The 71,343-nt window shown below is 47.9% G+C and overlaps 1 protein-coding gene across 2 annotated transcripts; it reads left to right on the forward strand.

Moving 5' to 3' along the window:
* The first annotated feature begins 12,045 nt into the window (after positions 1-12,045).
* VEGFA (vascular endothelial growth factor A) lies at positions 12,046-45,224 on the forward strand. Of its 2 annotated transcripts, XM_084828430.1 has the most exons (9): positions 12,046-12,593; positions 12,952-13,116; positions 20,481-20,529; positions 27,671-27,867; positions 30,916-30,992; positions 31,544-31,576; positions 41,176-41,247; positions 42,399-42,530; positions 44,937-45,224. In XM_084828430.1, exons 2-9 carry the CDS (start codon positions 13,051-13,053, stop codon positions 44,956-44,958), a joined length of 648 nt encoding a protein of 215 aa, XP_084684556.1. In that variant the 5' UTR covers positions 12,046-12,593; positions 12,952-13,050; the 3' UTR covers positions 44,959-45,224. The 2 variants fall into 2 exon arrangements, with proteins under 2 accessions (XP_084684556.1, XP_084684557.1); XM_084828431.1 differs by lacking the exon at positions 41,176-41,247 and having other exon boundaries at positions 44,937-45,219.
* Positions 45,225-71,343: the final 26,119 nt, after the last annotated feature.

Raw genomic sequence — 71,343 nt, forward strand, 5'->3', positions numbered from 1 at the left:
TGGTGGCAGTGGCCACCAGCATAGATGGGGAAGGAAAAAGAGAAGAGGTGGAGAGGCAGCATTGCCAGGAAGTAGGTTCATAGGAGTGGGTGGATGGTGGTGGCGGCAGCGGCTTGTGGTGGGAGAAGATGGCGAGGAGGAGGAGGAGGTGAAGGAGGAGGGTGATGGCAGCAGCCACTAGAGTGGGCTAAAGGGAAAAGAGGGCAGTAGCTAGGGATGTCAGAGAATTCCGCCACAGATCTCGGTGAGGCCGAATGCCAGTGCATTCGGCCCCCCGAAATCTGTGGTGGAACGGCCTGCCCCCCTGCCCCCCCACAGATCCCCCCCCGGATGAGACTTACCTGGGGCGGATGTTCTGGGCGGCTGCGGCTGCGGTGGCGGCTTCAGTGGCGGCGGCTGGTCTTCCGACTGGCTGCCGCCACCGCCATTTGCAATCTTGTCGTCCCCCCCCCAGACATGAAAGGCTACGTAAAGATTTACGTAGCCTATCACATCTGGGTAAAAAACAAACAAAAAAACCCCGCGTATGCAAATGGCGGCCGCTACGGCCGCCGCCATTTGCGTTCCTTATTTTTCGCCGTCTTAGTCTACGTAAATATTTACGTAGACTATGACGGCGAAAATAAAGGGGAACGCAAATAGCGTAGTGGGTGCTATTTGTGTCCCTTTTTGATTTGCTGTTTTAGCCTACGTAAATATTTATGTAGGCTAAAACGGCGAATCAAAAAGGGACACAAATAGCACCCACTACGCTATTTGCGTTCCCCTTTATTTTCGCCGTCATAGTCTACGTAAAGATTTACGTAGACTAAGATGGTGAAAAATAAGGAACGCAAATGGCGGCGGCCGTAACCGCCACCATTTGCGTACACGGTTCCCCCCCCCCGAGCCCTCCGCAGCCGGAAATCCGGCTGCGGAGGGCCCTGGCCTCAGCCTGGCCGGCTGCTCCACAGAGCTGCCGCGGAGCACAGCCAGCCGGGCAGGATTCCAGGGGGGAGGGCCGGATCGCCTCCCCCCCGTCGAGGATTCTGGGGGGAGGGACGGGACGCCTCCCCCCCCCATGAACAGAATCCGAGGAAAGGTGAGTGACTTTCGTACATCCCTAGCAGTAGCATGTCTGCCTGTGAGGCGCCAAAATATTACCTTGCCTAGGATGCCAGAAGACGTTGAAACAGTCCTGTACTTCGAGTGTAGAACTCAGGCCCAGGGGCAAAGTCCACCTCTCCAGGGGTCCCCATCCGACCCTCCCGGATTACCCAGAATGCTCCTAGAGTGGCTCTCTGGAGCGCCAGGCAGGCCAATACCTCCCTCTGAGAACCTCGAGAGCTGGGCCTTGGCTGAACCAGGGATTGACCCCTCCACCTTCCCCTGGCCCCAGCCCTTTCCCCCAACCACCAATAGTTTGTATGCATCTTTATGCACATTTCTCCAAACACATGCAGTTTTGTACACCATTTTGCCTAACATACATATTTTTTGCAAGCAGTTTTCCTAATAACAACATACACATCTTGGTAAACAATGTTTGACTGGAGAACCCCGCTGCAAAATGTAGAGATGTGTACTTTCAAAGGATGACTGAGTTTCGGTTCATGTTTTGATTTAAAAGTGCAAAATCAGGTCAATTCGCATCAAAACGCAAACACAATCAAGTTCTCACCCATCTGTATTATAGGAGATAATTTGACCATCTTTAAATGATTGCTCTTATGGCTCAAGCACCACAAGTCGCTCCAAAATCACTGTGCTTAATTATATCAGTAGTGCGGCCACTCCTGAAGAAGCCCACTGTGGACCCAATGGCATTCAACAACTACCGCCCAGTCGCAAATGCCCCTTTCCTAGGGAAGGTACTTGAGAGGGTTGTGGCGGAGCAACTGCAGGCACTTTTGGAGAATACTGATTATCTGGACCCATTCCAGTCTGGGTTTCAATCTGGTTATGGGACTGAATCAGCCTTGGTTGCCCTGATGACCTTTATCAAGAGAGGGACAGGGGGAGTGCAACTCTGCTAGTTCTGCTCGATCTCTCATTGGCTTTTGATACCATCAACCATGGCGTCCTCCTGGATCGACTTGGTGAGATGGGGAATTGGAGGCACTGTGTGTTTCCGGTCCTACCTATGGGGCCAATTTCAGAGAGTAACATTGGGTGACTACTCCTCGGCCCCTCAGCAATTGAGCTATGGGGTGCTGCAGGGTACCATCTTGTCCCCAATGTTGTTTAACATCTATATGAAGCCACTTGGAGTGGTCATTAGGGAATTTGGAGCCAGGTGCCATCAGTATGCTGACACACAGCTCTATCTCCCTATGACATCTGAATCAGGAGAGGCTGTGCAAGTCCTGGACCAGTGCCTGAACTCAGTAATGGGCTAGATGAGGGCCAGTAAACTCAAGCTGAATCCTGGCAAAATGGAAGCCCTGTGGGTGAGTGGTTCCCGAGTCCAGGACATAGGCGTATTGCCTGTTCTGGATGGGGTTGCACTCCCTCTGAAAGATCAGGTCTGTAGTCTGGGGGGACACCTAGATCCATCACTGTCGCTGGAAGCCCAAGTGGGTGCTGCAGCTCGGAGTGCCTTTTACCAGCTTCAGCTGGTTCTCCAACTATGGCCTGTCCAGAACAGGGATAGCTTGGGCACAGTGGTATGCTGTCACCAGGTATGCTGTCTCCTAGGTAGGGATGTATGAAAGTCATTACCGTTTCGCGGATCTGCTTCGCGGTGTGGGGGGGAGGCGCTCCGTCCCTCCCTCCGGAATCCTCGACGGGGGGGGGGGAGGCGCTCTGTCTCTCCCCCCAGAGTCCTGCCCGGCTGGCTCCATTCTGCGGGGATTCCACGGAGCCGCTGGCCGGCTCCACCCGCAGCTGAACATCCGGCCGCTGGGCAGCAGGGATGCAAATGGCAGCGGCCATAGCTGCTGCCATTTGCGTCCCTGTACTTAACTGTGATAGGATATGTAAATATTTACGTAGCCTATCACGGCAAAGTAAAAAAAAAACACGTACACAAATGGCAGCAGCTATGGCGGCTGCCATTTGTGTTCGTTATTTTTCACCGTTCTAGGCTATGTAAATATTTACGTAGGCTAGAACGGCGAAAAATAGCGAACGCAAATGGCGGCCGCCGTAGCCGTCGTCGTTTGTGTATGCTGCGCCTGGCCATGGCCGGCCAGGAGACCAGCTGCCGCCGCTGCCGCCCTCGCCCCCGCCGAATCCGCCACATCTGCCGCAGGTAAGTGCCGTCCAGGGGGATTCCGTGGGGGGGAAGCGGGGGGGCAGGAGGCTGTTCCACCATGGATTCTGGGGGAATCCGTGGCGGAATTCTCTGCCATCCCTACTCCTAGGAGGATGGATTAGAGATGTAACTGAAGGGTTGCCTGCACTCATAAAGCTCACTGACAGGTATCCCTTTCTTCCCTATCCATGTGGAAACAAATGATACCGCCAAGCAGGGCTACGAATAAATCATGAAGCTTTGGGAAGGAAACTCAAGAATTTTGGGGCCCAGATAGTTTTCTCAACCATCCTTCCAGTAGTTAGAAGAGGGATAAAGGGAAAGGAAAATACTCCAGCTGAATGACTGGCTACGAAGGTGGTGCCAACGCAAGTGATTTGGATTCTGGGATTTGGATTCTATCCCCTCCAAGAAATTCCTGACTCGTGTTGGAGATAACTTCCTCCTATAGAAAATGGAGGAAGGAACTAGAGGATAAGCTATCCTTGACTTGATCCTACCAACAGAGAAGACTTAGTGGATAAAGTAGTTATGGGAACTCTGGGGGAAAGTGACCATGGTATACGTCTTGGTTCTAAAGGAAGCAAAAACAGAGTGTAGCCAAATGCGTACCCTGGATTTTAGGAAAGCTGATTTTAATAAACTCAGAACAATGATCAGCAAGGTCCCATGGCAAGCGACGCTAACGAGAAAAGGAGTCCAAGATGGGTGGGAGCTTTTAAAAAAGGAAATTCTAAAAGCACAATTACAAACAATTCCAACGAGAAGAAAAGGTGGAAGACAACAGAAGAAGCCAATGTGGCTTCACAAAAAGCTTAGAGAAGACCTGAAAACAAAAAAGGACACATACAGGAAGTGGAAGGAAGGCCAAGCAACAAATACAAGCAGGCAGCACAGAATTTCAGGGATGACATCAGGAAGGCTAAAGCTGAGAACGAGCTGAGGTTACTGAGGGATGCTAAAAGCAACAAAAGGGCTTTCTTCATATATGTGCAGAGTAAAAGGCAGAGGAAGGAAATGGTGGTTTAACTACTAAATCAGGATGGCAAAATGATAACAGATGACAAAGAAAAGGCAGAAGTGCTCAATTTCTACTTCAGCTCAGTCTTCTCCTGAAAGAGGGTCTATGAGCACCCTGGCAAAGGCGAAGTACAGGCTGAAGAGGCGGGATTGCAGCTTGAGATTGATAGGCATATGGTCAAGGAATAGCTAATTACTTTAAATGAGTTCAAATCTCCAGGGCCAGATGAACTGGAGGAGGGCTAACTTTGTCCCTATCTTCAAAAGGGCAAAAAGGAGGAACCTGGGAAATACAGACCAGCCAATCTGACATTAATCCCTGGGAAAATTCTGGAGCAGATTATAAAGCGATCGATATGTAAGCACCTTGAAAACAATGCACTGATGACTCGAAGCCAATATGGCTTTGTCAAGAACAAGTCCTGCCAGACTAATCTGAACTCATTTTTTGATCCGGTAACCTCCCTTGTGGACTGTGGGAATGCTGTGGACATAATATATCTCGACTTCAGCAAAGCTTTTTACAAAGTGCCCCATGATATCCTGATTAGCAACCTAGCTAAATGTGGACTAGATGAAACAATGATCAGGTGGATCCACGGTTGGCTACAGAATTGGACTCAAGGAGTACTTATCAGTGGGATCTTCTCACACTGGAAAGAAGTAATGAGCGGGGTACCACAGGGCTCAGTCCTGGGCCCAGTGCTCTTCAACATTTTTATTAACGACTTGCATGAGGAGGTGCAGGGAATGCTTATCAAATTTGCAGATGACACAAAATTGGGTGGGATAGCTAATACCCTGGAAGACAGAAACAAAATTCAAAGTGATTTTGATAGGCTGGAGTGCTGGGCAGAAAACAACAGAATTAAATTTAATAGGGATAAATGCCAAGTTCTGCACCTAGGAAAAAGAAACCAAATGCACAGTGACAAGATGGGGGATACTTGGCTCAACAATACTACACGTGAGAAGGATCTTGGAATTGTTGTAGATAGGGATGTTAGAGAATTCCGCCACGGATTCCAGTCCAGTGAGGTTGGATTCTAAAGTCCGTGGTGGAACGGAGCACTCCCCCCTGCCACCCCGCAAAATTTTGTTGGGACAGACCCTACCTGGCGTCGGCCGGTCCGGTCCGTCCGCTGCCCCAGCCTGCAGCAGCAAATGGCTGCCCCGGTCTGCGGCTGCCATTTGCTTCCCTACTTTAGCCGTGATAGGCTACGTAAATATATACGTAGCCTATCATGGCTAACGTAGGGACGCAAATGGCGGCCGCTATGCTGGACACCATTTGCGGCCGCAGCCAGTAGCGGACGGAAGTCCAGCTGCAGACGGGCCCGGCCGGTGGCTCCGCGGACTTGCCATGGAGCGGAGCCAGCTGGTGAGGATTCTGGGGGGAGGGACGGATCCCCTCCCCCCCCAGTGGATGCCCTCACCCGGAATGGCGTAAGTAATCTGCCCATCCCTAGTTGTAGATCACAAGCTGAATATGAGCCAACAATGTGATGTGGCTGCAAAAAAGGCAAATGCCATTTTGAGCTGCATTAATAGGATAGCTTCCAAATCTCATAAAGTACTAGTTCCCCTCTACTCAGCACTGGTTAGGCGTCATCTTGAGTTCTGGGCACCACCCTTTAAAAAGGATGCAGATAAGCTGGAGAGGGTACAGAGGAGGGCAATGAGGATGATCAGGAGACTGGAAACAAAGCCCTGTGAGGAGAGATGGAAAGAACTGGGCATGTTTAGCCTTGAGAAGAGAAGACTGAGGGGAGATATGGTAGTGCTCTTCAAGTACTTGAAAGGTTGTCAGTGAGAGGAAGGCCAGGATCTCTTCTCGATCATCCCAGAGTGCAGGACACGGAATAATGGGCCCAAGTTACAGGAAGCCAGATTCTAGCTGAACATCCGGAGAAACTTCCTGACTGTTAGAGCAATACGACAATGGAACCAATTACCTAGGGAGGTGGTGGGCTCTCCCACACTGGAGGAATTCAAGACGAGGCTGGACAGCCACCTGTCAGGAATGCTTTGACTTGGATGCCTGCATTGAGCAGGTAGTTGGACTCAGTGGTCTTATAGGCCCCTTCCAACCCTACTATTCTATGATTCTATGGTAGAGGAATTACTAACCTCATGACTGGATTACTGCAACATTCTGTACGTGGGGCTACCCTTGAAGCTGGTCCAGAAGCTGGAGCTAGGGCAGAATGCAGCATGTAAAAGCTGCCCCTTTTTGGCATGTAACTCCTTTGCTGAGGAAACTGCACTGGCTGCCTATTTGCTACTGGGCCAGATTTAAGGTATTAGTACTAGTGGACAAAGCCCCAAACAACTTGGGACCAGGATACCTGAGAGCGCGCCTTGTTCTTTACCAACCTGCTCGGTCACTGAGGTCATCGGAGGGCTTGCTCCTGGTGGTTCCACATGGACCTATGGCCCAATTGGAGTCCACCAGGAAAAGAGCCTTCAGCATTGTGGCCCCCATCCTGTGGAATTCCCTGCCTTTGGAGGTCAGGCAGGCACCGATGTTGTGTTGTTTTTGGTGCCTCCTGAAGACATTGCTATTTCAAGAGGCATTTCCTGAGTGACCAGCTGCAGTTTATTACGTTCAGAATCTGTTCTTTTAAAAGGTTTTAAATGTTTTAATTATGGGGTTTTATTCTTTATCTTGTCCACAATTCTGAAATCTTTGATGTCGAGCGGTATATAAATATTGTAAATAAACAAAGAAACCAACCAACCAACAAATAAATAAAATGAGGCAGCATATCCAGAAGCCACCAGAATAAATGCTGTATTTATTGAGAGGTAAAATTAATTCCCCCCCTTTCCAGTTTTCCTAAGTATATTTTGACAGGATGGAAGAATATTGGGAAATATTTGACATCACCATTTGACATTCAGTACTTTTGGATTAGTGCTCAAACTTTGCATGGGACATGATATATGGCAATTAACGTTTGACAGTATTTGTCAGCTGGCATGCCGTGCTTGTCAATATTAGTTAGCATCTTATGTAAAAGGGACAACACCTGACCACGAAGCATGGGTTTTTCAGGGTGGCAGTGTGGGGCAGCCAAGGCAAATTATCCCATAAAGGTACTGGTGCCGACTGAGGTCATGCAGTGGTGATGGCAGCAGCTCCGGGTCCTCCTAGCCAGCAGTGGGAGCTGTAGCCTCACATCCCTCTGTTGCCAGATAATCTGACCCCTGGCTCCGAGGGGCTTTCATACTGAGGCAACGGCCTGCCCGGTGCTCCAGAGAGCCACAGCAGGGGTTCTCCTGCAGGAGAGTGCCTGGCCAGCACTCCAGAGTGCCACCCACCTGACACCTAACTCAGAAAACCCCTTAAAGCGGGTCATGGGGTGGGGTAGGCTCTCTGCAAACCCTGCAAGCTACTTCCCTGCTACAGCAAATTGTGTAGTAGAAAAGCGGCTGACGAGGCTCTCCAGAGAGCCCGCCCGGCAGCTGCCCATATTGCTCGCTGTGAGGGGTCCTTTGTAGTGAAGCATTCTGGGTGAGGTGGTGATTGCCTGCGCTACAGCAGCACAGGTTATCTCCAAGGCTGCCTCACCAGGAAGGACTCTTCAGACAGTGAGGCAGTCAAGCGGCATGGCAGCCAGGGAGTAAGGAGGCAAGGAGGAGGAGGCCAGGGGGAATTCATGGGAAAGGGAAAGACAAGTGGAGGCAAGGAGGAAGAGGTAATGGCTGCAGTGGCCAGGGTAGATGGGGAAGGAAAAGGAGAATCTTTGATTGGAGAACTCCACAGCAAAATTTAGAGAACTGTAATTTCAAAGGATAATTGAGTTTTGGTTGATGTATTGTTTCAGAAGTTCAAAATTAGGTCAATTCGCATTGAAATGCAAACACAACCAACTTTTCACCCATCTGTATTATAAAATAGATCTAATTTAGCCACCTTTAAATGACTGCTCTTATGTCTCAAGCATCACGAGTCCTCGAAAATCATCATGCCTGGTTATATCAGATAGCATATGCATAAGCCATCAAATTAAATGCCATATTTATTGAGAGCTAAAATTAATCCCCCCTCCTGCAGTTCTCTGAAATGCATTTTTGACAGGGATTGTTCCCTGGATGGAAGAATACTGGCAAATATTTGACATCACCATTTGACATCCAATACTTTTGGAGTAACGCTCAAACTTTGCACAGGACCTGATATGTGGCAATTAATGTTTGACAGTATTTGTCAGCTGGCATGAGGTGGCAGTCAATATTAGCTAGTATCTTATGTAAAAGGACAATACTTGACCATGAAGCATGGGGAGCATGAAGTGGTCACTGACCAGGGCCTTGGGTGCCAAATTCTGGCCACAGGAAATGATCCCCAAAGGTGGCGGTGTTGATTGAACCCATGTGGTGATGGTGGTGGCAGTGGGACTCTGGTTCCTTCTAACCAGCAAGGGGAGCTCCAGTTGCACACCCCTCTGGTGCTGAGAGGACCATGCCTGAAGTGGTGGGCCAATTCCTAGCTCCAAGGGGTTTTCAGAGTGAGGCAGTGGCCTGCCCAGTGCTCCAGAGGGCCACGCCTGGAGTTTTTCTGCCAGAGAGTACCTGGTACAGCTCTCCAGAGTGCCGCCCACCTGATACCTAACTTTGAAAACCCCTGAGAGCCAGGTGGGGTGTGGTAAGCTCTCTTGGAATCCTTGCTGGCTGCTTCCCTACTACAGCAAATTCTGTACTAGAAAAGCAGCTGACGAGGCTCTCCAAAGAGCCCACCTGGCAGCATCCCAAATGCCTCACTGTGAGAGGACTTTTACAGTGAGGCATTCTGAGTTGGTGCTGGAGGTTGGTGCAGCACAGGCAATCTCCAAGGCCACTTCCCCCAGAATGCCTTGCTAGGAAGGACTCTTCATGGCCAATGAATGAGGCAGTCAGATGGGGCTGCCGCCAAGGAGTGAAGAGGAAAAGAGGAGGCCAGGGTGATTTATGGGGAAGGGAAAGAGAAGCAGAGATGAGGAGGGGGTGGTGATAGCGGCAGCAGCCAGGGTAAATGGGGAAGGAAAAAGAGAAGAGGAGGAGGCAGCGTTGCAAGGAGGTAGGTTTGTAGGAGGAAGGTGGGTGGTGGTGGCAGCGGTTTGGGCAGGGGGGGGGAAGGTGGGAGGAGGAGGGTGGCAGCTGCCGCTGGGATGGGGAAGAGAGAAAAGAGGACAGTAGTGTGCCTGCCTGTGAGGCGCCAAAATATTACCCTGCCTAGGGTGCCAAAAGAGGTTGAGATGGTCCTGGCCCAACCAGAGGTGTTTGCCCCGCCATTGCTCTCAAGTACATGTAAAATGTCTAAGGAAAAGTACAAGAACAACATGAATGAACATGGTCATATATGATAGCCCCTATGTATGTAATTTGCTCCATGTGCTTCTTGGTATCTCTGCAGCTGCTCAAAATTTCCAACCCAGTACACATATACCTGCAGTTAAATATATACATGTGATATGTGAACATCACACATGATCACAAACTGTACGTCAGTACCACCATTTTTCCTACATGCAAGTGCTTTTCTTGTAGGAATGGCGCAACTTTTAATGTGGTCAGTGAAAAAAATCTTTAAGGGCACAGTCCCATATATGTTTATACAGAAAAAAAGTCCTACAACTCCCAGAATTCCCCAACCAGCCATTCTGGCAAGGGAATACGGAGGGTTGAAGGACTCCCCCCCCCCATCTAAACATATATAGGATTGCACCCTAAATTGATAAAGGTTTGAGTAATTTCCTTCCTCGTGCTCTGTTTAATGTGTTGAGAAAGGAGTTAGTTTCATTTCCTCAAATATCTTTGTATTTCTACCACCAGGTAGTGCTATATTCACAGCTCTGCCTCTTTCATTCAATGTTCATAGGCCTAGTAGCCGACTGCTTTCTAATTATATATCCCCCCCCCCCCAGCACACACACACAAATTGCATTTTCCTTCTAGCAATGGCATAGCCAGAAGTTTCCCTAGGCTGAAGTAATGAAGTACTGAAACTTAACTTTTGCAAAAAAATAAATACATTTTGCTTCTGAATTTTGGCAGAGAGAGAAAACTTTCCCAGGAGTTTGGAATATAGTGGGTGGCTTTGCAAAGGCAAGAGTGGTCTTGAGGAACAAAGAAGGGAATGATGTGAGGGTGTAGGTGTGAGTGGGTGGGTGACATTTGGCTTATACTTACATATGTACACAGGGAAATAGATTTTCAGTATGCTTTCCCTAGAAAGTAGGATAAAAGTTTATTTCCCTATGTTCTCTTCTGAATAAGGTCCTCTTTTGGGAGGGCATACCACATTTGCATATGCACACTCAGGGTCACACATGCCTTCTTTCCTAGCAGCAGGTAGGAGAGGAGAAGCTTAGAAACACTGCCTAAATCTGGGTGGGCAACCTAGGGTTGTATCCAAGGTGGTCCTACTTAGAGTAAGCCCATTGTAAAGAATGAGACTTAACTCAGACCTTCACACGGAGCTTTTATCCTGCGATTGAGATTGCTCCTTCATGGAAGTTTGTGGGCTCTTTACATGACGCTGTGATCACCCAGCCCTCTGTTCCATTTTTAAATACATTGCAGATAATGAGCTATCAAATTACCCTGCTGTGTTCCTCTTGAGTTCCCTCCATGAGATGAGGAAAAGCAACAAGAAGAACAAGATCAATGAAAGACATGGAAGACTCAGATATGGGGCAAAAGAGGAGGAGGGAAAGGAAGCGCGTGAAAAAGGAAGCCGTTGTGATCCTTCATTTAAAATGGAAGGAGAAAGCCCCATTTTAAATGCAGGATTTTAGGCTCGTGTAGAGATGCCCACAGGTAACAGCGTCCCGTGCACCTGGGTGTTCAGTCATGCCAGCCACATGACCACGGAAATGTCTTCGGACAGCGCTGGCTCTTTGGCTTAGAAATGGAGATGAGCACCACCCCATAGAGTTGGACACAACTAGCTGGGGCCACCTTTACCTTTACCTAGAGATGCCCTAGCATTGGATATAACCCTGGGTGCCCTCCAGATGTTTTGCACTACAGCTTGGCTCGCACAATCCCTGACCGTTGGCTGATGAGAATTGCCTACCCCTGGCCTAAATCTTGTGCAAAACTGTAAGCCCTCGATCCGGAAAACGCCTGAGGCTCAGGGGATGCTGCCTCTTTGGCCCATCTAGCTCAGTATTGTCTACAAAAAAACTCTCCAGGGCTTCAAACAAGCAGTCTTTCCACGCCCTGCCTGAAGTTGCCAGGAATTGAACCTGGGACCTTTGACGTGCCCAGCATGTGTTCTGTTCAGGAGCCGCGGCGACCTCTCCACAGGTAAAGAACTCACCCTCCGGTCCTTCTGCTCCCGCCCCGACTACAGCTTCTGCCTTTGGGGAACAACCATCATTACCGGGTGATCAGGTGCGGCTGCAGCTACGTAAGCTGGGTATTCTGTTTTTTTTAATGGACTGATTAATTTTAAGCATGTCGAGCAGCAGCAGCAGCAACACTTCTGCGGGAGATTCTCCTGCGCGTCGGCTCGCGTTGCGTAGGATTTTCCGCCGGCGTGTGTCTTCAAGGAGGGGAGGGGAATAGAAGAGAAGACGCGGAGATGCCGCTTTTCTTAATTTGCTGCCGTTTGCTTCCCGTCCAGGTGAAGATTCTTCGGCCTCATTCTTCTCATCAGGGGAGGGGAGGGGAGGGGAGGGGAGGGGGTCCTTTCGCTTGCGGTGGCGACTGGGCGAGGGAAAGGGGGAGGAACAGCAAAGTGGGCGGGGCTAGAGGAGGAAGCACTTCTTTTTTTAGCGGAGCTGGGAGAGCCATAGCTCGGAGAGCGAGCGAGGCAGCCGCGGCTTCGGACGGCGCCGCTGGTCCCGCCTGATATTCACTCGAAAGCGCGAGCGAGAGAGAGGGCGCGAGCGAGGCAGGCGCGCACACAGAGCCAGACAGTCAAAGTGCAGGGCGCTCGCTCGCTCGGAAGGACGGACGGACGGACAGACAGACGACTGAGACAGGAGATCGGCACGGGGGAACGAAGAGTCAGACTTCCTTCCCCCTTTCCTAGAGGATCTGCTATTCATTCTCCTCTTCGCCCGTTAATTAATTTATTTCTCCTCCACCACTCATCAGCTGAGTGGTTTCCTCGCGAAGCCGTTCGGATTTTTATTCTTTATTTCAAAGAGGAAAGCCCCCCCCCCCCCGCTTCCCCCTCGAATCCAACCGGGCTGTGCGATTCAGGGCTCTGAAGAGCGGAGAACCCTTCCCCCCCCCCCCCCAAATCTCCTGACGGTTTAAACATTAAAAAAGAACAAAACCAATCCTCCAACTTCAGCTTGAAAGGAGCGACTTCCAGCAGCTTCAGGATCCGGCCCCTGGGGTGAGAGAAAAAGCACTGAAACTTTCTGCAAACTTTGTCGCTTTCCCCCCCCCTTCAGTTTTCTTTTTCTGTCCCTTTTGGTGCGGCGGTCTGGTGCGCGCGTGCTCGCGTGCGGTGCCTTGCCACCGAGGGGGGAAAGGCGAGAGCGAAGCGTGTTACAATTCGGAGCCGTCTGGTGCGTCGCTGGGATTGCTACGGAGGGCCGTCGGAACGGACCCGAGGACGCCCGCCGCTCTACCAAGGAGACGAGAGAAGTGTGGAGGGGGAAATCTGCGTCTTTGGCGCCTAGGGAGCCGGGCTTATGGACGGGTGAAACCAGAGTCTAAATTCTCCCCCCTCTCTCCCCCATCAACCCCAGAGCTTTCCTTGATCGGAGCGGCCCCGGGGAAAAGGCAGAAGAAGAGCAGAGAGACCGAGCGAATCCTAACGAGCTCACTCCGGCTTCGCTCCAGGAATCATGAACTTTCTACTCGCTTGCATCCACTGGGGGTTGGCGGCGCTGCTGTACCTCCACAACGCCAAGGTAAAAAGAAAGGAGAAAAGGGCCGGGGGCGGGCGGGCGGATCTGGGGCGGCGGGGAAGCCTCTGCGCTCCCGCGTGGCCTGTTCCCTGCATGCTGCCATTGGACGTGCGTCGTGCGGGCGAGGTGAGCGCCGGGCCAAAAGGAAGCCCACACGCGTCGGGAGCTGCCCTCGGCGGGAGCGGAGCCGCGGAGCCGCGGGCTCCCCGGCGTCCCCCGTGGTGGGGTGGGCTTAGCCGCGTGGGGCCGGCTGCCCTTGGGAGGAGGGCGCTCTCGCTGCGGACATGCAGCGCCGTTCGGGCCGCTGGGCCAACAAAAGGCGCTCTCGCAACGCTCCACGCCTCGACAGCGACGCGGGCATGTCGCCTGTGGTGCCTGCGTTCGCGCCCCACAGTCTGCGTGGGGCCTGTGACAAGGGCGGCGGAGGCGAGGACCCCCCCGCCAGCCAGCCGGGCCGAGACGGTCTGGCTTCCTCCTCGCGCGCTCCCCGGCCGTTCGTGGCGCGTGCTGCGCTCCCCTTCCCGTCCGCGGAGTTGCGAACAGGAGTTGGGACGCGGGGCTTGGGGGGGACGCCGCGAGGAGACACCGTCTCTGCGGCGTCATCGGTCCCAGAGCATGTAGGCAGCTCGCTCGCTCGCTCGCTGACTTCTTGCATCAGCGGCGCCGCACACACGCTCCTCTCCCTCCCTCCTCCTGACATTGCAAAAGGGGGTGTTTGGGCCTGTTTGCTTTAGTTCGAGGCAGGTTTACTGACCGGAGTTCAAAATTCCGGGCTTGTAAAAGCAAATAAGAGATCAAAGACCACAAAATGGATTCTGTATTTTTTCCAGGTTGATTTCGAAAAGAAATGATTCTGCTGAGTTCCCATAAATACGAGGTGTTCTCCCCACCCACCCCCAACTCCGCCTGCCCTAAGCTCTTTACTATGAACGCTTTATTGGTATAGCTTACTGTGGAAGTCCAGCCCAATCCCCCAATTTTGCCCCATACTCCTTTTTTTGTTTTGGTTTTAAGGGAGTTCAAACAAATGAGGAGCATTGAGTTTGGACTGAGTTGGCAGTTGAAGTTTGTATTTGCTGCTAGGGAACAGGTTAGTTTTCTTCTGTGGTTTGAGAAATGTGGGGACGATCTGTGTCGGCTCAGACCATCTCTGCAACAAGTGTAAGAACTGATGCCCGCTGTCAGCCTTGGTCAACCTGGTGCTCTCTAGATGTGTTGGACTACAAGTCCCACAATCCCTAGCTGGCAAGGTTACATCTGGAGGTCCCAGGTTAGAGAAGGCTGCCCTGTGGAAACAAACCTGTTACCTGCACCAAAGGTAACAGGTTTTCTTTAGCACCAGAGGTAAGACCACAGTTAGGAGCCATTTCAAATGGAGTTGGGCATTGCGTGCTTTCTTGCTTACCTGTTAGACTGCTGCTGTTCCTCGAGTGACAGCAGCACATATCAGGCTGTGTGTGATGGGAAGTGTGGCTTCTTTGGGGAAGGCTTGCAGCTAAGTCACTGCGATATCACAGCCATGCTCTTCAGTGCTGTTTTGTTCAGCTGTTCGGTACTGCAGGCCAGTTGAAATGGGGTGGAGGAGCTGTTCCTCTGAGCTGAAAGAAGAGTGGAAGTAAGTGGCTGGAGACAATTGGGGTGAACCGGACAAGCAGGGAAATGCATTTTCTTCCAAGGAGATGGTAATGAGATGCTCAGGCATTAGGACTGCACAGTCCCTTGGGTAGATTGCATGGGACTCTCGCAATGGGAGTATTAGGCATGCTAGGCAAAGCTTGCACAGTGGTGCTGGCTGTGGAAATCACGGCCCGGAGTGTGATTCTCTGTGGGGTGTCCTGGGGAATGGATGTGAATGGGTTCGCATTTATCGTCCCCCCCAGTGTTTTTGAATAAACTCGCCTATCTGTAGCTGGAAGTGTTGCGAGAGAAGCTGGGGTGGGGGAGGAAGATCAAGGTGTTGTGTGTAGGTAATGCATGGTGGCGCTTTTAGTGGACCTCGAGGGGAGGTGCTGTCCTGAGATAAGGCTCCTTGGGTGATGGCAGAGATGTAGTTACTAAGCACGGAGGCTGCTGTTGTCCTGGAGTGAGGCTGGGGCAGTGAGAAATCACGAGCTGGTGACCTGGCAGGGGAAATGCAAGTGTATGTGGTTTCCTCTCGCAGGTCATACAGCTGCTGTACCAATCACCACTGATTAGCCACTTCTGAAAGTGCTATCCTTGGGAGTTAAGCAAGTCTGGGTAGGGTGGGGTCAGCTGCTTGATCTAGGTTACGAGTCGGGGCCCTTCCAAGTTCCTGCTGTTATTCCTGTCCTGTCCCAAAGACTGTTATTGGGGTTTTGGAGCTAGACCCTGGACAAGTCTGCCTGCCCTTGGTCTTACTCAACAGACAGCCTACACTTCCCTTCCCTTCCTTCCCTTATTACCTTACTGAAGAGGTTTCATGTTAGTTAGCATTGGCCTGGGGTTCCCTCCCCAGATGTATTTCCAGTGGGATCAGGCAGAGATCAAACACGGAGGGAAGGAGGGAGGGAACAAGAGCGTGTGACTAGACTGCTAATGATCTCACAGCCACTAGCCTCTTGCTGTTTATCAGGCCACACTGGGGACGGTGCTTATTTCCCTGCTCCTTATGTGAAGTTGAGAGAACACGGTCACTTTCCACCAGAGCTTTCTCACTTGTAACTCCTGGGCTTTTGGAAACACATGCAGATAGCCCTACTCCTTGCAAAAGGGTAGAGTTTGTAGCATTTCCCCAATATATCCTTGTCACTTTCTGAAAAAGTTGAGAAATCTTTCTGTTTCATGCCATGCCGGAGATCCCTCTGGCTACTTATTGGATTACTGATCTCTCTCTCCCCTTTGAATGCACAATGGGAAAATATGGGAGTAGAGCTCAGTTCTTAAGTAGAAACCTCTGAGAAGACTTTCTTAGCGCCTGAGATGGAAAAGGGTTTTAACTCTTGTCTCAGGGGCCCTCCCAAAGTGGCTGGATTGTTTGTTCCAGTCCTAAACAGTTACAAAGCTCTTTTAATGAGGCTGCAGAGATTAGGGGGAGGGGAGAAGGAGTGAGAAAGGATGGTTGTGATGTGAAGGAGTAGGGAGTGTGTGTAAATTATTGGATTAACCTTTTCCTTGCTTCAAATGGGAATTGGGCACCTTGTAGTAAAACTGGAGGTAGTGTTTAATATGATTCAAGAATACATTCTCGTGCTCTTTCTCTCAGCTGCAACCTGCAGCTTGCTCAGGACCTAAAGGAAGCAATTTTTCCTACTATCCCAGTTGACTGTCTTAGCCTTGAGGCAGAATCCATGTCATAGGAAAACATGAAATAAGATGGAAAGATATCATACTATAGAAATCCCCAAGCTAGCAGAGGAGATGAGTAGAAGCACTGTGACCTTCAGAAGGGCACTGGGCCTTTTTGTCCCTTGGAAAGATTGTGTCGCTACTGTTTTATCCTTCCTGTGATGGAGAAAAGTCCCATGTAAAGGGGGACAAGGTACCCCCAATTGAAAGACTACTGCTTTGGTTAGCTGAGGACTGTCAACACCAGCAACAGAACATAATTCAGCAGCGTAGGCCAGAAAAGTACCTTCATATTTCTGGTATGGACTCAAGGTGACACTGCTGTATAAATAGCTCCCAGATCCAAAGGCGAATGGCATGAGCAATACCATGCAGATATTGTATATGATGGCTAATGTAAGTATGTCATTCTGTGAGAAAAGAACACAGCAGTCATTTTTTTAGGAGAATACCTGGGTATAATGCCTCTGAACTCTGCTAATCAGCAGTCTTCACTTTTGACATATCCCCCCCCCATAGAAAATCTCTGTTTACTGCCTGGAATAGTGTCCAGTGATGTTTTTAGATGGCTTTGGGACTAGAGGTTTTAACAGAGCAAAATATTATAAAGCTGTAGTGTAGGTAAACATCTATCTTTTGTTTTGAACATCTGAGCTGAGAGAAAGAGCAGGAGAAGAGGGAGAGAGGAAGCAATTTTGGAGGAGATTGGTAGGACTTACAAACCTGCACAACTACTTGCTTGGAGGGGCAGGGGGAACTTTAGATTAAAAGTAATGAGCTGTTGGGAGGTGAATCAAAATGACCCAAAGAGGACTTTGAAGTGTTAAAGGAGATCCAAGAAGACACATTTTGCTCTTTCGGTGGGGCTCTGGGTTACATTGTGAGTCGCATGTGGGACAGCTGCTTGTGGTCACGTTCGCTACAGGTGTGGCATTCATTCATCATCCTTCTGAAAGTGGAAGAGTCCCCAGACGACCTGCCACCAGATGCTTGCTCATAAAAGTCTACGTGCACTACGCGATGCTGGTGAGGTGGGTGGACACCTGCCTGACAGGGAGCTGTGGCATCTTGCCACCTTGATCAGGCGTTGTGTGTCTGAGGCTTCAGGCACAACAGTGTTTTTTTCCATATGTGTATTTCGGCTGCCTTCTGGCTCTTGGCCTTGGTGGTTTCCAGAGGTCAGGTGTGGCTTCTCTGCCTCCCCCATCTTGTTTGTGCTGTTGCCCTGGCCTTCATGCTAAGACAGGAAAGTTGTTCCTGGCTTTAAAAAGCAACGTTGTTGCTCAATAGCTGCCAAATCCTCTTATGAAGAGAGCCGGCCAGTTTGAATTTTCTCCCTGTTCAGGGCCAGGTGTTCCTGTCTGCTTGGTCCGACAGGCTGCAATCCTGCTCACATTCTGGGCCGTACAGATCCCAGCAATGCCAGTAGGAGCTGAGCAGCTTAATAGTGCAGGATTGCAGCCCTTGCCTTTGGGGCTGCTCTGTGCCCTCTCTTGGGCTGACCAGCTGGTCAGCTATCTGAGAAAGCTCTTGTAATCCACTAGTAGGTTCTGACCCATCATTTGCAAATCAGGGTTGTTGACACTTAACAGAATGGCCTGATAGTATTTTCTCTTCTCTCCCACTGAAACTGGATTACTGACCTTGGCTGGCTATCTCAGATCTGAAACTAGATGTCATTCAGATTTGTTGAAGATGGGAATTTGGGGCGGAAGGCACTGTATCAGTAGCAGCATATCAGAGGTGGGGTAAAGAATGCATGCCGAGGGGGAAAACAGGTGAGGCACATTTTGTGCATCTCCCAATTTTGCACCCCCATTATTCTCCCTTCTCTAAGGTGCATTTGCTAACTGCTTGCAAGACAGTGCCCTGTTATCAGTGTTGGAGAGTGGCTGGTATGTGTTGAAAGTGTAGAAGTGGCTACTTGTTGCCCAACTATGCTGTTCTTTGTTTTGGCTAAACTCACATTTGTACAGTTACAGAAATGAGCTAAAATTGCAACCGGAAAACTGTATGTAGCTTGCATCTATACTGCAGTCTACCACAAATCACTTTGGGGTAGGCATCTTGGTGTTCTCCAGGTGTTTTGGAATGTAACTCGCATAATCCCTCATTGTTGGCCATCCTGGCTGGGACTGATGGGAATTGTAGTCCAAAACATTGGGAGGGCACCAAACTGTCTGCCCCTGTTGTAGCACATAGACATCAAGAAAGCTCTAGCTGGAGAAACGAGAACTGTTAAAGGTGATGTCCTAAGGATTTTGGTGTTCAAGCACTTTAGAAAGGAGTTACTTTTGAAGAATGTCATCTAAGCAGTTCTCTGATAACATGAGATATAGAACAGTTCTCAGGCAGATAAGATGTGGCAGGAGCACCCAGCTGGTGGAGAGGTTTGTTTGTAAAGCTGGGGTGACTGAGGAAGATGACGGGAAGTTCTTGCAGTGAAGTTGAGGAGTAAAGCCCCTGCCATTTAATGGTACATCTAATTTCAAAGACACATAGAGGAGCAAAGTTTTGTGAGGATGTCAAACACGAGAAGTTGTACAGCATTTAAGAATAGCTGGGGGTGGCCACCATATAGAGTTATAGTGAAGAGAGGTTCTTAAAGCTCATGGAGGATAAGGCAGTGGCTACTAATCAGAATGGCTGTATGTGACCTCCAATGTCAGAGGCAGCATGCCTATGTACATGAGCTGCTAGGGGAACTCAAGTGGGAGGGTGTTGTGCTGATGTGATCGTGCTCATGGGAAGCCACAAGCAGGACACCTGGTTGGCCACTGTGGGAACCAAATGCTGGGCTAGAGAGGCCTTCGGTCTGATCTAGTGGCACTTCTTATGTTCTTAAAACTGGGGCAGTTGGGGGCCACTTCTGCTCCTTATTTACCCCATATTGTGCTATGCCCACCCGAATAGATTTGCTTCTGTGCCACTTTCTGAAACTAGACAGAGAAATTGGATTGCGACCCCTTTAATTGCTCCACCAGCTCCCTTTGCACTCTGCTGGAGTGCTTTGTAGCGGGCAGGCCCCTTTCTGAAATACCTTCTACTAACTTGCCTTGGAACAGAGACGTGTACAAATCTCGTGGCATATTTGTCATGTCAGCGCTAGAAGGTCACCAATGTTGTTTTCTCCTCTGCCACCCCCCTCCCCAGTTCAATTTGCTCTCTGTGTTTTGACCTTAATAATCTAAAATGCCTTTGAGCAGCTAGTTTCAACTCTGTTGACTATTAAAGTGACAGTGCTAATATGTTTCTGAGAACCCTCCTCCTAGATCACGCATGTGCACAGGGCAGACATGTAGCTGAGCTACCTTTGCTATCTGATTGAGCCTGTGAGAGCACAAGCTCTCTCATGTCTTCACCCCTGTGCATTTCTTGCCTGGGCTGTGGTGGTGTTTTGAGTCTGCTTTTCTTATGTGCTGAGGGGGTGGAAAGAAAATCTCCTCTCTATGCCTGTTTCACCATGGAAATCAGAGAAATGCACTTCACAAATGTAAGCATGTACACACATGGTCCTCACCTTACTGCAGGGATGGGGAACCTCTCTCAGCCCACTGGTCTCTTGGGGGCCGCATTCCAATGGTGGGTGACACCAAAGCCAAAAGGGGCAGGTCCATTTTTTAAAAAACAACATATTATAGCTCAAATCTTTTACTGTCAGTAACTTGAAGTCTTAGGAGCTGCATTTCCTCTTTTAGAATGGGGAAAAACTGCACAAAAGCTGAGAAACCACCAAACGATTGGTGGTCAGGAGAACATGGATGGGGCCAGGGAAAGGGGATGTGACCATATGGGGAACCTTGGAGGGCTGGATTTGGCCCCAGGCCTGAGTTTCTCCACCTCTGCAGTACTGTTTCACTTCAGAATTCAGATATGTTCCTGGATGGGTGTTTCATTTATCAATGAAACATGCATATTACAATGCTCCAAATTATGACACTGTCTGACTTTTGCCTCGCTGTAGACTCCTGGAAAGCTATTCAGATGTCTGACTAACAGTGCTGCTTCTTGGGATGGGCTACTGACGTTGTATTTTGACCCATTTTCTGTTGTCTTTGCAGTTATCGCAGGCTGCACCATCCCCAGGGGAAGTGGAGAAGCGACAGGCAGGTAAGCCACTTGTCTTCCTCGGGTGAATGGTGGGTGGAGGAGCAGGAAGATTAGGATTGGGGTGTGGATCCATTAGCTGGGTTGCTGGGAAGGACCCTCATTAATACTGCCACCTTCTGGGAAGTAGGTATAAACTGTGTGGGATCATATCAGGAGTGGGGAGCTTGGGAAGCCAGCATCATCTGGAGTGACTACAACTCCCAACAGGCCCAGACAGCATGACCAATGGTCAGGCATGATAGAAATTACAGTCCAGCAGCGTCTTGAGGGGCTTCAGGTTCATATAAATACACAGTAAATGGTAGCAAGGGGAAATAAGACTGCAACTGCCAGATTGGCTTAAAGATATTCCAGTTTCCTTTTTCATTAGCAAAGGATCCTCCTTAAACAAAACGTTATTTTGCTTTGGAAGAGGGACAGGATGACACCCCAAGCTTAACCAGCCCTATAGAACATATTATAAGTATTTCTCAATGTCCAGGATGTTTGCATTCCCTTTTATCTTGGGTTAATTAAAAATAATAACAGTCCCCTCTTTGGAATCCCAGTGAACAACTGCTGGAGAAATTGCCATGATGTCAAACCTTCCTTTGAACATCTTTTTTTTTTTTTTACTTGTCTCTCTCTTCCCCCTCCCCTCTTTGCTGCTGGCAGACCTTTCACCTAGGTTGTTTCGCTCACACACAAAAGCAAGGTATCCAGCTATTGGTCAGTGTTTGAATCTTCCAAAGATCATGCCATTGGCAAACCTGAATAAGGAAAGAAAAGATGGGGTAATTTCCCAGGAAATTACCTTTCTGTCCTTAACAGCAATAGAGCTATCAGGAGATGTTTCTGTCTTTGTAAAGGCTGCACTCCTATGCACGTACATGAGAGGAAACCCCATGAAACCTTGTTGCGCTTACTTCTGAGTAAACGTGCATAGGATTGTGCTGTCAATGTGCCAGGGGAAAAATGCATGTGACTCAGTTCAGAGCAGTGGAGGCTCTGATGTCAGAGGGGTGGTGAATCTGTTCAGGGTTTCGGTCAGAACTCTAAAGGAGCTCTCCAAGGTGGGAAGCACCTTGGAGAGCTCCTTTAGAGTTCTGGCTGGAACCTGGAGTGGATTTACCGCCCCACCGACATTGGAGCCACCAGCCTCCACTGGTTGAGGCTAGCAGTTTTGTACAAGGCAGGACATTGTGACGACTTTTATCCAGTGCATTGTTGGAGATCATCATCTCGAGACAGCTGGGAATAGGGGCAAAAGGCAGACGGAAGCATCTTTGCGCTCCTGATGTTCTGGTTGTTACGGGCAGTTCCACCATGTCTGGGACCAAGATGTTTTGTCTGTCTTCTTTTAGAAGGGGCATGGGGTTTGAATGCATTTGCTTCCCGATTCAAGTTTTAGCAAGTGTTGGGCTCTTAGGGTGGATTCCTCTTAGTTTGCTGGGCACTGCAAGGGATCACAGGTTGTTGTCATTGCAAGGAGCCTCTTTTAGTGAGAGAAAGAGTCAGTCATGCTCCTTCCAAAAAACCCCACACATTTCTCAATCCTGAAAATCATATACTTTTTGCAAGAATATGCATAGTGACGGAAAAGGAGGAGAGATGCTGAAGGCAGGACTGGCATAGGCAAAAATGTGGAGCTGGATTACGATTCATGGAGTAAAGAGAGCAGAGTTTTTCTTTTGACAGGTGGCTGACTCACCTGAGGGAGGCTCGCTCCCAGCTTCGGAGAGGACCTCCGTTGCACAGTGTGCGATGCATTGATTCGAGCTTGGGATTAGCCCTGGCAAACTTAGGACCTTTAGGCGGTACAGTCTCCACCTACATCAGAGATCTCCCAGTTACTGCTTGTTTCCCAGCTTTGCAGCTGTGGAAATCCACTGTGGCAGTGTTCATGTCTCCTGCTTAGTTTGGGATGTCCGGGGAGTGGCACTTGCTGCTGTTCCCAGCGCTGGGCAGCAGGGGGCAGCCTCTCATCTCTCCACAGTCGGCTTTTCGAATTTCGATTGCAACAAAGCTTTTGGCTGGGCAAACTAGAGGAGCGTTGCCAGAGGCTTAAAGGAGAACAAGTTCATAACAATGCACCCATTTTATATTGTCGCCTGATTACTGTTTCTGACAGGACTATTGAACGTTTGTCTCTCCGTAGATTAAAAAAACTCCACTCCAAATTAAACAGTTTTTTTTGCACTGAATGGGAGAATAGTTTTGATCTGGAACAAGGAGCTGAACCAGGGAATCGGGGTTCTCTTCCTGATTCTGGACCATTATTAAATGCTTATGCATAACCTCTGTTCCCCAGTAGTCATGAAACATGTACTGGTTTGGGAGTGGAAGGTTGCTTTGTTCTCCCGGGCTTTTATATGGGCCTACACAGACACTGTCTTCCAGTAGCTTTTGATTAAGCTTCTCCCCTCTGGGAACAGCCACCTGTATTTTCTAGCTGCAGACCATCCACCACTCAGCTGTTCTTTCACATGATTTGGGCATACAGCCAATTCAAGGGCCTGTTCAGACGTTACCTTGGAGATCTGATCCGGCTTTATGTGTGGAATGGGCACGCCAGCTTCACCTCCGCCACCATCCACGACGGGATTGCCTGTCCGAAGGGGGCCCCTGCGTGTGCACGGGCCACAGTCCTGTGGTCAGTTCCTGGATTTGATAGGGAAGAGTGCCATTTTCATCGACGCATAGGCATGATTCAGTCCGGCTATCTCCATGTGGGTGGCGGAGGCAGTGGGGCCAGCAGGCCAGCTCCATAGGTAGGGCCACCTGGAGCTCTAAAGTACTGGCTGAACCAGCCCAGAGAGAAACCAAGAAGACATGTTTGTTTGCTTCATGGGGAAATGCTGTCCTCTCCCGCTCCAGTATGTACGCAAAGAAAACCATGGACTGGTGGGATTGCTCTTTGAACTGCGTAGACCTTCTTGCTGAGAACAGCGGGTTTGAGCCCGGGTTCGTTTCTGTGCTTCTCTATCACGTAGCAGTTGTTTAAGTTCCTTCACCCTTTAGATCTGTGTCTGATATCAGTTCTAGAGGATGCTGTGCACTGGAATTGTCCAGCATTGCTGGTACAAACACGCGCTTGGTTTTGGTGCAGGTGATGGTGCTTACATTTTAAAATTCTGTTTCCAAAGTTGCAAGTGGTGCCTCTCCTGTGCAGATGCTCAAGTAGTGATGAGTTACAGCCATACGTGGTGTGTCTGATCTTTTCTGATAGCATCTCTTATTGCTAAGCATGGTCATGACTGGTGTAGCAAAATATCAAGAGACTGACTGGCAGGCAAGTGTGGAACAGTTGTTAAGTTAGATTTGGGCAGGTATGTTTAAAGCCCTGCTCATCTGCAGGTTTACTGTAGGACCAGAGAAGTGACCTGCTGTGCTAATAATGGAGCTTCAAAAAATGTAAATAATCGTGATGCACCCTTTATAAAGCACCATCCTTGAATGTGAAGCTACAAGTGAGAAGCTATAAGAGCACGTATTTACTCCTTTCTGTTGTGCATTAGTATCCCCACAAAGCCCCTGGTGTGTGTTTTTTAAAACTAAGATCTTAGAATTTAAAAGCGCCAATTTCCCTATTTATTCCTTATCCAAATATCACTCATTTTGGGTAATGGAAAAGGACATGCCAATTTCAAAAGGAAGTTCCTAATTGGTTTACATTCCGCCCTCCTGTGCTGCAGTTGTGGATTCTGTCATAACATCACTAGCCCTTATGCACATCCATTACACAGGATAATCTAAGAACTCTGCTTTAAAGTGAGATAAAGGAATAATGCCTTTTGCTACTGGCGTAGGAATTCTTTGAGAATGCACAAGCAATGACCTCTGCAAGTGCGTTGTATTCCAAGTTTAATGCTGCTCAGATATTAAACCTATACTTCATAATTAGGTAAGGAATGGGCAAAATATTCCCCACGGGCCGTGTTGACTCCCAAGGCCCTTACTTTTGGCCCATAAGTTCTTGAGAGACTACTGAAAGAACACCTTGATTCGATTTTCCCCTCAGTTCTCATAATTTCTAAATTTGTATACCAAGATATTTGAAGACTGATCATTCCTCCCCTACCTCTCACCTTAAATTTGAAGGTGAACAAAAACATTGCAAGCATAAGAAGGGCCCTGCTAGATCAGACCGAAGACCCCCATTCTGTTCCCATAGTGGCCAACCAGCTGCCTGTGGGAAGGCCGCAAGCAGGACATGAGCACAATAGCACCCTCCTGCTTGTGTTCCTTAGCAACTGGTATTGAGAGGTATAGTGCCTCTGGTACTGGAGGTAATATATAATCATCATGGCTAGTAGCCATTGATAGCACTGTGATAGCCATTGTGGGAGAAGTGCAAGAAGGCCATATTTGGGTATTGGCGTATTCCTTGGAGTGATAGGCCAATTATATGGCATATGGTCCCAAGCATGGTCTGAAGGCACATGAGGCAGCCACCTTGCTGAAGCTAAGCAGGTCTGGGTCTGGTCAGTGCTTGGAGGGGAGGCCACCAGGGAACCACATGTAGCCAGCCACCTGGAGTTCCACGATGGAAGAAAGGTGGGATGCAAATGGAAATAGATAAATAAATGTTAATCGCCATGTTTTGTCCTACATAATCAAGTGCACCACTCTAGATAGCGTTGAATTGTGATGTGATCAGGGGATGAATAAGTTGCCCATGCAGAGACCGCAAATGACAGCATTGTGTTCTGATGCACTTCCCCTTTGGGAACTCTAGAGACCCTCTGCATCCTTCGGTGTGGGGCAAAACCCTCTGGCCTTTGCCTTGCAGTATGGGCGTAAAGGGTCTGGAGTTCCTGCCTCCTGTAGTTTCTTGGCACTGGTGTTCTTTCAAAGAACAACACAGATGCATGTTGAACAGGTTAATACTGTCTTGATCTCTAAAAAATTATTTAGACCATGACAGCTTCCTTGCTTCCTAATGCTGGGAAAGGTGTGAGTAATCAGTGTGGTTACGTGTCTGGCTGCGTGCCCGCAAGTTTCCCAGGCGCTAAATTGTTTAATTCTCCCGTTTACAGATAGCTATATTTTAAGGTTAAGGTCACCCTGAAGGGGAACAAGGAGGTGGCAGCACAGACGAAGCAAGAAAGGGTGTCAGAGGCTGATTTCAGATGCTGGGCTGGACAGAGGGGTGGGGGTTCTAGAGGAGGACTGCCAGTCACTACACATTTTTCCTCCCTGAGCAGCTGTCTCTTTAAATAGGCACATCGGCTGCGCAGCCCACAGCAATCCCAGCCAGAGGCTCCTCCTCCGTTGTACCTGCTGCCAGCAGTGTGGCACTGTCGGCTCCGCATGACCGAGGAGCAGCTCTCCCCAGTTAATCAAGAGCCCTGGGAGTGCAAAGCCCTGCAGCTTTTGCACATTCCCGCCTCCCCCCAGCGCTTCAGTGAAGCAACCTTTATGCCGGTTTGTCACAGGTTCAGGATTCTTCAGAGACACTCACCGGTTTCTGTTTTTTCCATGATGCAAGCAGTTTGCGCTTGTTATCGCCTTGGGTTATCAACCCGGCTGCTACAGGCCTATGCATATGGCACAGGCATATGATCCGAAGGCAACGAAGGCTCCGGTCAGACGCTCCTCTCCTGCCGTGTCTGTCTGTGAGCTGAGCCCCGTTAGCAGCTTCCTTGTACAGGACGGTGGTGTGCTGGGCGAGCGAGCAGAGTCCCATGATGTGGGGAGCGTGCGCGCCAGCCTGCTGTGCAATCTCGGAAGGAGGACCTTGTGTGCCAGCACTGAGCCACCCCTTCCGTGTTGTGTCCCCCAGTCCATCCATCCATTGCAATGATCCTGTGGCACAATACTGGGGAGTCTTGGTGTGGAAATTAGTTCAGGCTGTAGAATTTATGATTTATTCCCTTGGCATACCTAGCATGGAAAAATCTAGAGCTAAGATGGATGCACCCTGCTTCCTTGCCCGTTTCCCCTGTTTTACTAGCTAGATGTTTGTGGCCCTGTTGATATTTTTGGTGCTGTTGGAATACGGTATAGCAGCCTTCCCCAACCTGGTGCCTTCCAGATGCTTTGGACTTCAGGTCCCATCAGCCCCAGCCAGCATGGCCAGTGGTCAGGAATGCTGGGAATTGTAGTCCAAAGCCCCTGGAGGGTACTCGGTGGGGAAGGCTACAAAACGTAATTTTGTGGCTGGATTCCATATCTTCTAGTTTGTTTGTTTGTACAAATGTATATAACGCTGGACATAAAAATACCAACAGCAATGTACAATGTTAAAATCGCAACAATACAAATACAGATAAAACAATCAGCATCAATAAAATGAATACGCATGGCTGGGTCATGCTACAGGGAAAGGTGGAGTGAACAGGCACAGCTTATGCAGGCCCCTAAAATGCAAAGGGGGGAGAGAGTTTCAGAGGGCAAGTGCTGCAGCATTGAAAGTGCTGTTCTTGGTAGCCATACAGTGAGCCTATCTGCGAGGCCAGCGTAGGCAACTTTGGGGGGCGCAGGGGTCACTTTTGACCTCTCTCCCCCCTATGGGCTGCACCCCTGCTGCCATGCCACTGAGTTTGGCAGTGGCAGAAAAAAAATTGGGAGCTTGGTGCCAAATTTCAGTAGCAAATCACTGCGGAGGGGTAAAAAGGACCAATGTAGCTTATTTTCAAGCTGAATGTGCGTTCCTTACCCTTCTGTAGTGGTATGCTGCTGAAATTTGGTGGCATGCTGCCTTTTTTGCTGCAGATTTTGGTGGCACAGCATTAGCTTCAGTGAAAAACTTCTCCAACCAAATTTGCCCTGGTCCTCTGTGACTTCTGTTCTGACTTCTGGGGCTTGTGATTCACTTTAGTTTCTGTCTTGCAAATGCATTCAGAGTCTAGCTGGTTAAAAACCTGTGAGTGATTCAGCTTTATCTTTCTTCGCCACCCCCACTCGGCACTTTATCTTCTTAGGCTTTAAGTGCATTTGAACTGGTCTAATGTATTTATTGACGGCATGTTTGAGTGACCCAGAAGATAGTGGGGAGGTATTCAGGTAGAAAGAGCACCGATTGCAGAGTCCACATGCCTATGTCCCTGTTTCTACACTGCCCTGAAACATCTTAAGAATGATTCTGTCAGACTTCAGAAAACAAAATGGAAAAGTGATTCATTTATCTCTCTTTGCTCCTCCTCCCCCCCTTTTGTAGCAATGTCGTTTATGGACGTCTACGCTCGCAGTGTCTGCAGGCCGATTGAGACCATGGTGGATATTTTTCAGGAATACCCTGATGAGGTGGAATACATCTTCAAGCCGTCTTGTGTGCTCCTGTTGAGATGTGGAGGGTGCTGTAGTGATGAGTCACTGGAGTGCACGCCCACAGCGATGAGCAGTATCACCATGGAGGTGAGGTGATGGCTGAGCAATAGGAGGAAATGGGGGGAAAGAGGGGAGAAGCTACTGGTTCATGACTGTGTCATGTTTTTTCCTTTGAAACAACCCACAGAGCTGTGGGGTGATTTACCTTACTGGGGGTGTGGCCAACTCATGGTCCCTTTGCCCCAATCCAACCCGCTCCACCACCACTCCTGCCTCTTGGCTTTGGGAAGAGTGACTCTCTTGCTTTGCTTTTGGCCTGCCCAGTGCTACTCCTGGAGCAATTTGACTTGGTCAGCAGTCCTAAGAACATAGGAAGCTGCCCTACACAGAGTCCAACCATGGGTCCATCTGGCCCAGTATTGTTGACACTGCCTAGCAGCAATGGCTCTCCAGGGTGTCGGGCAGGAGTTTTTCTTGCCGTACCTGGACATGCCGGGGATCGAACCTGGGGCCTTCTGTGTGCAAAGCAGGTGCTCTGCCACTGAGCTCCAGCCCCTCCCTGTTGAAGTCAAAAGGTGTGCAAGAGAGTCTCTCAGCTGTCCCTGGGAGCCCCTCCCATCAGAACATAGGGAATTGCCTGAGAGGCCTCCATGTTGTCACACTCTCTGTGGTGCTGTCCTGTACTATGAAGGGAGGGGCAGCTCGGTGAGAGGTAGCAGTTTGTGCACTGCTTTTAGACCCACTGGCCCTGTTCCCTAGAGTTTAGGGAACCAGCTAGCGGCAGGTGACAAGCTGCTCCTCATTCAGCTGCTTGCCAGCCCTGCCAGCGTCTCCCTGAACATAAGACAAGCCCTGCTGGATCAGACCAAGGGTCCATCTAGCCCAATGTTCTGTTCACACAGTGGCCAACCGGCTGCCTGTGAGAAGCCCACAAGTAGGACATGAGTGCAGTGGTACCTTCGTGCCAGTGGAGGCCGGTGGCTCTGATGTCAGTGGGGCAGTGAATCCACTCCAGGTTCCAGTCAGAACTCCAAAGGGGCTATCCAAGGAGTGAAGCTGCAGGGGCCCCCAGCTCCAGGGGTCTCTCCGGTGAAGCACCTTGGATAGCTCCCTTAGCATTCTGACTGAAACCTAGAGTGGATTCACTGTCCCACTGTCATTAGCACCACCGGCCTCTGCTGCCTCACGCTTCTGTCTTCCAGCTGCTGGTGCACAGGGGCAAACCACCTCTGATACCGGAGGTAGCGGATCGCCATCTTGACTAGTAGCCCGGGCCTTTGAGCAGGTTGTTCAGGGAGAATCCATCCTCTGAGGCTGAAGAAGTTGAGCATCCCTGATCTAACTTACTGTATGATAATGTGAAGAGACTCACTGCCGTTTCCCTGGAAGGACTGAATGTGGTTTGCTCCTTATCGGTTTCTAAGGAGAATTGATTATTTGTTACTTTAACAAATAATCTGGTAGTTAGGAGCTGAGTGGCTGTGTTCAGAGAGGTAGCATTGATCCCTCATGGCCTTTTGAGAGGGCGCGGATCTGAAAACCTCCCCTACCCGCTGGCTCTATCTTAACTCTTGCTTTGGCTTCTGTACATCACCGCCTCAGCTCCCAGGGCAGCGGCATGCAGTGTGCAAAAGGAGCCTCTCTGCACTGACTGCCTCAAGAGCTGGCCAAGTCAGGGTTCACTGGCCAAGCTAGAGTTTTGACTGGTTAGTTGCAGCAGCACTGCAGGAGCAGGAAGAGCCATGGGGCAGTTACGGATGGGAGAGCTTCCTTTCTTTTCTTGGTCGGAATGTAGTTGTCCTCAAAAGGAAACCACAGTGAAGGCCTAGTGTGCTGTGAGAATGTGTGCTCTGCACAAGCAGATACACCTCCGCTAGCCTCCCTTCCTGTCTCCTCGGCTTTTGCAAAGCTCTTCATCCTGATCCGCTCCCAAGTCCAGTCCTCCGCATGTGGGACAATGCAGTTTATCTCCCCCCCCCCCGTCATCACTTACAGATGTCGCCTCGCCATTCTGGATCCAGCCTGTCGAAGCAGAGTGTAAATACCATGGTGGTTTTTGTGGTGCTGACCCAAGACCACAAGTGGCTGTGTTGATTCCAAGGAAACCAGATCCCTTCATGAGCCTGGAGTTGTATACAGAGCTGCTATTTCTCACTCCTGCGGCGCCATCTTTGTGTGGCGTTTTCCGGAGCAGAGAGCCAGGCCTCTGAGCAGAAGGGTGGATAATCTAAGGCTGCTGTCCACCAGGCGCACAGTGCGAATGAGCGTGCACTTGAAGCAGTTGAGTGTCGTTGCCTTAATAGGTCTAAAGTGGATGTGCGACCAGTGCATGGTTTGCACTTGCATTGCCTATAGAATACCTCACTGGTATTGCTAGATATATGCACACAAATCCCCCCCCCCATGCGCACTCACGCTAACAACCTGCTCTTCAGGTTCCATTGCATTGTGTGCTATGCAGAGGCATGCAAACGTGCGGTTGTTGCCACAGATCTATGTTTGAGTCTACATTCGCCTTGCTCCAGTTACATTTCCTCATGTTGGCATTTAGTTTCTAGAATCCAAGAAGGGGTCCCCTGTCCCTCCTGTGAAGAAACTGGCGCCACTTTCATGGGCAAGGAGGTGGCCTGGTAGCTAAAATCCAACCAAATATCATTTGTGCGGGAGGAGGAGGGTGAGAAATCAGCAAACTTTTTTAAAAAAGCGAATTACAAATGCGATATCCGTTTTTCGAAAAAGGTTTATTATGCTGGCCATCTGGATCAGGAATTGCTCAGTTTTGCATTTGTTTGCTGCGCTACAGGGCAATCCTCTATAAGTCTACTCAGAAGTAAATCCCATTGAGTTCGGTGTGGCTTACTCCTGGGTCAGTAGGTATAGGATGGTGCAGTCCTGTGCATGTTTTGATGATATAAAGTCCTGCAGCTCCCAGCATTCCCCAGCCAGCATTACTGGCTAGGGAATGCTGGGAGAAGTAGGACATTTTTCCATCGAAACATGCATAGGATTGTGCCTTAAATGGCCAAACTATTTTTTTTCTTGAGAGATGGCTATTGAACTTGACTACTCTGTGAATGTGACTCACCCTGTTCCTTCTTTTCTCCCCCCTGCCCCGCCCCCGTTCTTTTATTTTAGATCATGAGAATTAAACCCTTTCAGGGCCAGCACATAAGCCAGATGATCTTCCAACAGCACAGTAGTTGTGAGTGCAGGTGAGGATGGAGAATCTTCCTGGTTGTGTTTGGAGCAGAACTGAGAGTTGTAACTGTTCTGATGGCTATGTAGCATTGCAGATAAAATTCTACTGGCCTCTGTGTGTGTGTGTGTGGGGGGGGGGGGGGGTGAGTGCAGGCATGACCAAAGATGAGTATTTCATTAGTGGCATGATGTTCTTAATAGAACTGCTATAGGATGTTCACCAGCTATTGGGTGTATTCATTGGGTGGTGCAGACTGAGAATCCATAAGATGCAATAGCTGGTTGAGAAACATTTCACTGGGCTGTCAGAACATACGCCAGCCTTCCCCCAATCTGGTGCTCTCCACGTTTTGGACTATAACTCCCATCGGTCCCAGTGAGCACGGCCAATGGTCAGCGATGATGAAAATTGTAGAACATCTGGAGGCCTCTGGGTTGGGGAAGGCTGACCGTGGGCAAAATGCTGGATGATTGAAAGAGTGGGGCTAAGGTGGTGAAAGGGTGGAAGTGATGTCTTTGCATTTATTATTGGTTCTCTCCTGATGTTGCTCCTCTTTCCTTGTAGACCAAAGAAAGACCTCAGAATTAGACAAGAAAAGTAAGTGACCTGGCTTATGTCTCTTCCCCCTTTGGTGTTGGCAAATCCCCTGTCTTTCTCCGATGATTGGAAACAGGAATGGTCCTCTTAAGGGCTGCACCTTGAATCCATTCCTTGTGGACAGACAGATACAAACGTAGCTTTGATTACTGTTGCTTCTTTTCTGCCTGAGGACATTTTGAAATTGCTTACTTACAGAAATGTGTGAAGACCAGTAAGGAAGTAACAGGATGCTTTTTCTCCCTTTGGGAATGGATTCTAGGTGAACGCTTCCTTCCTCGCACAGTTGTCACTGTGAACCCTAGAAATCATTGCCTTTCTCTCTCTTGCTGCTTGGGTGAACGTTTGCTGACTTATTCATAGCAGCTTGCATAGATTCTTAACATCAAGGCTGTGCATGTGAGCTTTGTTGCCTCTCTCAGAGCAGGGGAGTTCAACCATCCATAGGAAAAGCTGAAAGTAGAAGCCCCATTCCAGGGCAGGCACCGATCTATATGTGGACAAACATTGATCGCGAAGGCTGGAATCAAGGAAAGCGAGTCGGGCTAACCTTCGTGATCAGCCTCCCCCAACCTGGAGCCTTCTAGGTGTTTTAGAGTGCAACTCCTCTTGGCCAGGCTGGCTGGGGCTGATGGAGATGTAGTCCAAGATGCCTGGAGGGCACCAGGTGGGGGAAGGCTATCCTGGACAGTAGATGGGTTGCCTCATGGGAATGGGACTGGCTGAGGATATGCTGTGTGACAGAAACCTGCTTTCAACCTTGTGTAGATGAAAGCAGTGTTGCTGAGTGGAAAACCCCCCAGAATTCTTCTGTCTCCCAGATGATACCAAACATGGGCAAATTTAATGTTTTTTTCACTCCCAGCTTAAAAGTGAACATCTTATACATGTGCACACCCACCTGCAATATGAGGGCGTGAGTAGAAGAAATTGTGGCCCCTGATTTGGTAAGGAAGCTAGGCAGAGAGAGAGCGAGAGAGCGCAAGCATGAGCCCTAATGGCTGACTTTGTTGCTGTTCCCATGTTCCAGCCTTCCTCCTGGAATTCACTTTGTGGAGCCGTTATGGGGGTAGCCCAGAGGTGGCTTGGCTTGTTCTCGCCAGACTGTGTGGAGCCGTTATTGTTCAACTGAGTGGCAAAATGGCTCAGAGGTGCCTGAGTGTTCGGCAGTGAATGCTGTACTGAGGGGATGCAGCCAACGCCTCAATTCTTCTATTGTAACTTTCCACTCCTCACCTTTGCCTGAGCTTCAGGTGGCTTTGCTTTGCTTTGCAATTCTGCCATCACGTGGGGCGCCCTGTTCGGGGACATACTGAAATTCCCCTTGTGCTTGATGCCTTGGTGCGGGTGGGCACTGCTTCTGGATGAGTGTGTGTCTTTAACGGGAGTCCAACTTGGTGGAAAGATTTCCCAAAGTAAATATCTCCTCTGCCCTGCTTGAAGTGCTAGCTCTGTTCTTGGGATGCTTAGAGTTAGGAGAGAGAAATAGTGCCAACCAGCAGACTTGAACAAAGCCCAGGCAACATCCTGTCAGTTCCTCTCAGGGGCCATCTCCTTTATTATAGTTTCTCCATCCCATCCACCTGAGGTGGACTGCTTCTGGGAGGGAAGAAGGCAGAAATGGGAGTGAGATAGAGGGACCCTCTTCAAGGGCTTTTTCTGTGAGCGCTTGTTGCCCTGAGCTTTGCCTTCTTTCCATGGACATTTCTCCCTTGGTCTGCTATTAGCATGGGCTCCAGATTTGCCCTGACATCCACATGGCTCTGGGGGGTTGGAGTGGAACATTCTTGCCTGCTGATGTTCTGAAGTGACACATATGGGGAAGGGCTTTAGCTCAGTGGTAGAGCACGTGTTTTGCTTGCAGAAGGCCCCAGGTTCAATGCTGGGCATCTCCAGTAGGCCTGGGAAGGTGTGAAACCCTAGGGCAGGGGTAGGGAACCTGTGCCCCTCCAGATGTTGTTGAACAGCAACTTCCATCTGGAGGGCCACAGTGTGCCCACTCCCTGACCTAGAGAGCTGCTGCCAGGCAGTGACCTGGTTTGCACAGCACAAGCCACCATGGTTTCTTTTCTGCTCTGGCTTGTCTCATGCGAACCCAGCACGATGGCTTAGCATGGGTTGTTAACTATGAACAAGCCACACTGAGAACCCATGGCTTATTGTTGGGTTGTTGATGGTGGCTTGTTCAAGCCATAAGCTGTTGATGTGTGGACCTGGGACCGTGGCTTGTACAGGGGTTGTGTCTGAAGCCTACAGGAATACCCAACTGTTCCTTTTTCTGCTGCATGATTGTGCTGGTAGAAGTCTGCCTGGCAACAGCTGTGACAGCGTGCGCTTGCCCCGCCCCACTCCTCCCTCCTCGTTTGCTCATCCCCCCCTCCTGCTGTTCAGCACTGCCCATGAAAGTGGTGTGTTATGGTTTGCACACTGCTTTTTGTTGTAAACCAAGTTGCTCTTATCTGTACTGAGTGACCTTGGAGAAAGGTGGCTAGGCTTCCAAGTTTAGTTGTGTCTGCCTCCTAAACTGTCCCAAAACAACCCCAAGTGTCGCACTTCTCTTCTTCTCTGCTGTTAAAAGATGCTTTAAGGATAGAAACTGCTTGGGACCCAGACCATTAAAGGCTGCTTAAATGTTTAGCAGAATTGGACTTGCATCCCCTCCCTAACGACGCATGTTCAGAACCAGGCTTTGACCTGCAATCCCTCCTTAGTAAACTGAACAATGTTAGTAATCTAAGGCTGAGCTAAGGTCTTCCTGCTTCTCTGGGTGTGGGGATCAGTGGGATGACAGCTGCCTCCGTAGCAGGCCACACAGAAGCTGCATAGCTTACAACTCCTTGATCTGGAATGGACCGGCCATGGCTCAGAAAGCTCCATGCTCACCAGAGTCCTGAATGGAGGAGGAGGTGGACTACTTGGTCTCCCTCTTTTCACCTGCTACTCAGTCCTTCATTCAAGCATCACAAGTGTCTCAGGTGATGGTGGCACCTTCTCAGGCACAGTTCCCGAAGAACACCAAAGCCAAAGAAGACACACTAGGTTCTGGACAGATGCTGGGCTAGGCATATCCACTGACCACTGGATCAGTCCAGAAGCATAGGAGACCCTACAGAGTACCAGACGTGACACTCTGTTCCCCTGGCTTTCTGAAAAGATGTTGCAGCATGGCTTCTTGCATACCGCTCACAGCGTTGAGCCATGCGCCATGCCATTTTATGACAAATTGGTGACTTGCTGGACAGGAGGGATGTGACACCTGGTTATACTGCTGGTAGTGGAATTCTGTTGCCTGAACCACTGAAAGGTAGTCATTGCCTCACAAAGGCCACCCTTTTCACCCAACTGTGATCCCTCCTCTCCTACTCCTGTACCATGAAGGAAAGTGTATGCAGCATGGAGAGAGGGTGACTTGTGGTTGGACCCCTGTGTGTCATGGCCACCCATTGCAAGTACACCAAAGCAGCGTCACATCACATCGGCTACAGTCACATGTCACCCTGATGCTGCCCTCCCGAAATGATTCGTATGGAGCCAGGTTGCCGCCCTCCGCTGGAGTTAATGGTTCTTGGCCTAAGACAGCAGTAGAGACTGTTCCCTGGTCTGGGAGTCCATCACTGCTTACCTGCAAGCTACACATTCTGCTTTGGGGACCAAGAGCCGAAGTTACTCTCCCAGAACTAGTGGCCCCACAGGGTTTCCCACAGTTCAGAGAAACCCGCCCATGGCTGCATGGGCAGCCTCTACTATGCATCGGGCATCCCTTGCTTCCTCCCAAGTGCAGGATGTGGAGACTGCCATTTGAGAAGTGGTCTGAAGCACTTCTCCAAGGGAAATGTACTCTGAACTTGAGCTCCCCGGGGATGCTATGGACATTGACACCTCCAAGATACCTGACGCCAGCATTCTCCTGTGGGTACTGGCATGCCAGCTTTCAGTGGCAGCAGAGGAGCATCTCTCATGCCACACAATAGTGGAGTGGATCTTGACAAGATTGTGATGCGCACTCCTACCTGTACAGGTGCCCCGCCAACCAACCTCGCTCTGGAACGTACAATTCTACCATGTATAATGACAAAACGCCACGACTGGATCAGGACTTGGGTTGTTGGTTTGCTGAACACCCCATTCTTTACTGGCTTTCCCACAGTGGCAGGAGAGGAGGAGTTGGCTGAATGTGAAGCAGCACCTGTTGAAGAGCAGCAGTAGCTACCAGCAGAGGAGAAGAGAACTGCTTGAGAGAGGCTGAGGAAATGCTGGGGGAGGGGGCAGAAGGAGAGGTGCCATGGACAAATGTGCAGAGAGTGGCGCGGTTAATAAACAAGTGGAAGACCAACCATGTGGAGCTTGCTAGGGACTTGGTTCATGCCACAGAAGCATCTGCGGAATGTACATATGAACTTTTCAAGGAATGCGATGCCTAGGAGCATAGCTGGAGAATGAATGAACATCTTGTGTCTGTGTAGGCAACACGTCACATAGCTCAGAGCATCGACAGTTAAGGGGAGTCAGTGCATGAAGACATGAACGCCTCGGATCGTCTGTTGGAGAGGGCCATGGTGGAATGAACTGATGGCAAGGCAGCAGCCTTACAAGCAGCCCTCCCCGGGCAGCAGGCTCTACCTTCCTACCATATGGACCTCAACAGCAGTGTCTGCATCCTCCTGCTCAGCCTCTATTGGAGCCATAGGCTCAGCATTGTTTTGAGCAGTATGCTCGGGTACCCCTAGCACAGCTACAGCTCCGAGACCCTCGTGTGCCATTTCAGCCTGTGATTCCCAGTGTGCGGTTCACAGATCCTATGAACCATAGGGACCATAGCAGGGCCAGCCAGTTCCACACTGTGGAAGGCAGTGCCGGCATGGACAAGATTTATCTGTGCGCCAACAAGAGGGCCAGGTTGTCCATCAGCAGCTGGACAATTGCGGATGGAAGAAAACATTGGCCCAGAGGCTTGTGTCAGCTCCGAGTAATTCCCCACCCCCCTCAAACATGTCTTCTTTGCTCCAAGCCTCTTGCTTTTCTTCCTACTGCTATCTTTCCTCTGCCATCCATCCACTAAATACTTAGTAATAACGTAAGTTGGTGAGGCTTGTCTCAAGGACGTTTCTAGCCAGTACTATGCAGCGGTGTTGTGAGTGTAGCACAGCTAAGTGAGGAGAACGGAGGGAGAAACTTCCATTTAACTTCCATTTCCAAAGGAAATCTTTGCAGGAAATGAAAGATTGTCTCTTTACATAGAAGATTCCACCGTCTGAGGTGAAAAGGTGTGTGCATTCTTTACTGGGTTAGTGTGTAGGTGGGCTGTGAGTCATGGCATTACAACAAATAATACTTTACTTTCCCCTCTGTCTTCCTCCCCACCCTTACCTGGCATCCACCCTCTGTCGCGTGACTCTTCGAGAGCTTTGTACTCTACTTTGTAGATACCTGTATCAAAATGAACATAGAGCTTGGGGGCTGCAACAAGATTTGCTGGCTGTAGCGGGTAGGATTGTTAGGCTAGAGAGCATGGTCTTCCGGCCCTGTCAGTACAGGCTGTAATTCTGGTTATTTTTATGGCCATTAATGCAGTGGGTCATAGGGGCTGAATAGGCAGAGTAAACAGTCCAATTCTTTTGCCTCATATCCCCACTTCCTTCCCTCTGCCGGCCACGGCTAGCTTCTCCTCCATCCCAAGCTTGCAGAACAAATCAGCCATCGCCCCTGTTTGGTTGCCTCCTTCATCCACCCCCAGTTCGTCTTCCTCTAGAGCTTTAACTGCCCACAGCTGGCCACCATTTGGTCCTCCTCCATCCCAAGCTACAACATCACCAGCCCTGCCTGTTACAGTAACTCCTGCCTGTTACCGTAACTCATGTCTCAAAATTCAAAGGCTGAGAAGCAAGAATGGCTGCAAAAGTGGCCACCATGCAGTGCTCATACATATTCATGATGAGCAGGAGGAGCTGATCCTCTGGCAGCTCAGTTGCTGTGCAGCAGCTTATGCAAGCCTTGCACTAGCACCTCTACACAGGCACCACAGCGGAGGGGCCAGTAATGTGCTTTGGAAGAGGTCAGCCGTGTGCTCACATGTGAATCCTGAATCAGATGGACTGGAGAATGTCCGCCACAGTGGAAATGGCACACGTGGCTGTAGCAACCATGGCTGTGGCTGAGCACCTGGCAGTGGACCTGTGCTTGACATGCTGGTGGACCCTGCCACATACAAAAGTTGTGTGGGCCTTGATGCTTAAGGTAGGCTGTTGGGATGATGTACCTTTCCGCTAGGTTGTTGGATATCACGGGCCATGTTTGACACCGTAGCTGAAGAAATCGATTGAATAATTCAGAGACAAACTACAGCAATGCGCCAGTCTATTCCAGTCAGAAAATGCTCAGCATGGACACTATACAAGCTGGCATTCAACTTGGGCTGTCTCCCGCTCAGTACCACCATTGGAGTTGGGAAATCCACAGCCTGCAAAATTTCAGAGAAGTGGTGCAAGTCCTGAGCAAGCTACATCTCACGGATGTAATCAAGGTGGGCGGCAAGAACAAAAAATCCAAGGTTTCTGTGAGCTTGGGTTTCCTCAGGCTGGGTGGCCCCTGGACTCGTCCCATATAAGAATTTTGACTCTGTAAGGGAAAGCCCCAGACTACTATTACCTTCCAACAGCAAGGACAGGTTCATGGATATGTACGCTGGTGTTTCCGGAAGACACCATGACACAGCTTTCTTCTGGAATTCACCAGTAGCAGATAAGCGAGCCGTGAGCACATTCTTTACCGGTCACAGTGGATGGGGTCCCAGTGCGCCCTCTCATCCTGGGTGATCAGGCTTTCATGCTTCAGCTGACTAATGACACCGTACCTCATTCTGAGGACACCCAGAGGGAGGAAAAAACCTTCAGCTACTATTACACCAGGGCGAGTCTACCAGAGGAGAGATTGTGACTAAAGGCACCGTGGCACTCTCTTTACGCTTCTGGATGTTGAGGAAGACCTTGTGGCAGATGTGAAGGATGCAGCACACAATAACAACACTAGTGAATTGAGGGGGGAATGTGCTCCTGTAGGAGAACTCCAGCTGCCGAGACCCAGAGATGGGACTGATACTGTCAGCATCAATCCCCAGCAACAGCAGCCTGCTCCCCACCCTCTGAATCCCCAGTCAGAAATAGCATCACGTTGTGAAGTCCAAGCAATATGTCCAAGCATCAGGGACCATTATCCACATGTTATCCGTGGTTCAGTACTGCGTGTTACTGTGCCAACACACAGCCAGGATTGTCCCAGAGCACATAGCCAGTAAGCGCTGTATACCCCTCATGGAGGCTTTGGTAGCCCTGCTTTCACAGCCCCATACTAAATCAAGTGCTTCCATGCCTCCTTTATAACTTTATCTTGTATAACCTGAGAAATCAATTAGTAAAGTATGCATTGGAATTCTGTGTCAGGTGTGTTTCTTGTCCTTTGCGAGATGGTGGGGATGCAAGCAAATACTTCCAGTGGCCTGTAGAGAGGAGTGATCAGCCCAGGCAGGAGGCAGACAGTGGTGGTAGAGGAGGAGGGGTTGTGGGTGCCAAGGCCCAGAAGTGTGCTGGCGGGGGCACTATTTCACTGCTAAGCAATGGCTTAGAGGGGGACATGATCAGCCTGAGACCGGGGTTGGGGGGTGGGAATTTACCGCTAGCAAAAGCTGTAAGAGGCCTCTAGGAGGAAGCAGAAGGCAGCGGAGGACGGAGAAAGGAGCTTGTCCTGCAGGCACTGCAAATGCAGTTGAGTCCTGTGACATCTTCCAGCACTGAGCCAAGACCCATAAGTGTGCAGGAGGGGTGGAGCAATTCCACTGCTAAGAAAAGGCTTCAAGAGGGAAGCGATCGGCCTGGGACGGAGTCGGATTTACTTCTAGCCAAATGCTTCTGGGGGAACTGAATGGCCAGGCAGTGTTAGGGAGCAGACAGCAGTGGAGCGTTCCAGGAGCATCTGAAAAATATGGGAGAAGTGTGCTGGGGGTGGGACAGGAAGTAATTCTACTGCTCAGAAATGGCATCAAGGGGGACCTGATCAGCCAGGGCGAGCAGTAGGGAAGGGTTTCTCCAAGACAGGAGCATTCAAGAGCAGCCAAAGATAATACACAGCCAGAACCCAGAGCAGACCAATGGTGAGGAGACTCCTGACATAGTGAAGCCTTGCCAGCAGTTGCCTGCCCTTAAGTGCTGCAGGAGCTCCAGGGAGACATGCTGGGAGTGGGTGGGGAGGGCACAGGAAAACAACCCACCATAAACTGCCAAACATTCGGTCGTCTGGCGGCTGTGTGATGGCTTAGCTATGGGTTAAGCAACCCACAGTGGCTTAATCTTACCATGGGCTGTTGTGACGTGTGAACAGGCCTAGTGTATAGACTAGTCTTCCCCCAATCTGATGCTCCCCCCCCATGGCCATGGAATCATGGGAGGTGCTGTCACCCAACACATCTGGAGCAGTGCCAGGTTGGGGAAGCCTGATAGGTAGCACTAAGCCAGGTGGATCAATGGCCCGACCTTAGCATGAGGCAGCTTGCTGTTTTCCTTATTTTTAGTTGGAAGATGGAAACACGCATCCACGTCTTAGCTTTCTGTCATCTTTACAGTGGGGAGGTGGTGCCAGTTTCTTTGGCAAAGAAAGAGACTGTATCATCTCCCTAGGGGTGATAGCTAAGAAAGAGACTGTACCATCTCCCTTGGGGTGATAACTAGGTGAGGCTGCCTTGCCTCAATATCTCCTTTTACAGAAATTTGCTGCTTCACAGGTCTCTGTTGCCAGCAGGGGCCTGAGGGGCAAGCGAGATCCAGCAGTTGGTTTTATTTGGGTCAGGGATCCTCTTCTGGCATCGTGGTTAATCTGAGCTTGGCTGCTGTGTTGTCAGTGGTTTGTGAGGCAGCCCTCGTGGTGGAACAGTATCCTGGGTTCAGGCAGGCTGTAATAGTCTGGACTTCAGAGTGAGGCCTAAGAGGCTGAGTTGAGAGTTAGCGGTCTGTACTCTTCGCCATCGAATGCAGAGCAATTTTCCCTTCCTCTTGCTGCCGGAACAGCGAGTGGGTGTTGTCCAGCTGCCCCCATGGACTCCTTAGAGGTGGCCTTCTGGGGGCAGCTGTTCTGCTTGTTGAGATAAGCCAGGTGCACTGTGCAATGCACGCTTGGCTGCTGAAGGGCAATGGATACCTGTCTCTACGCACTGTCTCTTCCCAAATAATGGTGGATGGCTGGGTGCGCCTGGGGCCCTGGCGACGTCAAGGCCACTTATCGGTGAGCTCTTCTTCTGAGTGGGCAGAAGAAGCCCCCATCTCGTGGGAAAGTGGCAGGGTTGTATGCCCAGACACATTTGCGCTGGCGTGCTGTGCTTCAGCGTTGCGGCCCATCTGACCAGTGTTGTGCAGATTGTGTGAGAAGGCTAGTATGCGAGCAGTGGCGACAAACACCTTGGCCCCCCAAGCTTCCCTTCTTGATATGCTTCCACTTCTCCCCAGGGCAGATAGCAGCCGCTTCTCCCCACCCTTTCTATTTTCTTCCCTTTCCTTTCCCCCTTCTTCTTTTCTCTCTCTCTCTCTCTGCTTTTTTTTGTTTTGTTTTTCTTCCAGAAAATCAAAGCGAGGAAAGGGGAAGGGTCAAAAGAGAAAGCGCAGGAGAGGCCGGTATAAACTCCAAAACTTGTACGTTTGCATCATGTGCTTGTAGACTCTGCCCTGTCCCCGTTTTCCTCCCATCACCCCTCAAATCAAAACACCTGCTTGCAATACACCCAGTTCTAAACAAACCAACAAGCAATGTCCACCCACTTCTCCCCCCAAATTGCTCATTTGTGTCGCTGGTGGCGGTGTAGCTTTGGCGCATCAGGATCAGAGGCCTAAAGGGGCAGGGCTCCTTTTCCTTGCTTGGGACGATTCTCTCTCTTCTGAAGGCACCACCACAACAACATGAAGGGACAGGCAGGCTTATTTGTTCTGCTGTCGCTGCACCCTGCAATGCCCTTGTGTGATTCCCTCCCACTTCCTCTCTTCCCTTAATTTCCCCTCAGCTTTCACTTCAAGCCTGTCAGTGTTCTAGGAGGCTGGCAACGAGGCCTTGGCATTCATGCATGTCTGTGTCTGTGTGCGCATGTGAGGAGCTCGTGGTAACACTAACCAGAGAGGAACTAGAGGATTCTGGGGAATGTGAGGAGCGCTCTCTTTCGCTTTCTCTCTCTCCCTCTCTGCTGGATTTTGTTGGCTTTTCCCTTTCTCTGCCTCTCCCAATTTAATTCACCAAATTCTGCATTACCAGTAATCTCTCAGGTGGCAGGTCAGGAGCAGAAGGGAGATTTGAAGAGCTGCTGTTTGGATTCAGTCCCTAAGGGGGACAGATCAGTAAAACTTAAACCTGAATAGGAGTGGACAGAGCTCGTCTCTTCTCCCTTTTTGGTACAGCTGTCATCCCAGTTTTAACACTAACAGGAGTTTCTCTGTAGGAAGAGAAATTTACTGTGGAAATTTACATTTTATGCTCCTGTCTTGGGGGTCCTCAATTTAATCCAGTGAGGATCTCACAACTTCTACCTTGGCAAATTAGTCTAATGCAGGCTTTGTGGATTATGCAGTGGCAGAGAACCCATTTCTGTCTCTTAAAGCTGTTGCAAGTAAGTGTTGGAACGCCTTTGGGGGAGTGTCCACACCCCAGCAGTGCTCTGAATGGGCAGTGTTGGGCGTGTGTGGGGGCGGGGCGGGGTGGGGGCAGGGATTGCTTCAATGTTCAGGGTGTTGCATGTGTACTTTTCTTCCCGCTAAAGCGCTGTAGCTTAGACCTCTTTCCTTTTGCCTTTTTGCAGTCACTGTGAACCTTGCTCAGAAAGGAGAAAGCACTTGTTTGTACAAGATCCCCAGACCTGTAAATGTTCCTGCAAATTCACAGACTCACGTTGCAAGTCGAGGCAGCTTGAGTTAAACGAGCGCACTTGCAGGTTTGTGTCCTGAAGGATGAAAAAGAAAATACCCACACGTGTGCGACACACCCACACATACATGCATGCACACTCTGAGAGAGAGCAAGAGAGAGGAAGTTCTTACTGGCTTCTGGTGCTGATGTTCGATGTTCTCTCCTGTCTTCCGCTTGACCAGGGCAGGGGCCTGTCTAAGGTTACCTGTCTAAAGTGATGAGCTTCCTGTGTTCTGGTAGGGCTGGACTGGAATGACTGCTGATCAGGTGCTGTTAACCTAGAACGTACTCCTTGGAGAATGAGGCAGCTCGCTCCCTGCTGTTAGAAACCAGAGGGAAGGGCTCAGGGCCTTTTATGCTAGTGCACGTATAACCCAGTAAGCTGCTTATGGATGTGACATGTCCTTTTTGCCCAATATACAGAGAGCCTATCCTATGCTTTGGATTTCAGGGATGCAAGGGAAATCCCAAGTGTACTAGACTCTCACCTCCTGAAAACCTGTATTGAGGCTTTTAGCAGATTGGGTCCACCTAGGACTGAGCCATAAGATCCAGGCATGCATACTCTCCTGCTCTCTCTCTCTATTTTACCATACAGTGTGTGTTTCAGGGAAGACTGTGCGACCAGCCCTTTTCTCCTTCCTTCCGTGTTTTGGGAGTGTAATTGGAGGAGTGAAGTGTGGATAAGCATCTGGGCTAGACTACAGCTGGCCCAAATTGGAAAAATCTGATGTTAGAAGCCAAGGGGATGTCTGTGATGTATACAACCTCGAATTCTGGCTGTGCACATGTGGGGTATTGTCAGTACTGCATCTGCCTTCTGGCCACAAATGCCTGCCTACCATTTACAAAGGTTCCAGAGTTTGCTGCCTTGGAGGGTCAAACTCCATGATACATTAAATATGTAGTGTGCATCTGGCCCTCTCTTTGTTTTTTACTCCCAAGTAAGTGTGTAGAGCCGTGATCCAGATTGGGACCACAGTGCATGCCTAGAGGAAAATTAAGCCTTCCCCTACCTGCTTGTTTTCTGGAATTCACCCTTCTTTAGAAACCAGATGTGGGGCTGGGGGAGGGGAGAATTCGGGAAACACGTGGCTGCAGGGGGAAGGTTTAAGCATCCCCTACTGTTGTGCAGTGGTCCTGATCTGGACTGTGGCCCCATGTGCTTACTCGTGAGCAAAAAAAGGAGGGAGGGTCAGCTGCATGCTGGAAGACCAGTGTTTGATCTCTGAAGAGACAGCAACCGGTAGCAAAGACAAGAAGGGCAGAAGTCCATCCAGCTCTCTGAGAGTAGTGCATGTTTTCTATGGTCTCCCAGTGCAATGGAGGAACGTGTTCTCACATATACTCAACATGAGGGTGTTGGGCTTCTTTCTTCTTCGGATATTAGTGCCCGGGAAGCTCAGTTCTCCGTGGAAGGGCTCAGGATCCTTTTCTGTGTGCAGAGGAATCTTGTGAGGGGTTGTAACCCGAGTATGGGATGCCTGGTGTTTCAGAAAAGAGAGCGCCAGCTCTTCTTGAGTTACACTTCACGCTGCAGAAGCAGCCCCTGGAGAGAAACCAGACAGCTCCCTGCCCTTGACCTTTATAGTTTTCTCTCAAGCAATCCCAGAGCCACTCGAGATCATCCCTTGCCCAAAGTGCAAGGCTGCTCCCAGGCAAGGAAGGAAAAAATGATCTGGAACTGAGAGATTGTTCGCCCCATTGTCAGATTTCTCCCCTATGCAGAACAAGTGCTAATATCCAAAGTGTCTTTAAGGCAGTGCATTGGGGAGGAGGAGGAGGGCAGGTTGGACATATCAGGGCTGGCAACTGCGTAGCCATTTCGGTGTTGAAAGCTGGTTCAGATGAACTGTCTGCCTGTCACCTCTGGGGACTAATGAAATCTGGACCATAAAAGGGCGGAGGCCACTTTTCTTCTTTCTCCTGTTTCTGCCACAGACTATAGCTGCTGCGTTCAGGCACTAACCTCTGCCTCTTGGCAAACAGTGGAACGAGACACTCTGTTTTGTTTTCTTTGCCTGCATGAGACACTCATGGCTTTGTTTGGCTGCACCTCCTCAAAGACAAAATGGGAAAAGAAGGCTAGATTGGAAATGGGATGGGTTGTTTTCTGAGCATGTGTCAAGTTTGTGTATGTGTGAGCAGAGATGTGCAAGGAAACAAAAAGACAGCTTTAAAGGGGAAAGTAGCTTCCTGTTTTTCCTAATTTGGCGGGGGGGGGGGATTAGAGGAAAATGTAATGGTTTCCCTCTTCTCCTTAAGACTCAGTCACCCCTTTCACAGAGTTTGTATAGGTTCTGTGAAAAATCCATTTCAGCCCTGTAGTCCTCCTCTTGCCTCTCCCTGCCTTCATTGCATCAGAGAATCCTGCACCTCGTTTTCCACTGACAAACATAACCTCTCCCCTTTTCTCCCCTCTCTTTAACAGATGTGACAAACCGAGACGGTGAGCAGCAGAGAAGAAAGGGGGTGGGGGAACAGCCTTGGTTCTGGAGCTTGATATCTCGCCTGGTCAAAATAAAAACACTAATCCAAATGAACACTAAATGAAGGATCAGTAGAGCACAGCACTTTTTGAGTACGGACGATGGACTCCGGAAGGAACATTCCCCGAGGACCCGCACAGGATTCACCTTTTTTGGTTTTGAACTGGTTTTATGGAGAGACTTTCCTTCTCATGCTGCTAAATAATAAAGAGCCAGGGAGACTGGAGTGGTATATGTTTTGGGACTCCCGTTTCACATGAAATATATATATATATATATATATATATATATATATATATATATATATTACATATGTATGTATGTATATAAAGATATACATATATATATATATATTCTGAGTTTTAAAAACGTTGCTAACATTATTGGTGTCTTCACTGGATATACTCAACTGCTGTGGACACAAGTGGGCTACGTGGGGCATAAGAAATAAACTACGGCTGGACTTCAGTCAAAGTGTTTGGTGTAATCTTCATACTCCCGCTGACTCTCTAAAGCACGCTGGCCCACTGACCTCGATGTCCACCCTCCAGCCTTGCATGGAGAGACACTGGTACCAGAGAGGCAGCGGCAGAAGATTCCAGAGGTGGCACCTTGGAGTACTATGGGTCAAGAAGTCACGGAAATTACTCTAGACGCTGGGACTCAAGATTCCTCCCCTCAACTTTCTGCCCTGACCTGGCTCACGGCCTGCCTGCTTTGCTGGGATGTTGGTGTACGTTGTTGTATTGACCGCTGCAGAAACTTTGCTATGGATCTATGTTCTGGCCCCAACTGTGGGAAGCGGCTGACGCGAGGACTGGTCACCTTGAGGCAGCTTCACTGGAATCTGCAACCTTCCACCCTCTGTTGGCTACTTAAATAAAGGATATATGGCCAGTGGTGCATGGAAGCAAGAATGGGGACCGGTGTCTACCCAGGCGGTTGAACAGCACTGTCTGCCATCATTATTCACAGAGCTGCCACTGAAGATGCTTATGGAACATCTCTGGAAAGGGATATTAATCTAAAGTATATATGTACAATAGGTGGGGTGTGTGAGTGAGTGGCTGTGTCTGGGTGTATACACACACAACTAAAGAGGCGTTTTTATACCTGATCAGCTCAGAATTGGGTAGAGACATTTTGGGCCTTCTGGTCAACATCTGTTGAGAGCTTACTTCTAGCATTGTGGATTCATTAATATTCTCAATCTCTTGTAACATGAATGTGTCAAGACTTCGTGTGTGCTATGCTGGAGTTAGAATCTAGCATTGTGTTTCTGTCGACTATTCCACCACTGTTGCCTATCCTGCCCCATATGCTACCTTTATCAGAAGAAGTGTTCAGTTGCAACAGAAGGTTATTGAATAAGACACTAGCTGTATTCACACATTACTTGCGTGAACAGGGTAAGCAGGATGAAATGTGCAGCGGTGGGGGTCACATGCCGAGCTCCACCCCTCCTGCCCCCCTTGTCTTCGGCCTGACTGCTGAAGTGGTGAGCCTCCTGTCCTTGTAGAGGCTCCTGGCGTGGTTTTGAACCCTCAATCATCAGGCACTTCAGGACTTAACCCAAACACGGTGATGACGGGTGGGAGTGGCATGACTTTGCAGGCGGGTCTAGATGTGCTGCCGCTTTCACTATGCTTAACCCTATGCGCATTAGTAGTGTGTGAATAGCGCTCCTATGAAGCACAGACCTAAGAAAGAAGGGCCAATGTCATGTTTCCCCCATCAACTTTAGAGAATGCATAGTGAGTTTATTTGCTTGAAAAAAATGCTCATCTGGGCGAGGCCTGTGCTTTGGGGATGTCCATTTTAAGACATAAGAGATACCGAATTCCCCCACCCAACCTTGAGCGTGTACCATCTGGAAATGTAGGCTTTAGGTTAGCTTTCCCCAGTGTGGTGCCTTCCAACTGTGTTGGATTGCAAGTTCCGTCATCTCCATGGCTAGGGACGATGGGCATTGCAATTCTACACTTCTGGAGAGCACCAGGTTGGGGAAAGCTGCCTCAGGTTTACCTGCTGCTTTGTTGAATGCTCAGTGTTGTATTGTTCTGAGAACACTTGTCTGAACTGGGTAGTTGTAAATGTAGCCTTAACATGACTAACTCCAGTGATCTTGACTGAGCTGCTTTTGCACCAGAAGGTTAAGTGCATGCATATGCAGAGCTGGACTAAATTGCTGGGGCCCCAGAGTAGCTAGTATTTTAGGTCTTGGCAGTATTGCCCAACTTCTTCAGAATAAAAATCCAGTTCAGTGTGAAACTGAAGTATAGAGGGGGTGGGGGGTGTTCTGGGTGTGCTTTTGAACTTAGGCCTAGTCTACCGCCGCTATAAAATTTCAAGATTAATGTCTGATATGCATTGCCTGTTATCTTCACCACACGCAGGTTTTACATAATTGCCCCAACCGTGTGTGTGTGTGTGTGTGTGTGTGTGAGAGAGAGAGAGAGAGAGAGAGAGAGAGAGAGAGAGAGAGAGAGAGATCGTTGGGACAGTAGCAAAACCTTTGAACCTCTATAGTTGGCAAGCACGCCATGTTTATACTAGGATAGAGACTGCCTTACAATATGGGAGTTTGGGGCAGCCATCTTGATATGCACAGCTTTGGATTAATGGATACATAAATGCTCTTGGATCAGACTATAATGCTCAGTGCCTTGCAATGTAAAACACTTGAGATGCCAAAGTATCCAAACCACTAGGTGTTTCGTAAACATGCTGCTCTGGAAAGGAGCTGATAAGGTAGAAGTTTAAAGGCAACAATGTAATTGACATGCCTGAAGCTTCTTGACTTCCCCAAAGACTCAGTGGTCTTGCTTTACTGGCAAACATGTGGTGATAACAGGGCCATATTGATGGCTTGGCAAGTGCAGTGTTACAAACCATGGCTCCAGTCAGCTGGTAACTTTTTCTGCAGTCCTAGGTGAAATGTCTTGGAGGGGCTGGCGCTTCTGCACTGTGATCGATCCTGCGAGGGCAGCAGTCTTCTTTGCCCCCTGTTAATTGTACCCAGCATCTGCGACAACATCCGCTGGTTTATAAGCAGATAATATGTGGTGCGGATGTTTTAAGATTAGAAGCAGCATTGTTTCCCTTGAAAATCTATTCCTGTGTGGCTTATGTTCAATATGCTGGCGTTCAGTGTGTTAAGTGAGCGCACCTGTGTGCTGCTGCATGCATGGATCTGTGACTGGCTGGTTGGTCAAAGGTAGTCAGTGAGCTCAGCTTTGAAAATGCTGACTGCTTGTATCTTTGTGTGTGTGTGTGTGTGTGGTGAAGGGGCACATAAAATCGCCTTCCCCTGCAATAGGGGTGGGGGACGTCCTGGATTTTGTCCCCCTCCTCTCCTGCCCACTCTCCCAAAGAGATACAGCACTGTCAGAACTGACTAAGCTGGCCATCTGTTTCGCATTGCAAGCACATTTCCAAATCCATTGCTGGGGAATGTGTATGCAGCCTTTAGTGGTGGATGCAGAGATCTAGAGCCTCGTGCACAATTTCCCTTTTCTGTATGTGGAAGCTTGCTTCCAGTTGCCTTCACTGGATTGTGGTGTATGCCTGGTTCTCAGCTACAGAGGATTTTTTTTCTTTTTAAAGTTATACTTGGTCTGTGAATGCTGCCAAATGCCTGTCTGTTTACAGACAAGCAAAACAAAAACAAAAACCCTGGCCCCAAATCTTAACCACTATGAAATCCCCTCCCAGCCAATAGCAAACGTGGTATGCATTCTGTGCGAGAGTGTGTGTGAGTGAGAGTGTGTGCATGTGCACACACATGCATAACTGAAATGTATATATTCATGCTGTGTGAGGTGACAAACATTGTTCTATATACTTGTTTAATATCCCTTTTTTAAATTAGACATTAAAATAATTTAAACTAGGTATTTTTCAGTATTCTTTGTTAATATTTAATTTTACTATTTATAAGCCGTACCTCTTTTTTGTACTGTTATGTATAAATTTTTAACTCTTCTGTTCCATCCAATCTCTCCCCAATTGTTGGCAGAGTCAGTAGCATGATCAGTTATTTAATTAATATCTCTAACACCTACCCCCTACACATTCCTTTTGAGGCAAGGGTTATACATCTACATATTATATATATATTTGGTTATATGTGTGTATGTGTGTGTATATATATATATATATATATATATGTTTATGTATATGTGTAATTCGGATTAAATAGACACTACGATTTTTTATATATGTAAACTTCCTCTGCGCCCCAGAAATATAGAAAATTTTACTATCATTTTATTTATTGGTGCTACTGTTTATCTGTAATGCGGCGAGAAAGAACTCACTTGCCACTCTGGCTAATCTCAAGATTCCATATGAAGTATTTATTTTTAGACAAAAATAACAAATATATCTTTAAAAAACCACCATCTATGGCTTTTTTTGTAATAAAGAATTTAATTCTCACAATTGTTTTCTTTTTTTCTCCCCTTCTTCTGCATCTTTTTTTCTGTTTGGTGTTTTGAACTAGTTTTGGTAATTGGCTCTGAGGGAACAAAACATCTACACACTAGGTGTCAGAATGTACTGGGGAAAGGAGTGATGTCTAGACGCAATACTGGGGACATGCCAATACAGTTCATATGCTGTCAAACAAAAATCTGGATTCGGCCAAGGAGGACGTTAACACTTAGGTTGCAATCTTGTAGGGAGCAATGCTGTGCATGTTTAGACAAAAAATTCCTACAACTCCCAGCATTCCCCAGCCAGCATGGTTGGCTGGGGAATGCTGGGAGTTGTAGAATTTTTTCTGTCTAAACATGCATAGCATTGCACCCATACACGCTTACCTGGGAGTAAGATCCACTGAGCTCAATAGAGCTTACTTCTCAGTAGGGATGGACAACTCCATTGTGGCTTCTCATTTTCTATATCTTAAGTTCGTTCCATCCCATTCCACAACTTTTTAAAAAAGCAAAAACATGAAAATGCGTATGCAGTTTTGTGTGTAAGCTTGCCTAATACAGTTTTTTCAAGCAGTTTTTCTTAATATGTTTCGTATGTTTTTCACCCCATAATGCATGTATGTTTTGTACACTTTCTTGTTTGGAGAACTGCCCTGCCAAATTCTGAAAAGTGAATACCTAAGCATAACTGGGTGCTGGTTCTCATACTGATTTGGGAAGTTCTTCTTGAAACGCAAACCAATCTAAATTCTCTCCCCCATCCGTCCTGCTGAATAGACATGTATGGATTGCACTGTAAATCTATTAATTGATAACCTTTTGATATACTAAAAAGCTGCCCCTGATTTAGAAGTACTTCTAGAGATTGCAGATGGCAGGTGTTTTCCAAGATGAGCGACTGATGACATTCACAGGAGGGAAAAGCTGTTCTAGGGTGGTTCCTGATGTGACCCATGCATCAATTAAAAATGAAGTATGTGATAGTTGTCTTCATTAAAACTAGTGTTTTAGTCATGTGAAAGTTCAATCATTGTAAAACCCATATGGCTATTTCACTAAGGCAGCCTTCACCAACCTGGTACCCTCCAGATGTTGCAGTCCAACACATCTAGAAGGCACCAGGTCAGGGAAGGCTCCACTAATGTTTCCTTAATTGGGTGACAGCCAGAAGCCACCTTCAGAGGTTTTCCTGCCATGTGTTCAAGCTATGTGTGGAGCAGGAGGGGTGCACCAAGCCTGCCTATAAAACCCGCGCAGAACCTCATGCCCTGTCCCTGCTGGGTCCAACACACAGGCATCCTTCATTTCTCCATGTGATCAGGAACACAGACTATGCAGCATTCCTGATCACTTGGAGCAGGAGTGGAGAACCTGTAGCCCTCCAGATGTTCTTGGATTACAACTCCCTGGCCATTGGCCATGCTGCTTGGTGAAGTCCAACAACATTTGGAGATCCACTGGTTGCTGACCTTTGGCTTGGAAGATTCGAAGTGTAGTTGGCCAAACACATGAAGAATCTCCCTTGAGACCTTTTGCTTCACTGTATGAAAGATGGAGCCAGCAACCCTGTTTGGGGCAGAGTGGGTGCATGCAGCCCTCTCCACACATTGTTTTAACATGCAGAGGGAAACGTGCCTCCCTTGATGGCGGTTACTTGTTTGATCTGAACCGGGGCCACTGGGTGCCTGCCCTTTGACTGAGTTGTCAGTTCTTCTCAAGAGGGAATCAAATTTGACCTGATACGTTCCATCCATTCCCCAGGGTTCTCCTGATTTTCTTGTGCAATGCTTGTTTGTAGTTCCTGAATCGTCAGACTACCACGCTCTCTTAGGATGGTGAATCTGCCTACCAGTAGAAACTCTAGAGTTTCTTTCTACCTCTTTCAACCCCCACCCCCACTTCAGAAGCTCCTGGGTCCCGCTTGCCAAGTCTTCAAGATGTGTGGTATGATTTACAGATGTTTGAACTGACAAGAATAAGTTAAAATATTAGCAGCTGATATGCTGCCCCGTAGGACAATCTGCGATAAGGAGATGACAACTTTTGGGTTCATCTGCAACCTTTCTAAATTGAAGTTGTAGCCGTAAACAAGAGTATCAATGAAAAGAAAATTGGAGAGCATCATCTTCCCATCCCTATTCTCCATTTCATGATGTCTCTTTTTTTCCCTCCTCCCAACTGCACATACTGCAATTGTAGGGAATGAGGTGACTTACCTTCAAAATATAGCTTCCTTCCCTAACTTCATATGAATTTTTTTACATTGGCCTTCCCTAGATATTTATTACATTTCTATACCACCCCATAGCTGAAACTCTGGGCAGTTTACAAAAGTTAAAACATTAAAATACAATATACAAAGTTTAAAAACCATTTACATAAAAACATACAAACAACATAACTAAAAACATCTTTGATCTAAAAACAATTCTTTAAAAATCCAACAATAAAACAGCTTAAAACAACACTGCTTAAAAATAGTATACAATAGTTAGCAAAAGGAACGAGAGTTCTAAAAAGGGAAGGCCGGCCGGGATAATAGCATCTTTAATGCCTGCTTAAAAACCTTCAACGAGGTCAGCAGGTGCATTTCAATTGGCAAGTGATTCCACAACTGAGGGGTGGCAAAGGAAAAGGTCCTCTTGCACGTGGCTGCCACAGAGAGCCTTCAGAGGACCTTAGGTGGCGGACTGGAACATAGGGGAGAAGGTGCTCCCTAAGGTACCTTGGACCCAGACCATGCAAGGCTTTAAAGGTAAGAATCACCACTTTATATTTTTCTCGGAAACAAATTGGCAGCCAGTGTAAAGGTTTTAAAGCCGGTGTAATATGGTCTCTGTGGGATGTCCCAGAGACCAACCTGGCTGCCATAATTTGTACCAGTCGAAGTTTCCAAACTAAATATAAAGGCAGCCCCAGATACAACGCATTGCAGAAATCAATCAAGCCTAGAGGTTGCCAGTAGGGATGTACGAAAGGTACTTACCTTTCGGGGATTATGCTGATGGTGCAGGGGGAGGCGTTCCGTCCCTCCCCCTGGAATCCCTGCCAGGGGGGGGGAGGCGCTCCCTTCCTCCCCCCCCTGGAATCCTGGCCGACTGGCTGTGCTCTGCAGCGATTCTGCGGAGCCGCCGGCCGGCTCCGCCAGCAGCCGGACATCCGGCCGCTGGCTAGCAGGGACGCAAATTTGCGTCCCTGCAGTCAGCCATGATAGGCTACGTAAATCTTTATGTAGCCTATCACGTTTTTTTTTAAACGTGGAAATGGTGGCGGCGGCAGCCGGTCGGAAGACCGGCCGCCGGAGCTGCCGCCACCAGGAAGATCTGCCCCAGGTAAGTCCCATCCCGGGGGGGGGGGTGGCGGGCTGTTCCACCACCGATTTCGGGGGGGCGAATGCGCTGGCATTCGGCCTCCCCGAGATCCGTGGCGGAACTTTCGTACATCCCTAGTTACCAGTGCGTGCACCACTGTTGCCAGGTCCACATATTCCAGGAATGGGCGTAGCTGGCGTATCAGCCGAAGCCGATAACAGGCACTCCTCACTGTTGACTCCACCTGGGATGCCAGGAGCAGGGCTGGGTCAAGAAGCACCCCCAAGCTACGAACTTGCTCCTTCGGGGGAGTGCAAAACTGGTTGACATACCTCAGTACCTGAATTAGGACCCTTCACGATGAGCACCTCTGTCTTGCCTGGGTTCAGCTTGTTCTCCGTCATCCAGCCCATCACTGACTTCAGGCAGTCATTCAGAGGAGTCCTACCTTCCTTGGATAAAGATGATAAAGAGAAATAGATTTGGGTGCCATCAGCATACTGATAACACTCAGCCCCAAACCTCCTGATGATTTCTCCCAGCGGTTTCATGTAGATATTAAACAGCATCAGGGATAGAATGGAGCCCTGAGGGACTCCACATAATAGTTCCTTTTTTGAGGAACAACTATCTCCGAGCGGCACCATCTGGAACCATCCTGAGAGAAAGGAGCAGAACCACTCCAGAGCAGTGCCTCCAACCCCTAACTCCCTCAGGCAATCCAGAAGGATACCATGGTCGATGGTATCAACTGCCTCTGAGAGATCCAAAAGAATCAACAGGGATGCACTCCCCCTATCGATTCCCAGGCGAAGATCATCCACCAAGGCGACCATGATGGCAGTCGCAACTCTGTATCCTGCTTTGAAGCCAGTTTGAAATGGGTCCAGGTAATCATATTATAACTTAAAGACTACATTGTGGATTATAGAAATACACCAGTCATGCCATTTTTACTTTGTAATGCTCCAGTCTTCCATCCAGCATTCTGCTCCTGATGTCATCTCTGACAGGCTGAAGCAGCATACGGCCCCATTGCTGTAGAATTTTCAGACACAACTGAGACACAACTTCTGCAATGTCCTAATGTGATGTGCTGGAATTGGCAATAAGCATATCTTGAGAAGCGTGAATTCGATCAATACACCATTGATTTCTTGGAGTATAAAATCTCAGCAGGGATGATTATGGGGTCCCAGGAACTATCTACATCCCATGTCTGAATCCATATTTGGGTTAAAACGAGGTTCAGTTACTTGAATGCTGCCTTTGAAGACCATCCAGAAATGCATCAGCCAGGTTACTAACAGGGACATGCAGCCTTTTTAGTAAAACATTTATATCTTGCCTCTCTGTCAGAGATGATTAAAGTGGCTCCCAACACATATTAAAGTTAATATAATAGTCATAAGGAAATGTAAAAACAGACAAAATAATATTTCAGGAGCACCAAAACAAGTTATTTATTTCATTTAATTTTGATATAGTCCAACAGCCAAAGCTCTCTGGGCGGTTCACAAAAATTAAAACCATAAAATATATGACAATCAACCAGGATGCTCATGCTCAGATCTTGCTTCTCTTGTCTCAAAACATTGAGTAGAGAGGGACTGACTGCTGAATCCAGGAGGAAGTAAATGCCTCCCTGCAGAACAGGATGTTCCCAGCTGCCTTGAGGCTAACATTCCCTTCCTGGGGGCCATCTACATGGCACCGCTTTCAACCTTCACTCCGTTGTAACTGCGCAGCATTGCAGTTGTGAATTAGCTTCTGCTGTGGTACACACATGATTTACTATGGACTTCTCCAACAGGAAAATCCGCTGTGCCCTAACACAGAGCCATTGAAGCAAAGTAAACTGAGGCAGTCACACTGCTCTTTTTTTTTTTAACCATTATATTTAAATGTGCAGCTGTACAGGCACATGAGGGTGAGGGTGCGACACTTTGGGTTTTAGTGGCTGTTTTGTATTTTAGGGGTTCTTTTGTGTCTGTCCATTCCTCGCTAGGTAAAATGTGGGTGGTCTGCTCCTTCGTTACCTTGCCAACTGTTCGGCAGTTCTCCAGCCCGAGATTCTCGCGATGGTTCGCACACGCCTTGGCATGTGCCCATGAGAGGTACATGCCTACCCATCATTCCAAAATGGTGGCTGGAGCGAAGTTGGTCCTGGACCTTCTGCTCCCCCCGACACCCCCTGGCCCTTGGCCACTGACTCCAAAGCAGCCATTGTGAAGATACAAAGCAGCGAAAGTTTGCGAAGATGTGGTTGAAGAAATGAGCACACTTCTCCGTGCCTCTGTAACTGTGCAGCTGTGAAGGAATGGGAAAGAGTGAAGGGGCATCACAGAGTGACACAAGCACTAGGCCCACCTACCACATGCCCACCACAAAATGTGAAGTTGGTTCAGGAAAGGGACAGTCAGCTTGCAACCGTGGGAAACCCACAGCAAACCAAAAACATCACAGTCTGCTTGAGAGGGTGGTTGTTGTTCAACTCTAGTATCTAGATAGCCTGTTGGCTTCCAGATATTTTGGACTGCCATCAGTCCCTGCCAGCATGCATGGCCAATGGTCAGGAATCCTGGGACTTATAACATCTGGAGGACACCAGGTTGGGGAAGGCTGATTTAGACCAATTCCCGAGACCCATTTCAACTGGGCCCTGGTTGTGGAATGCTCTCCCAAGGAAGGTTTGCCTGGCAAATGTTACCTTATTATCTTTCCGGTGCCAGGTGAAAGCCTCCCCCCCCCCCCAGGCCTTTTAATTAATTCTTAATTCTTGATGGAATTAGTTACATGCTGCTTTTATCTGCTCTTTGTACTGTTTTTAGATGATGATGATAGAATTGTATGGATGGAATTGGACCCCAGAATAAATTCATCTTATCTAATTGCCTAAACTGATACATGATCTGTTTTGTCCAAAAAATCTTAACAGAATAGATTAAATGTGCTACCCATGCAAGCCTGTATGATCCTTTGGGCAGAGTCTTGGACATCTGGAATACTTTTAGCATTTGGGCAGCTCAATCCTATCCATGCTTATTTGGCATTAAATCCCATAGCATTCCATGGGCTTACTCACAAGTAAGTGTACATAAGATTGCAGGCTAAACTTTCAATTCTATATGCACACTTACTTGGGAGTAAGTCCCTCTGAGCTCTATGCGACCTGCTTCTGAGTAGACAAACATAGGCTTGTGCTGTTAAACTGTAAACCTGAGTTTTTCTACTCAATGCCACACAGTCTAGGCCCCATGAGCCTGCCCCCAACAGCCAAAGCACGCTCAGTAGAAAAACCTCTCATACTTCTGACAGTTCCAAGGCAAACTGATTTATTGTACACTTTTACTGAACATGTATTTAGTAATACTGCTTGCTAGACCAAGAACTTTCTGTTAATTTATTACATAACATTGCACAACATGCATTGCAACACTCAAATGCAAACCACAAGGCAACTGTTGGATATCACTTTCACTAATATATACAAAAGCACATTTCTATTCTAGTCCTTGCAATTGCTCGTCAATCTGGAACAAGAACAGAGATTACTTTAAATTGGTGTCTAGTAGCTATATCATTTCCCCCCATTTTTACTCTTGAGTAGGTGCAAAGACACAATTTGGATTGGGACCCTAGTGGAGGGAGGTTTTTTTTTTAAAGATCGGTCTGGATCAGTTCTCCTGTGCCTACTCTAGATTTAAAATGAGCAGAAGATGTAGCTGCTAGACACAGTTTTAAAGTAATGTCTGTTTTGGCCCTAATACGCCCTAATGAAATAATAAAAGCCAATAGATGTGAAGCACACTTATTAGTGAGCAAGTCTTACCAAATGCAGTAGGACTTAAAGAATTGCACTGAGCAAATACCATGGAAAGCAGGCTTACAGTGTACTTAAGGGGAACAGACAATCCAGCCAAAGCTAAGAACTTTTTTGTCCTGTGAGCCTAAGCAAGTTTACTCAAAAGGAAGTCCCACTGAACTTAATTGGGCTTACTCCCAAAGAAATGTGCTGGGGACTGCAGTCTTACATATAATAATGTGAGCGAGAGATTGAGTTAAGCACATACTAGATTCTCTTCTACTGAAATAAATGGGATTTAAGCTTTAGTTTTGGCTACATGGTGCCCATCAAATGTTGAGATTTTATGTCTGTCTGTCTGTCTGTCCGTCCGTCCTTACCTATCTTGGACTTTCCCACCTTTGTAATTCTATACAAAATAAGACCAAGCTGCATGCCCTAGAAACGTAGACTCATAGAGTTGGATGGGGGTCTTGTAGGCCATCTAAGTCCAATACCTTGCTTGCTGCAGGAAATCCAGAGCTCCAGATCCACCCCCAAAAGTTGACTATTGAGTCTCTGCTTGAAGGCCTCTGGCAAGAAAGAGCCCTGCCCCGCTCCAGGTAATTGGTTTCATTATAGAACTTCTTTTACTGTTCAGACATTTCTCATAATGTTCAACCCAAATCTATCCTTGTTCTGCCCTCTGAAGATTGCTGTCATGTAGCCTCACTCCTCTTTTCTCCAGTTTCTTCAACCTTTCCTATAGGTCTGCCCCCCATACCACTGACTATTTTTGTTGTCCTCCTCTGAATCTGTTCCAATTTGTCTACATCCCTCTTAAAGTGCAGTGCCCAGAACTGGACACCATACTAGTGCAGAATGAAGTGGAACTATTACTTCCTATGACCTGGAAAGAATGCTGCTATCAATGCAGCCTAAAATTGCATCAGCCATTTTTGCAGCCATATCAGTCTATCAGTGATAGACCTTTTTCCAAGACCTTTTTCTCATGTACTACTGCCAAGCCATGTATCCCTCATCTTGTACTTTTACATTTCATTATGATTATGACTCCTGTAAACTGCTTAGATATATCTTTTGATATGGTAAGCAGTATATAAATTGATTAAATTATATTAATAATATTAATTATATCATTGACATGGAGAACTTTGCATTTGTCTCTGTTGAATTTCATTTTGTTAGTTTCAGCTAGGGATGTACGAAAGTCACTTACCTTTTCGCAGGTGTGATTCGCGGTGGGGGGGAGGCGCGCCATCCCTCCCCCTGGAATCCTCCCTGGCTGGCTTTGCTCCACGGCAGCTCCGCGGAGCCGCCGGCCAGGGCCATCCGCAGCCTGAGTTCCGTCCGTGGCCGGGCTGCTGCGGATGCAAATAGCGGCCGCTGTAGCGGCCACCATTTGCATCCTGCCAAGCTGCCATGATAGGCTACAGAAGTATTTACGTAGCCTATCATGGCAAAGAGCAGGGACGCAAACAGCGGCTGCTATGCATTTGTGCCACTGCTCTTTTCGTGATAGGCTACTTAAGTATTTACATAGCCTATTATGGTTAAGGCAGCCATGCAAATGGAACGAAATTTGCGTGGCTGCCTTTACCATGATAGGCTACGTAAATACTTACGTAGCCTATCACAAAAAGAGCAGCGGCGCAAACGGCGTAGCGGCTGCCGTTTGCGTTCCTGCTCTTTGCCGTGATAGGCTATGTAAATACTTACCTAGCCTATCACGGCAGCCTAGCAGGACACAAATGGCGGCCGCTACGGCGGCTGCCATTTGCATCCGCAGCAGCCCAGCCGCGGCCGGAACTCAGGCTGCGGATGGGCCTGGCTGGCGGCTCCGCGGAGCTGCCACGGAGCAAAGCCGGCCAGGGAGGATTCCAGGGGGAGGGATGGAGTGCTTTCCCCCCACCGTGAATCACACCTGCAAAAAGGTAAGTGACTTTTGTACATCCCTAGTATTTACATAGCCTATTATGGAAAGAGCAGCGGAGCAAACGGTGTAGCGGCCACCGTTTGCGTCCCTGCTCTTTGCTGTGATAGGCTACGTAAATACTTACGTAGCCTATTACGGCAGCCTGGCAGGATGCAAATGGCGGCTGCAGCAGCCGGCCGAAAGACCAGCCGCCGCCGCCACTGCAGGTAAGTTTCATTCCGGGGGGAATTCCACGGGGTGGCGGGGGGTGGGAGGCCGTTCCGCCATGTGTTTAAGGGGGCCGAATGCCAGTGCATTCAGCCTCACTGAAATCCGTGGCAGAATTCTCCGCCATCCCTAATCAAATATATATGTGAGACAAAACTGAGAGGGATAGCTAACACCTCAGAAGACAGGAAGAAAGTTCGAAATGACCTTGATAGAATGGAAAACTGGGCTGAAACTAGGGATGGAAGAGAATTCCGCCACGGATCACGGTGAGGCCGAATGCCAGTGCATTCGGCCCCCCGAAATCTGTGGTGGAATGGCCTGCCCCCTGCCCCCCCGCGGATCCCCCCCAGGACGAGACTTACCTGGGGTGGATCTTCCAGGCGGCAGCGGCTCCGGAGGCGGCTTCAGCGGCGGCGGCTGGTCTTCTGACTGGCTGCCGCCGCTGCCATTTGCAGTTTTTTTTTTTTTTTTACAGAGACGTGATAGGCTACGTAAGTTTTTACATAGCCTACAACGTCTGGGTAAAAAAAAAAAAGTGTATGCAAATGGCCGCGGCTACGGCCGTCGCCATTTGCGTTCCTTAGTTTGGGCCGTCTTAGTCTATGTAAATATTTACGTAGACTAAGACAGCGAAAATAAGGGGAACGCAAATAGCGTCAGCTACGCTATTTGTGTTCCCCTTATTTTCGCTGTCTTAGTCTACATAAATATTTACGTAGACTAAGATGGCCCAAACTAAGGAACGCAAATGGCGGCGGTCGTAGCCGCTGCCATTTGCGTACGCAGTTCCCCCCCCCCCAGAGCCCTCCGCAGCCAGAAATCCAGCTGTGGACAGCTCTGGTATGGCTGGGCCTGGACAGCTGCTCTGCGGAACTGCCATGGAGCACAGCCGGCCGCAGAGGATTCCGGGAGGGGAGGAACGGAGCGCCTCTCCCCCCGTCGAGGATTCCGGGGGGAGGGATGGAACGCCTCCCCCCACCACCATAAACATAATCCGCGAAAGGTAAGTCACTTTCGTACATCCCTACAATTTTCCACCTCATGGTATTATAACCTAGACCAACCTTCTCCTATCTGGTGTCCTCCAAGAGTTTGGACTTCAATTCCCAGCATTCCTGCCCATGGCCATGTTGACTACGACTGATGGGAGTTGAAGTTCAGAACATCTAGAGGGCACCAGGTTGGTGATGGGTGATCTAGACTATTACCATCTAGACTGCATTTAATTAGTTTCCTAACCCAAATATCATGGAGAATGCTTTATTGCAATCATGATAAAATACTTTCACAGCATGCCCGCAATCTGCTAAACTAGTAACAGAATTAAAACAAATGAGAGATAAAATCAGAATACTTATACATACTTATAGCATTGTTGTTGTTGTTCAGTCGTTCAGTCGTGTCCGACTCTTCGTGACCCCATGGACCATAGCACGCCAGGCCTTCGTGTCTTCCGCTCTCTCCCGGAGTGTGCTCAAGTTCATATTCATTGCATCGGTGATGCTATCTAGCCATCTCATCCTCTGCTGTCCCCTTCTCCTTTTGCCTTCAGTCTTTCCCAGCATCAGGGTCTTTTCCAGGAAGTTTTCTCTTCGCATTAGGTGGCCAAAATATTGGAGCTTCAGCTTCAGTATCTGTCCTTCCAATGAGCACTCAGGGTTGATTTCCTTTAGGATGGACTGATTTGACCTCCTTGCAGTCCAGGGGACTCGTAAGAGTCTTCTCCAGCACCACAGTTCGAAAGCATCAATTCTTCGGCGCTCAGCCTTCCTTATAGTCCAGCTCTCACAGCCATACATTACTACTGGGAAAACCATAGCTTTGATTAGACGAACCTTTGTCGGCAAGGTGATGTCTCTGCTTCTTCCTATGCTGTCTAGGTTGGCCATAGCTTTCCTCCCAAGGAGCAAGCGTCTTTTAATTTCATGGCTACAGTCACCGTCTGCGGTGATCTTGGAGCCCAAGAAAGTAAAATCTGTCACTGCTTCCATTTCTTCCCCTTCTATATGCCAGGAAGTGATGGGGCCAGATGCCATGATCTTCGTTTTTTTAATGTTGAGTTTCAAACCAGCTTTTGCACTCTCCTCTTTCACCCTCAACAAGAGGCTCTTGAGATCCTCTTCGCTTTCTGCCATTAGGGTGGTATCGTCTGCATATCGGAGGTTGTTGATAATTCTCCCAGCAATTTTAATTCCGACCTGTGATTCATCCAACCCGGCATTTCTCATGATGTACTCTGCATATAAGTTAAATAAGCAGGGTGACAATATGCAGTCTTGTCGTATTCCTTTCCCAATTTTGAACCAATCTGTTGTTCCATGTCTGGTTCTTACTGTTGCTTCTTGACCCTCGTACAGGTTTCTCAGGAGACAGGTAAGGTGGTCTGGTACTCCCATCACTTTAAGAATTTGCCACAGTTTGTTGTGATCCACACAATACTTATAGCATACATCTCCCCTTTTAGGAGAAGACATAGGCAAAATAGGAGTTCTGCCTTCTCTTTGTCCCCTATTAACATTTCACCATCCTAACTCACAAGTGGGCCTACTGTATTATTCCCCTTTCTCTCCTTCCCTTGAATATACCTGAAAAAGTCCTTTTTGTTGCTCTTAGCATCCTTTACCACCAGTCTCTGCTCATTCTGAGTGTTAGCTTTCCAGACAGTTCCTACAAGCCTGGGCAGGAATTGTCCCTGATGACTTGTTCTTCCTTCCATTTCTTAGACATGTCCTTTTTAATTTTCACCTTGTCACTAAGGTGTTCATGCAGTGACAATGGCTTTTTTTTTGTTTTTTGTAGATGTCTCTTATGTTTCTTTCTCATTGGAATTGTTTGTGTTTGAGCTTTAGTAACCCCTTCGTCAGGAACTCCCCCACCATCTTTCTTTCCTGTCCCTGTTAGCATATCTAGCTATGGAATCCTACCTCATATTTCTCTGAGCTTATTAAAATCAACTTCTCTCAACTTCAAGGTACATGTTTGACTTTGTTCACCTTTCGCTTTCTTATAGAATGCTTTACCATTGGTGTGTGTGTGTATTACTAATATTAGTGTATTACTAATACTGTATTATGAGTGTATTTCTAATACTAGTATATTAGTGTTGCTAATATAATGTTACTGCTGCCCGATTTAAGGAATGATCCTTTTGCTAAAGCCTACATATATTTTTACTCAAAAGTAAGCCCCACTGAGTGCAATGGGGCTTATTTCCAAGGATCGCAGGGAAGAGGTGTGAGGTCTGCCATGGTAATTGGAGTTACAGTTGTGATTGTGAACCTGACAGTTCCGAGTTGCACTCTGATTTCCAGATTTGAATTAAGGCCCCACCTTCAGGAAATGGCTGAATGGAAGGGGTGACAGGAAAGACGAAATGTCTTTTGCGTGAAAGGGTCCATTCAGTTCTGAGTGGAACAATGGTTCAGGGAGAAACATATATAGCACCAGAGGGGAGGAGAGAGAGGGCAAGTGACCTCCTTGTGAGATAAGTAACTCACCTCCCCTGTCCCCCTCCCTGTTGCTGGGCCCTGTGGTCAGTTGAGGGAAAAGGCACAGGTTGATTTTCTCCATTATCAACAGTTAATATAGCCTAAGCAATCCTATGTAGGGTTATGTGAAAGACAACTGCATAAAAAATAGCCAGCAGGGCTGACTTTAGAGAAAATATGTTTGGGCTGGGAGTCTTAATGTGAAACAGTCCAAAATCTAACACACTCACCCACCTCACAATTGCACTTTGCTTTTTTTGTGCCCCTCCCCAATTTTTTTTTCTGGTGCTGCTGGCACCACTGGGAGGTAAGAAGAAGAAAGGAAGGAAGGAACGAACGAACAAGCAAAGGAAACAAGGCAGTGATGATGAATAGAAGCAGGAGGAAGGTATAGGGTAACAGTACCTCAGAAGTGAGGTGTGGTTCTTGTAAAATAAATCTCTTCAGCCTGAAACATGCATAAGCAGTTCCAGCCTTACGCAGTTATGAAATCTTTTCCAGTCTTATGCAGAGATTATCATTTGGCTAAACCGTCCTGAGATTAGAAGTGGAAACTGTCAGTTCAGGTTTGCGGGAATGCTCCTGCTCTCAGCTTTATGTGTTGTTAGTGAACGGAATCATAGAATAGGGCCTATAAGACCACCGAGTCCAACCCCCAATGTGTTTGTTGGCCGGTGAGTAAGGGATGGACAAATCAGGCAGTTTTGCTTTCTCCCACATTCCAGTTTAAAAAATAAAATCTCACCTTCCTTTCATCCCGTTTATAAAGAAATTTGTGAATTTTGATAAGTTCTAGTAATATATATATATTTTAAATGAGCCAAATGAAATTCTCACCCACCTACACTAGCCAAATTCATATGTACAGGTATTCCCAGCATGGAAAGGAAGGCCATGTTGTACCTGCCTGCCAAGTAGCTGTTAGGAGCCTGACAGACAAAAGAGGTGGCAACTCAAATTCAGCACCACAAACATAGCTGGCAGATGTCAACTCAATAGTGTTGCACCCTAAATGAAATTCTCACCCATCCCTATGTGAGAGTAGCCTACTAGCACAGCCCCCAGCCATATAACCCCATAGTGCCGAATTTTTATCAAGATGTCCCAGAGACATTCAGGCCTAATTGCTGAAGCTCTTATTGGTGTTAATTGCATGGGCTGATTACTGGTGTGTTCTGCAAATCTTGCTAAACCCTTTCTTTTTTTCAGGCTGCAGACATCCTTATTTTTGACTCCTCTTGTCATGGGTAATTTTCCTCACAATTAAAAAATATATCTCCTTTGCACATGTATTTATATTTATTTATTTATTTTAAATATTTATTTACCACCCACATCATTTTAGATTTCAGGGTGGCTCATGAACAGCATAAAAATTCAGACAATAAAGTAAAAACAGCAGATAATCATTAAAATACATTAATAGCATGTCAGTCTCTGAATTTAAAATGCCTAGGTAAATAAAAATGTTTATTACCTGGTGCCCAAAAGAGAACAGTGTTGGGGAGAGGATTCCATAAAAAATGGTGCCATCAGGGTAGGACTTTGGGGCAGACGTTCAGGCCCCCACTCAGTAGCATGAGCAGGAGGGTCCCCAGGTGCAGCTGGCCTGGCCTATGACATTTTACAGTAAGTGAAGTAATACACATTATGTGGCCAAAGTACTTCAGTTTTGCCTTTAATATCCTTCCCTCAAGTGAGCAGTCTGGCTTTATTTCCTGGAGTATGGACTGCTTTGATCTTCTTGCAGTCCAAGGCACTCTCAGAATTTTCCTCCAACACCACAGTTCAAAAGCATCTATCTTCCTTCGCTCAGCCTTCCTTATGGTCCAGCTCTCGCAGCCATAGGTTACTACGGGGAATACCATTGCTTTAACTATGCGGACCTTTGTTGTCAGTGTGATATCTCTGCTCTTCACTATTTTATCAAGATTTGTCATTGCTGTCCTCCCAAGAAGTAAACGTCTTCTGATTTCCTGGCTGCAGTCAGCGTCTGCAGTAATCTTTGTGCCTTGAAAGACAAAGTCTGTCACTGCCTCCATGTTTTCTCCCTCTATTTGCCAGTGATCAATCAAGCTGGTTGCCATAATCTTGGTTTTTTTGAGGTTTAACTGCAACCCAGCTTTTGCGCTTTCTTCTTTCACCTTTGTCATGAGATTCCTCAGCTCCTCCTCGCTTTCAGCCATCAAAGTGGTATCATCTGCATATCGGAGATTGTTAATGTTTCTTCCAGCAATTTTAACTCCAGCTTTGGCTTCATCAAGCCCAGCACGTCACATGATGTGTTCTGTGTACAGGTTGAATAGGTAGGGTGAGAGTATACAACCCTGCTGTACTCCTTTCCCAATCTTAAACCAGTCCATTGTTCCGTGGTCCGTTCTTACTGTTGCTACTTGGTCGTTATACAGATTCCTCAGGAGGCAGACAAGATGACTTGGTATCCCCATACCACCAAGAACTTGCCACAATTTGTTATGATCCACACAGTCAAAGGCTTTAGAATAGTCAATAAAACAGCAATAGATGTTTTTCTGAAACTCCCTGGCTTTCTCCATTATCCAGCGGATATTGGCAATTTGGTCTCTAGTTCCTCTGCCTTTTCTAAACTCAGCTTGTACATCTGGCAATGCTCGTTCCATGAATTGCTGGAGTCTACCTTGCTAGATCTTGAGCATTACCTTACTGGCATGTGAAATAAGTGCTACTGTTCGATAGTTTGAACATTCTTTGGTGCTTCCCTTTTTTGGTATGGGGATATAAGTTGATTTTTTCCAATCTGTTGGCCATTCTTGTGTTTTCCAAATTTGCTGGCATATGGCATGCATCACCTTGACAGCATCATCTTGCAAGATTTTAAACAGTTCAGCTGGGATACCGTCGTCTCCTGCTGCCTTGTTATTAGCAATGCTTCTTAAGGCCCATTCAACTTCACTCTTCAGGATGCCTGGTTCTAGCTCACTGACCACACCGTCAAATCTATCCTCGATATTATTATCCTTCCTATACAGATCTTCCGTATATTCTTGCCACCTTTTCTTGATCTCTTCTGCTTCTGTTAGGTCCTTGCCATCTTTGTTTTTGATCATACCCATTTTTGCCTGGAATTTACCTCCGATGTTTCTAATTTTCTGGAAGAGGTCTCTTGTCCTTCCTATTCTATTATCTTCTTCCGCTTCTGCGCATTGCTTGTTTAAAAATGATTCCTTATCTCTTCTGGCTAACCTCTGGAATTTTGCATTTAATTGGGCATATCTCCCCCGATCACTGTTGCCTTTTACTTTCCTTCTTTCTTGGGCTGCTTCCAGTGTCTCAGCAGACAGCCATCTTGCCTTCTTGGTTTTCTTTTTCTTTGGGACGTTTTTTGTTGCTGCCTCCTGAACAATGTTGCGAACTTCTGTCCATAGTTCTTCCGGGACCCTATCTACTAAATCTAGCCCCTTAAATGTATTCTTCACCTCCACTGCATATTCATGAGGAATATTAGTGAGCTCATATCTAACTGATCTGTGGGTCTTCCCTATTCTCTTTAGTCTGATTCTAAATTGTGCAATAAGAAGTTCATGATCTGAACTACAATCAGCTCCAGGTCTTGTTTTTACCAACTGCATAGATGTCCGCCACCTTTGGCTACAAAGGATGTAGTCAATCTGATTTCGGTGTTGACCGTCTGGTGAAGTCCATGTATAAAGTCATCTCTTAGGTTGTTGGAAGAGACTGTTTGTTATGCACAGTGAGTTGTCTTGGCAAAATTCTATCAGCCTAAGTCCTGCTTCATTTTGTTCTCCCAGATCATGCTTGCCTGTAATTCTAGGTGTTGTTTGACTACCCACCTTAGCATTCCAGTCTCCTGTAATGAAAATAACATCTTTGTTTGGTGTACTATGTAGGTGCTGCAAATCCTCATAGAACTGATCTACTTCTGCTTCTTCAGCATCTGTGGTTGGGGCGTATATTTGGATCACTGTGATGTTAAATGGCTTACCCTGAATTTGAATTGTCATTTTTTGGATTGTATCCAAGCACTGCTTTAGCCACTTTATTATTAATTATGAAGGCTACTCCATTTCTTCTGTGGTCCTCTTGTCCACAGTAGTAGATCTGGTGGTCATTTGATGTGAAGTGGCCCATTCCATGCCATTTCAGTTCATTGACACCCAAAATGTCTATATTTAATCTTGACATCTCCCCAATAACCACATCGAATTTGCCCTGGCTCATAGATCTTACATTCCAGGTTCCTATGGTGTGTTGATCTTTAGAACATCGGATTCGTCGTTCACCACCAGCATCATCGGCTGCTAGCCGTCCTTTTGGCTTTGAGCTAGCTGCGTCATCACATCTGGGGCTAGTTGAAGTTATCCTCTGTTCCTCCCCAGTAGCATTTTGACCATCTTCCGACCTGGGAGTCCCATCTTCCGATGGTATACCGACATATCTCTGGTTGTACTGATCCATTCTCCTTCATGGATCACTGCCTTGTTGTGGCGAAGGGGCTTGCGTAACTCAGTGAAGCCATAAGCTATGCCGTGCAGGGCCACCCAAGACGGACAGGTCATGGCAGAGAGTTCTGACAAAATGTGGTCCACTGGAGAAGGAAATGGCAACCCACTCCAGTATTCTTGCCAAGAAAACCCCATGGAACGTATCACAAGGCTAAAAGAGATGACGCCGGAAGATGAGCCCCTCAGGTCGGAAGGTGTCCAATATACTACTGGGGAAGAGCAGAGGGTGTTTCCAAGTAGCGCCAGAAAGAGTGAAGCAGCTGGGCCAAAGCCGAAAGGACACTCAGCTGTGGATGTGTCTGGTGGTGAAAAGAAAATCCGATGCTGTAAAGAACAATATTGTTTAGGAACCTGGAATGTTAGATCAATGAATCAAGGTAAGCTGGAGGTGGTCAAACATGAGATGGCAAGATTGAACATCGACATCTTGGGAATCAGCGAACTAAAATGGACAGGCATGGGCGAATTTAATTCAGGTGACCATCATATCTACTATTGTGGGCAAGAATCCCTTAGAAGAAATGGAGTAGCACTCATAGTCAACAAAAGGGTGGGAAAAGCAGTACTGGGGTACAATCTCAAAAACGATAGAATGATCTCAGTACGAATCCAAGGCAAACCATTCAACATCACAGTAATTCAAGTCTATGCCCCAACCACTGATGCCGAAGAAGCTGAGGTTGATCGGTTCTATGAAGACCTACAACACCTTCTAGAACTAACACCAAAAAAAGATGTCCTCTTCATCATAGGGGACTGGAATGCTAAAGTAGGAAGTCAAGAAATCACCGGGATAACAGGCAGGCATGGCCTTGGTGTACAAAATGAAGCAGGACAAAAGCTAATAGAGTTTTGCCAAGAGAACACGCTGATCATAGCAAATACTCTTTTCCAACAGCACAAGAGACGACTCTACACATGGACATCACCAGATGGTCAATATCGAAATCAGATTGATTATGTACTTTGCAGCCAAAGATGGAGAAGCTCCATACAGTCAGTCAAAACAAGACCTGGAGCTGACTGTGGCTCAGATCATGAGCTGCTTCTTGCAAAATTTCGGCTGAAATTGAAGAACGTAGGGAAAACCACTAAACCATTCAGGTATGACCTAAATCATATCCCTTATGAATATACAGTGGAGGTGAGGAATAGATTTCAGGGATTAGACCTGATAGACAGAGTGCCTGCGGAACTATGGACGGAGGTCCGTAACATTGTTCAGGAGGCAGCAACGAAATCCATCCCAAAGAAAAAGAAATGCAAGAAAGCCAAGTGGCTGTCTGATGAGGCTTTACAAGTAGCTGAGGAAAGAAGGGAAGCAAAAAGCAAGGGAGAAAGGGGAAGATATATCCAACTGAATGCAGAGTTCCAGAGAATAGCAAGGAGAGACAAGAAGGCCTTCTTAAATGAACAATGCAAGGAAATCGAGGAAAACAACAGAATGGGAAAGACTAGAGATCTCTTCAAGAAAATTGGAGATCTCAAGGGAACGTTTTGTGCAAAGATGGGCATGATAAAGGACAAAGAAGGCAGGGACCTCACAGAAGCAGATGAGATTAAGAAGAGGTGGAAAGAATACACAGAAGAACTATACAGGAAAGATCTTAATGTCCTTGATAGCCATGATAGTAATGTCCTTGATAGCCATGATAGTGCGGTCACTGAACTTGAGCCGGACATCCTCGAGAGTGAAGTCAAGTGGGCCTTAGGAAGCATTAGTAACAACAAAGCTAGTGGAGATGACAGTATTCCAGCTGAGCTATTTAAGATCCTAAAAGATGATGCTGTTAAAGTGCTGCACTCAATATGCCAACAAATTTGGAACACTCAACAATGGCCACAAGACTGGAAAAGGTCAGTTTACATTCCAATTCCAAAGAAGGGCAACGCCAAAGAGTGTTCAAACTACCGCACAATTGCGCTCATTTCACATGCCAGCAAGGTGATGCTCAAAATCCTACAAGCTAGGCTTCAGCAGTATGCGAACCGAGAACTACCGGAAGTACAAGCTGGGTTTCGAAGAGGCAGAGGAACTAGAGATCAAATCGCCAACATTCGCTGCATCATGGAGAAAGCAAGATAATTCCAGAAAAACGTCTATTTCTGCTTCATTGACTACGCTAAAGCCTTTGATTGTGTGGATCACAACAAACTGTGGCAAATTCTTAAAGTGATGGGAGTACCAGACCACCTTACCTGTCTCCTGAGAAACCTGTACGAGGGTCAAGAAGCAACAGTAAGAACCGGACATGGAACAACCGAGTGGTTCAAAATTGGGAAAGGAGTACGACAAGGCTGCATATTGTCACCCTGCTTATTTAACTTATATGCAGAGTACATCATGAGAAATGCCGGGTTGGATGAATCAGAGGTCGGAATTAAGATTGCTGGGAGAATTATCAACAACCTCCGATATGCAGACGATACCACCCTAATGGCAGAAAGCGAAGAGGATCTCAAGAGCCTCTTGTTGAGGGTGAAAGAGGAGAGTGCAAAAGCTGGTTTGAAACTCAACATTAAAAAAACGAAGATCATGGCATCTGGCCCCATCACTTCCTGGCATATAGAAGGGGAAGAAATGGAAGCAGTGACAGATTTTACTTTCTTGGGCTCCAAGATCACCGCAGACGGTGACTGTAGCCATGAAATTAAAAGACGCTTGCTCCTTGGGAGGAAAGCTATGACCAACCTAGACAGCATAGGAAGAAGCAGAGACATCACCTTGCCGACAAAGGTCCGTCTAATCAAAGCTATGGTTTTCCCAGTAGTAATGTATGGCTGTGAGAGCTGGACTATAAGGAAGGCTGAGCGCCGAAGAATTGATGCTTTCGAACTGTGGTGCTGGAGAAGACTCTTACTAGTCCCCTGGACTGCAAGGAGGTCAAATCAGTCCATCCTAAAGGAAATCAACCCTGAGTGCTCATTGGAAGGACAGATACTGAAGCTGAAGCTCCAATATTTTGGCCACCTAATGCAAAGAGAAAACTTCCTGGAAAAGACCCTGATGCTGGGAAAGACTGAAGGCAAAAGGAGAAGGGGACGGCAGAGGATGAGATGGCTAGATAGCATCACGGATGCAATGAATATGAACTTGAGCACACTCCGGGAGAGAGCGCAGGACAGGAAGGCCTGGCGTGCTATGGTCCATGGGATCACGAAGAGTCGGACACGACTGAACGACTGAACAACAACAACAACAACTGATCCATTTAGTTTTCATGGCAAGAATACTGGGGTGGGTTGCCATTTCCTTCCCCAGGGATCGTATTTAGTCTGACTTCTCTGCCATGACCTTCCCGTCTTGGGTGTGCCTTCACGGTTTAGCTCATGATGTCATTGAGGTGCACAAGTTCCAGCACCACGACAAGGTAACGATCTCCTGGTATAAGGTAGCTTCCTGCATTCCTATCCTCTTGTCATGGGTTTCCACATAGCTATGTTTGGATAAGGTCCACTGTACTCTCAAGAATATTAGTCTGGCAAGTGTAGTTCTAGGGCATTCTGGGAGATCTTCAGAGGAAGCCCTTCTCGCCATCCTGCCATCATCACAGGCACGCCTGGTGGGAACGCGGGAGAGGGCCTTCTTGGTGGCTGCCCCAAGGCTCTGGAGCTCCCTTCCCAGGGAGGCGAGAGTGGCACCCTCCCTGATATGTTTTCGCAGGTATGTAAAAACTTTTTTGTTCCAGCAGGCCTTTGGGGATAACTAGTCTGGACCTGGGAAAATGTGACGTATGGATACCATTTTTGTTGTTCTGGTTGTCTTTTAATGTTTTAATATCTTTACAATTTTGATATTGATGATTTAATTATATTTTTAACTTTTATACAGTTGTATTTATATTTCTATTTATAGGTTTTAATTGTAGCAGTTTTAACGTTGTAAGGCCACCTTGAGTCCCAGTATTGGGAAAAAGGCAGGATATAAATAAATATAATAATAATTATAATTATAATAAATGTCAGCCACTACAAAAAATGGTGGCTGCCATTTCCCCTCAGAGTGACACTTTGGTTGAGACATGCTGGAATGGGGAAGGGGAAATGGTGCAGCATTTTCCTTGATTTCTTGGAGCTTTTAAAGGGGCTGGTAACATCCCTGGCCAAAGGCCCCTCTACAGGGGTGGGAAAAATGGGGAAAAACCTCTTGCTCCCTAATTTCTTAGCACAAACATTTGTTCTGTACCATTTCTATAGAGGCCTCTTTTTACGTGATGGGTCTTCTGACTGGGTGGAGGGTATTCAGCATGTTCTGTATGGGGTTGCATTCCTCCTGAAGGTGCAGGTTCATAGCTTGGGGCTTCTCCTGGAATCATCATTGTCACTTGAGACTCAGGGAGCCTCAATGGCATGGACTGTCTTCTACCAGCTTTGGCTGGTGGCCCAGCTACACCCCTATCTGGATAGGGATAACTTGGCTTCAGTAGTCTATGCTCTGATAACTTCCAGGTTAGATTACTGCAGTGAACTCTATATGGGGCTGCCTTTGAAGGTGATTTGGAAACTGCAGCTTATACAAAATGTGGTGGTCGAATTGATAGCACGGGCCAGAGTTCTGAGCATATAACATTGTTTCTGCCCCACTTGCACTGGCTGCCTGTACATTTCCAAGCCCAATTTGAGGTACTGCTTTGAACCTCACATGGCTCAAAACCACA

The sequence above is a fragment of the Heloderma suspectum genome, chromosome 1 (genome assembly GCF_057233095.1).
Source record: "Heloderma suspectum isolate Gila_16-S chromosome 1, 16-S_ref, whole genome shotgun sequence".
Lineage (NCBI taxonomy): Eukaryota > Metazoa > Chordata > Lepidosauria > Squamata > Helodermatidae > Heloderma > Heloderma suspectum.

Excerpts from the sequence above, each read along its gene's own strand:
- VEGFA (XM_084828430.1), top strand. The coding sequence starts at position 13,051 with ATGAACTTTCTACTCGCTTGCATCCACTGGGGGTTGGCGGCGCTGCTG. Across the intron at positions 30,993-31,543 it reads CACAGTAGTTGTGAGTGCAG|ACCAAAGAAAGACCTCAGAA; the intron begins GTGAGGATGGAG and ends CTTTCCTTGTAG. Across the intron at positions 41,248-42,398 it reads CGGTATAAACTCCAAAACTT|TCACTGTGAACCTTGCTCAG; the intron begins GTACGTTTGCAT and ends GCCTTTTTGCAG.